The following is a 72,089-nucleotide window of genomic DNA, read 5'->3' on the forward strand; positions in this document are numbered from 1 at the left end:
TCTTAAACCGCTTACATTTTGCCAAAACTTTAACTTGGGTCATGATACTGGTATCCATAGCTTTTGAACGGTATATCGCAAGCCCCATTTAGGCAATGTTGGCGGAAGTTCAACCTAGCACAGGGAGAAGTACAGGTCGAACAACTCAGGCAGTAAAATCCGCCAACGAGCAAGATTCCTATTTAAAACGGGTATTTAGTTGCTAAAAATCATTTTTAGATTACACTTACATAATATAGAACACGACTAATCAGAATAATTCGCGCGTGGAGACACGGTTGCGAACATAGCCCGAAGGTCGAGTTCTTACAGAGGGAAGTTCAGGCGTGTAACTCAGGAAGTTCATGTTGTGATCAGAATAATATTCTAATCCTGTGATCAAAATAGTGTTTGGAACACCTAGGTGCCGAGGCTCCTAACCTCGTAACCGTTGGATGTTCGATTGATGAATGCAAATTACAACAGATATGGATACTAGACACCTTCCATATATGCTTATGGACGTAATTGGTAAGTGCCAATAAATGTATGATTTAGGTGCATTAATATCACGCGCTGGCATAAATGTAATTGATTCTCTTCATTTATTTCCTTGTACAAAGAATGGAACTCGTTTGAAGGTATATACATATAACCGTACTCCTTTTTGTGGATACGATATGTACTAGAAGGTAACGCGCGCCTTGCTGCGCCGTCTTATTTACTTACGGTATTAAGATTAATGTTATCTAAAAGATTAGATTTGTTTTTTCTGAAGTGCTTCTTGGCTTCCAGCAATACAAATCTGAGTGCCACACTAATATTGTAGACACTGGATAGTATACCATCTCTAATTTTCAGATTGCACTCCCATATGTGTGACTGATTTCAACAGTTAAATGCAGACTGGGGCAAACACAAGCATGGCAAAAGGGAAGATCACAGAACCTGTATCATATGTAATGACAAAGATTTAAAATCATGATAACCTGGTGTTATGAAACTATGGCAGTAAATTCACAGGGTAAAAGATAACTTTAGAGCTCAATTATTGGATCTGGATAACCAGTACAACATCATCAGTGTCCTATCTAAGATAGAAGCTCAAAGAAGTAGCCACCCCCTTATCAGAAGGAGTCCCTTCACTTGCTTATCCATTTTTGCATATGTCAGTTCAAGGAAATTTTTGATAAAGCTACGCACTAATAACATTGACAACACAAAATATGTAACAACTGAAAGGGCAAGACAACGTAAGTACCAGCTAAAACTTTCTCCTTATCTTACATCCACTTTTCTAATTATAAACAAGAGTTTCTCATATTTTTTATACAAAGCAACACTGTTCACTTGCTTTATTCCAGGCTTCAGTCTATTTTTTTGGTTTTTCCCGGGCTTCATGTATGTAAGGTAATATTTTGAATTCACAGAGAAGATATTATGTTCTAATGGCAGGGCAAGATATATGGTCGTCAATGCATTAGAAATTAAAGTCCTTATGAAAAACAAACTCATTTTACATAGTTATAAGCTATACCGTGTAAGGTAGCACTCGAATAAAGCGCATTTTGAAATTTCAATGATAGATGAAGAAAAATAAAGGTATCCCAAGATTTACGGTTTGGTTACAAATGTATACGGGGATCTAGATGACCATATATGAACTGATCCAGATGGTCTGCTGATGCAAGAGCAAGATAACGGTTCATTATCTTTGAATATTATCAATCTACTAGTCCATGGCACGTGCTTTGCACGTATAGTTCTGTATGATAGATAGTCGTATACCTTCCTTTTAGAGAGAGAAATGGTACTCGTATCTTGAGTAGATATCACAATGTGTTTGTTTGCAAGATCTAAGGACTATGCTTAAATACGAAGCAAATCACTTGCACAAATCAAACTGAGTTCCAAGTAGGAATTTGATTGCACGATAAAAGTTGTAGTTTTATTATATGTTGTTTCATGAGTTCCATTGATGCATAGTTCCTGAGTTGTTTGACGGTTTACATGCATGCTTATGGGCTATTTTGTGCAACTAAATAATTCATTTAGGTCTGATAGACATTCATGTCTTGTATTAGCTTTAGGTACAGCTTATGTATGACTGAAATAAAAATGTTACACCTTTTTCCGCGAATAATAAAAATAGTACCTTTCTCAATGAAGCAAAATAGAACTTTAGCTAGCATCAGCGATGCAATGTTATCTTATGGAACAGTGTCAAGTTTGCAGTATAGTGGCATCTAAAAAAATTCTTTTTTTACAGCAATCTAAAGAAATAAGTTTAGTAGTAGAGTGTTTATTTTCCAAGTGACAAGGGCGAAGCAAAATGTGCTAGCTATTTGCCAAGTTGTTGTACTTGCATGTAATGAGATGGCAGCAGTTTCTAGACATTTCTCAACTTCAGTAGGTGCAATCCAGATTTAATTGGGACTTCTTTATTTGTTTATTTGGAGAGCAGAGTCGACCATGTGCACAAGGAGCGGGAGCGAATCCTGCAGCTTTTAGCCGTCAGATCATGTCAGTCTTTGTTTGATGGATGTCAATGATATGCATGTGAGGGGAAATGAACGGTGGATTTTGAGCCAATGGCTGTTTGGGTGGGAGAACCGAAGATGGAGTGGTAAATCCAATTTCAAAACTGCCGCACTATAGTAGTAGAGATAAATTTTAATTTCCAAGGATTAGTTCAGTAAACAAATTTGCATGGTATAGAAGCATTGCGGAGTAGATCAAAATTTGTCACGGAGAAAATGCTGCTACAATAATGTGATGTAATTTCCACTAAAAGGAACACTGCAGTGTAATCCAACGGCAATTGACAGTTGAGAATATGCATTGAAGTATACAACACAAACCATCTAATGATGGTCTGATATCAAGACAAAAGCAGTTAGGCATCCAGCGGACAAAACCAAACTCCACCGCAGGATTGATCTAAAATCAACAGCCTCATATAAAATTCAGATATAAATGTGTGCGCTGATTCAGCAGCACGCTGAAAACCTTGAATACAGACATGAGCATTCTCCAGGTAATTGATTTATGGTGAAAGAGAGTACCTTGAGACTGTGGAAACCTTCTCTGGACCGAATGGAGATCTTGCTCCTTGTGTAGCTCTCGTCCAGCTTGAGATTCACGTAGAGCACAATAAGTGTGATATGTGATAGTAACACAATGAGCATTTTGTATGTGTACTGTGATAGAAATTGCTGATTAAAAACTTTACGTCACTCCCTCTTCGTTGCCAAAGTCTAAACACTCATCCCTAATTCTTTCGGTCGATTGCCGAAGTCCAAACACTCATCCCCAGTTCTTCAGGTCACCCCATGCCGTTGGCATCCAACGTCGAGGAGGACGCAGCCGTGACGCCAACACAGGAGACAACCATAGCAGCTGAAGGGCCCTGGTGGAATACAAACTCAATTTATACAATTATGACAACTGTTGCATGCATGATGTACCTGAATATCTGCAATGACATTGTCTGGGACGACTAAGATAAGGTTAAAACATTTTATTGTGCAATCAATCCATGCATTTCTGTTAAAAGCCTGAATTTCAAGACTCGAAATGAAAGCCATGAACATTAAGATGTCTTGAATATAGAAGGCATGGTACTCGCAAACTTACAACACAACCTGGTGAGCTAAAAGGCTAACAGAATCATACATAGAGAAATTGCAGGGAGAAAAAAAAGTGAAAGAACGTTGCCCTCTGCCTCGCCTAGCGTTCCATCGATGCAGATCTAAAAAACAACAGCGACAGATGCTGATTCCTGATTTCGAAGAAAAAAATTGTCTAATGGGCCAAATCAGCAACGACCGAAGGTAAGGCAAATAAACCTGCAATCCACCCAGATTAACCATGCCCAAAGTGTTGATTGCCCCAAATCGACTCCCTCCCACAATCGCCGGTAGCCCCAATCTGCGATGGAAATACAGGGGGTGTGGAAAATTAGTGGCTGGACAGATTAGCTAGGGTTGCGTGGTGACGTTTGGAGGAGAAAGCGAACACGACACGCCGCGATTGAAGCCGCAGCGAACCTACGCCAGGGGCAAGGAGTTTGACCTACATGGGAATGACGCTTGCGTTCGCTGACCAACGGGCCTCATGTTACGATCTGTGCCTGACAGACGGGCAAACTTTGGAAGAAAAACTCCCGAGCTCTCCCAGTGCTCTATTTCTTGGAAGCATAGTAACTGTAGGGATGCACGTACTAATTTCATGGGTATGTGACTTTTTTGCGGGTACTTGAGAATTTTGGAACGATGTTCTATACTCAAAAAATTCCGGATGTTCCACAGTCGAGTATATTTATTTTGGGTATATAAATTCCGTGTACTTTAATTATCATCCTGGGGTATATCATATTTATTTTGGTTATATTATATTTATATGGGTATACCATATTGGGGTATATCATATTCGTGGTGTATTATATTTATTTTGGGTATATCATATAATTTGGGTATATAAATTTCGAAAATGATACCTATACAAAATTTGGAGTATATGTATTCCAGATATGATATTGCGGGTATATCATTTCTTTGGTACATCATATTTATTATCATCTTGGGGATGTCATATTTAATTTGAGTATATAAATTACGAGTATGATAACTAGGACAAATTCTTACGACGTACATGTCAAATTTATTTTGAGGTATCCGCATACTCATAATATTTCTGGGTATATACATTTTGTCTCGTTAGTAGGTATTTGATTCCTCGGGCATGTGTCAATGATTTGGAGTACGTACACCATTTAGGTATATACATAGCAGATCTACATACATTCTCATGATATCTCGAGGTATCTACATACTCATGATATTTCAATGTATATTCATTACGTCATGTTAATGGGTATTTGAATATGCCCAGGTATATCCATATGTTTTTGTATATTACCTCCGTTATGTGTATATTCTTATTACATATAATACCATGGATATATGTATTATTTTCATTAAGTATAATACTTCTTGTATGTTCATATTTTCATTAGATATAATAGCCTGCTATGTGTATAATAGCCTGCATATGTTCATATTTTCATTAGACATAATATTTGGAAACGAATTATTGTTAGGAAATCAACCTAATTATTTTTGGGGAAGCAATCATTGACCGTGAAGGGTAGTACTGCATGCAAATGAAAATGGAAAGCTATTATTTCATAAATTGCATGCCATACACTAATAAAAATCACCTGCCATAATGGCCCTAGGTGCCCAGGCACCTATTGCGGGTATATATGACTCATTAAGAGTGTAGATTCACTCATCTTGCTCTGTATGTAGTCACTTGTTGAAATATCTAGAAAAAACAAATATTTAGAAACTGATGGAGTATAAATGAGTGCTTATCTATATTCAGATGTGGCTCATTAAAATCATATATATATATATATATATATATATATATATATATATATATATATATATATATATATATATATATATTCGGAGGTGGCTCATTAAGATGCATTTAAGAGGGCACATTTAGGCAGATATAAAAGATATCTATATTTAGCATCCATGAGCATCCCCGGTCCTCCATCATTCACTAATCACTACACAGGCAACACAACAACAACGACGACCATGGCATCTTCACTCAGCTTCATCCTTGCTCTTCTCCTCGCAATCGCTGCCACCGACGCTTTCACTGTCCACCTACTCAACAAGTGCCCCTACACGGTGTGGCCAGGCACCTACCCGGTCCGCAGCGGGAGCAGGCTCGACCCGGGTCAACTGGCCGCCATTGAAGTCTCCCCGGGCATGGTGTCTGGATGGATTTGGGGGCGCACCGGCTGCAACTTCGATGCCAGCGGTCGCGGGTCGTGCACCACGGGCGACTGCGGTGGCATGCTGTCCTGTGCCGCCGGTTTTAAGCCACCCGCGACACTCGCCGAGTACACGCTGGGTAAGGGCGGCAGCCCTGACTTCTATGACATCTCAATCGCCGACGGATTCAACGTCCCCATGAGCTTTGGGCCTGTCGGCAGCAGCTGTCATGTGGTAAGCTGTGCCGCGGACATCAACGCAAAGTGCCCGTCGGAGCTGAAGGTGGACGGAGGCTGTGTGAGTGCGTGCATCAAGTTCGGCACCCCCCAGTACTGCTGCACGCCGCCGCTTATGCCGTCGACCTGTGGGCCGACGGACTACTCGCGCTTCTTCAAGGGGCACTGTCCAGACGCCTACAGCTACGCCTACGAGAAGAACAGCACCTTCACCTGCACCGTCCGATCAGACTACCAAGTCACCTTCTGCCCATAGAGGCGATTGGGATTCAATTTACTCCGATGGTTAAGTCTATAATGTAATAGCGTTTCCCAATGTAATAATGGAAATAATGATGACTGATGATTCCATAAAAAAATTCTATTGAAAAACTTTATTGAGAAAATATGTTTGACAATATTTTTTTTTTCTTTTGTGAGGATAGAATAGTCAACTTCTTTGTTTCGAGGACGAACATACTTCTCTCTTTGTTCCATGTTAAATCAGCAACAATTAATATAAATCAGAGGGAGTATATGAAACAAGGCATTGGCTATAGGCCTAGGGCCTGCCCAAGTTTTGTTGCCTTTTCCGAAGATAGTAGCTAACCGTGAATCTCGTATTTCCTATATGACGCTCGTTGCCTCGATTTGTCTACGAGACATCTTATGTGACGCTCGCCGTGTCTAACAGGTGTCTAACAGGTGCGAGCCGAATAGGAGCAGCCGCCGGGCCACTGGCCCATAAACAAAGTACTGCTGCAGTGCCTAAACACTGGTTAATAATCTGAATGCAGGACCAAGTTCAATGACCATAAATAAAGGATATTAAAGCAAATATGTCGTCCTTTGAAGATGTTAGGGGTAAAGCATGAGATGAGAGAATCACATGAAGAAGCTCACTGCCTAGCAAAAGCTGCTTTATCGCTAGATTTGGGTGCCACCTGTGGGTTACATACCCACCTGAAACCGCTTGTATCCCAAACGTTGTTTTGAGTTAATAAAACCCTGGTGATACCCAACGCAATGTAGCAACTACTCCCGCTATAACCTTCTCCAATACGTTTATAGAGTCCATGACAACGTTAAAAAATGACATATGTTAAATTTGAGAAGAAGTAGTATTCTAGCATGATACTGTAGTGGTCATTTTTGGGGAAAAAATAGAGCAATTTTTTAAAAGACATAATCATTGTTTAAATTTCTTACCTATTTCTTAAACTCAAACATTTTTTCAGAGACACGAATAAATTTTGGAATTTTTTTTAGAATTTCCCAAAAAAATTTAAAACGTGAATGTTCATTGTATTTTCCAAATAGTTTAGAAATATATGAACAAAATTTGAATGGTAAACATTTTTAAAATTTATATTTAATCATTCTATAATATTGTGAACACTTCTTAAAATACATTAACATTTTTTAAAATTTTCTACCTAAGAGAAGAAAAGGAAAACACAAAAGAAAAAGGAAAGGAAGAACAAGCAAAGAAAAAAATAAAAGGAAAAATCAGAGAAAACCGTAACAAAAACAAAATAGAAAAAACGGATCTTAACTACTTGGGCCGGACCATCAGCGGTTCGCTCGCTGGCTCGTTTGTGTTGTGCGAAGCAACGGCATTGGGACGCAGCGAGCGGCAAATAGGGATTTTGTTGTCGATCAAATGCACAAGGAAGCGAGCGAGCGAACAAAGATGGGCGGGCCTAATTAGATTCAGGCTACAAGTTTCCTGTTTATTTTTTCGGATGTTTTGTCTACTGGCTTTTTCTTGTTCGGTTGTTCTTTTACCTTTCGTTTTTTAAGATCAAATTTCTGATGCAATTATGTTGTTTTCATTGGAGTGCCGCGCTTCCCTCCCGCCCTTTCTGATGCCCTCTCCAGTCAATCCAAATCCACTGTCGAACGCACGAGCTCCTGATATGAAGCTGCCCCCCCCCCCCCCCCCCCCCCCCTCCTCACTGAGAATCCATCAGTTGATCATGGGAGCATCGCGGATTTCGCCACCAAATTACCATATCTCGTGGGTGATCATGTCCCTAGTGCCAGTCCGGCTCCCGATTGTGGGTAGCGAACCTGGAGAGACAGGGGTCGATCTCTATGAGAGGGCAAATAGCCGAGTGCCTCGCCGGAGTGGACGTGGCTGTTGGTGTCTATGTGGTGGAGTGGCGGCGTATCGGTCCTTTACGTACATCGAGGACCGATGTGGGTGAAGCCTTCTCCATCTTAGATATGCATTTTTCACTTGTATATCTTGGAACAACAAGCATTGTTTGACCATATATTATAATAGTTTGATTAACCCTACTCTGACGGGAGACCGCCCTTCACTGGTGATGTACTAGCTAAGAGCACCTACAGCCGAACTCCTTAAATCGACCGGGCAGTTTCAGAAACACTGACAGGATAGGAGAGGGAAGAAAAGGTTGACCTAACCGGACCCCATAAAGCCTACTTAAATGACCGGGTTGTCTGACACTTGGGCGCTCTAATCCGTCAGGGAGACTGAAGACCCGGTCACTGATATGTCATGAAACAAGAAACTAGGAGAGAGTTAATGTACCGTGCCCAAATGTTTTAGGTTTATTTAATTTTCATAAGGTGACATCTAGACGGAGGGAATACTAGTGATTCAGTGATTCTGGCCTTCTAGCACCTTACATTGTAATCATATTAATTGCGTCATGATGCAGACGCCGCCGTGGAAAATGTCTAGGCAGGCTAGCTGGCATGGATTTGGACACGCCACCAAACCAGCATATAGCAGCCTGTGGACGCGCGGCAATAAATACCTCCATTGCCACACCACCAAACCAACCATTCAGAATCGCCGCATCACGTAAACAACAACGGCAGCAGCCATGACGTCCTCTCGCATCCTCCACCTCATCGCCCTCGTCCTTGCCGTCGTCGCCGCGGCCGAGGCGACCACCATAACCGTGGTGAACCGGTGCTCCTACACGATATGGCCGGGCGCGCTCCCAGGCGGCGGCGCGCGTCTCGACCCGGGCCAGTCGTGGCAGCTCAACATGCCCGCCGGCACCGCGGGCGCCAGGGTGTGGCCGCGCACGGGTTGCACCTTCGACGGCAGCGGCCGCGGGCGGTGCATCACCGGCGACTGCGCGGGCGCGCTGTCCTGCCGCGTGTCGGGCGAGCAGCCCGCCACGCTGGCCGAGTACACGCTGGGGCGGGGCGGGAGCCAGGACTTCTTCGACTTGTCCGTCATCGACGGCTTCAATACGCCCATGAGCTTCCAGCCCGTCGGCGGCGCGCCCTGCCGTGCGGCGACCTGCGCCGTGGACATCACCAGGGAGTGCCTGCCGGAGCTGCAGGTGCCCGGAGGGTGCGCGAGCGCGTGCGGCAAGTTCGGCGGCGACACCTACTGCTGCCGGGGACAGTTCGAGCACAACTGCCCGCCGACGAACTACTCCAAGTTCTTCAAGGGCAAGTGCCCCGACGCCTACAGCTACGCCAAGGACGACCAGACCAGCACCTTCACCTGCCCCGCCGGAACCAACTACCAGATCGTTCTCTGCCCCGCACGAAATGATTTACACATGGATCAGTAATTAGAGGACGTTTCCTTGTAGTCTTCCTGACTTATTATGATCATCGATCATTTCTGTATGTGCGTGCGTGCGTGGCTGGTGCGTGCCATTCAGCGAATAAATGTATAAATGAAATGGAAGTGTAATTTCTTTGCGGTATGGCAATAAATGAAATGGAAGCGAAAAAAATAAAGAAATTAGCATTGATGAGATCAAACCACAAGGCCATTTATATGTTTCAAAATAAATTAGTGAACGTTAATGACTTACTTTGCAGTATGGCACTAGAAAGGTGTCCGCATGTGGATGATTGACAATAAAGAACGGGGATATGTGAACGAGAACATGTAGTCTGAGATGACCTCCTGGACTTCTGTGGTTTCCAGGTTGTGGCAGTACATGTAAAAAGGATCACGTAAGGACATTTTACCATGCGGGAGTAGGGGATCTGTAGCTCGATGAAGTACCCAGAGCCTCATTAACTCTAGGGAGACTGCACTGATGGAGAACATATTTGTATAGATTACCTCATCAAAGGCCAAATCAATTCTATCGGCCGGAGACTCTGGGACAAAACTATAACCTTCTATCACCTTGGCCGTGTATCCATGTTGACAGTTTTTGATTTATCTACCACATGGGCGTGTAGAATTTGAAGATCAATCGAGAGGGTCTCCAACATAGAATCTGATAGAAACAGTTCCCCAGGCTTATACATGTTCATTTTCCGCCTTCGGGGATGACAACATGCATAGGTGGTTTGTCCGCAGATTGTATGCAACTGTCACGTGCATTCTTCTCCCCTGAATGTGGATTATCTGGCACTACGTCTCCGGTGCCGGCATATCCTGTTGGGCAACGTTGCAGAAAATAATAAAAAAAATGTACGGTTTCACCAAGATCCATCTATGAGTTCATCTAAGCAACGAGTGATAGGAGAGAGATGCATCTACATACCACTTTGTAGATCGTGTGTGGAAGCGTTCAAGAGAACGGGGTTGAGGTAGTCGTTCTCATCGTGATCCTATCACCGGAGATCCTAGCGCTGAACGGACGGCACCTCCGCGTTCAACACACGTACGGTCAGCGTGACGTCTCCTCCGTCTTGATCCAGCAAGGGGGAAGGAGAGGTTGATGAAGATCCAGCAGCACGACGGCGTGGTGGTGGATGCAGCAGAACTCCGGCAGGGCTTCGCCAAGCTATTGCGGGAGGAGGAAGAGGTGTAGCAGGGGGGCGGGAGGCGCCAAGACAAGGGTGCGGCTGCCCTCCCTTCCCCCTCCTTTATATAGGCCCCCAGGGGGGGCACCGGCCCTGGAAGATCCATTCTCCCAAGGGGGGCGGCGGCCAGGGGGGTTGGAGTGCCCCCTAAGGCATGTGGGGCGCGCCCCCCACCTAGGGTTTCCAACCCTAGGCGCATGAGGGGCAAGGGGGGCGCACCAGCCCACTAGGGGCTGGTTCCCCTTCCACTTCAGCCCACGGGGCCCTTCGGGATAGGTGGCCCCACCCGGTGGACCCCCGGGACCCTTCCGGTGGTCCCGGTACAATACCGGGTGACCCCGAAACTTTCTCGATGGCCGAAACAGCACTTCCTATATATAATTCTTTACCTCCGGACCATTCCGGTACTCCTCGTGACGTCCGGGATCTCATCCGGGACTCCGAACAACATTCGGTTTGCTGCATACTAATATTCATACAACCCTAGCGTCACTGAACCTTAAGTGTGTAGACCCTACGGGTTCGGGAGACATGCAGACATGACCGAGACGGCTCTCCGGTCAAGAACCAACAGCGGGATCTAGATACCCATGTTGGATCCCACATCCTCGATGATCTCATCGGATGAACCACGATGTCGAGGATTCAAGCAACCCCGTATACTATTCCCTTTGTCGGACGGTATGTTACTTGCCCGAGATTCGATCGTCAGTATCCCAATACCTCATTCAATCTCGCTGCCGGCAAGTCACTTTACTCGTACCGTAACGCATGATCCGGTGACCAGACACTTGGTCACTATGAGCTCATTATGATGATGCACTACTGAGTGGGCCTAGTGATACCTCTCTGTTATACGGAGTGACAAATCCGAGTCTCGATCCGTGTCAACCCAACAGACACTTTCAGAGATACCTGTAGTGCACCTTTATAGTCACCCAGTTACGTTGTGACGTTTGGTACACCCAAAGCACTCCTACGGTATCCGGGAGTTACACGATCTCATGGTCTAAGGAAGAGATACTTGACATTGGAAAATCTTTAGCAAAACGAACTACACGATCTTGTGCTATGCTTAGGATTGGGTCTTGTCCATCACATCATTCTCCCAATGATGTGATCCCGTTATCAACGACATCCAATGTCCATAGTCAGGAAACCATGACTATCTGTTGATCAACGAGCTAGTCAACTAGAGGCTCACTAGGGACATGTTGTGGTCTAAGTATTCACACGTGTATTACGATTTCCGGATAATACAATTATAGCATGAATAAAAGACAACTATCATGAACAAAGAAATAAAATAATAATCCTTTTATTATTGCCTCTAGGGCATATTTCCAACAGTCTCCCACTTGCACTAGAGTCAATAATCTAGTTACATTGTGATGAATCGAACACCCATAGACTTCTGGTGTTGATCATGTTTTGCTCGCGGAAGAGGTTTAGTCAACGGATCTGTGACATTCAGATCCGTATGTACTTTGCAAATATCTATGTCTCCATCTTGAACATTTTCACGGATGGAGTTGAAACGACGCTTGATGTGCCTGGTCTTCTTGTGAAACCTGGGCTCCTTGGCAAGGGCAATAGCTTCAGTGTTGTCACAGAAGAGAGTGATCGGCCCCGACGCATTGGGTATGACTCATAGGTCGATGATGAACTATTTCATCCATATTGCTTCATGCGCTGCCTCCGAGGCTGCCATGTACTCTGCTTCACATGTAGATCCCGCCACGACGCTCTGCTTGCAACTGCACCAGCTTACTGCTCCACGATTCAACATATACACGTATCCGGTTTGTGACTTAGAGTCATCCAGATCTGTGTCGAAGCTAGCGTCGATGTAACCCTTTACGACGAGCTCTTCGTCACCTCTATAAACGAGAAACATGTCCTTTGTCCTTTTCAGGTACTTCAGGATATTCTTGACCACTGTCCAGTGTTCCTTGCCGGGATTACTTTGGTACCTTCCTACCAAACTTACGGCAAGGTTTACATCTGGTCTGGTACACAGCATGGCATACATAATAGATCCTATGGCTGAGGCATAGGGAATGACACTCATCTCTTCTTTATCTTTTGCCATGGTCGGGCATTGAGCCGAGCTCAATCTCACACCTTGCAATGCAGGCAAGAACCCTTTCTTGGACTGATCCATTTTGAACTTCTTCAAAATCTTATCAAGGTATGTGCTTTATGAAAGACCTATGAGGCATCTCTATCTATCCCTATAGATCTTGATGCCTAATATGTAAGAAGCTTCTCCAAGGTCCTTCATTGAAAAACACTTATTCAAGTAGGCCTTAATGCTGTCCAAGAATTATATATCATTTCCCATAAAAAGTATGTCATCTACATATAATATGAGAAATGCTACAGAGCTCCCACTCACTTTCTTGTAAACGCAGGCTTCTCCATAAGTCTGCATAAACCCAAACGCTTTGACCATCTCATCAAAGCGAATGTTCCAACTCCGAGATGCTTGCACCAGCCCATAAATGGATCGCTGGATCTTGCATACTTTGTTAGCGTTCTTAGGATCGACAAAACCTTCTGGCTGCATCATATACATCTCTTCCTTAAGATAACAGTTAAGGAATGCCGTTTTGACGTCCATCTACCATATCTCATAATCATAGTATGCAGCAATTGCTAACACGATTCAGATGGACTTAAGCTTCGCTACGGGAGAGAAAGTCTCGTCATAGTCAACCCCTTGAACTTGCCGATAACCCTTGGCGACAAGTCAAGCTTTATAGATGGTGACATTACCATCCGCGTCCGTCTTCTTCTTAAAGATCCATTTGTTTTCTATCGCTCGCCGATCATCGGGCAAGTCAGTCAAAGTCCATACTTTGTTTTCATACATGGATTCTATCTCGGATTGCATGGCTTCTAGCCATTTGTTGGAATTTGGGCCCGCCATCGCTTCTTCATAGTTCGAAGGTTCACCGTTGTCTAACAACATGATTTCCAGGACAGGGTTGCCATACCACTCTGGTGTGGAACGTGTCCTCGTGGACCTACGAAGTTCAGTAGCAACTTGATCCGAAGTACCTTGATCATCATCATTAATTTCCTCTCCAGTCAGTGTAGGCACCACAGGAACATTTTCCTGAGCTGCACTACTTTCCGGTTCAAGAGGTAGTACTTCACCAAGTTCTACTTTCCTCCCACTTACTCCTTTCGAGAGAAACTCTTTTTCCAGAAAGGATCAGTTCTTGGCAACAAAGATCTTACCTTCGGATCTAAGGTAGAAGGTATACCCAATGGTTTCCTTGTGGTATCCTATGAAGACGCATTTTTCCGACTTGGGTTCGAGCTTTTCAGGTTGAAGTTTCTTGACATAAGCATCGCATCCCCAAACTTTTAGAAACGACAGCTTAGGTTTCTTCCCAAACCATAATTCATATGGTGTCGTCTCAACGGATTTAGACGGTGCCCTATTTAAAGTGAATGTAGCTGTCTCCAGAGCGTATCCCCAAAATGGTAGCGGTAAATCGGTAAAAGACATCATAGATCGCACCATATCCAATAGAGTGCAATTACGACTTCGGACACACCGTTACGCTGAGGTGTTCCAGGCGGCGTGAGTTGTGAAACGATTCCACATTTCCTTAAGTGCGTACCAAATTCATGACTTAAATATTCTCCTCCACGATCTGATCGTAAGAATTTTATCTTTCGGTCACGTTGATTCTCCACTTCATTCTGAAATTCCTTGAACTTTTCATAGGTCTCAGACTTGTGTTTCATCAAGTAGACATACCCATATCTACTTAAGTCATCAGTGAGAGTGAGAACATAACGATATCCTCCACGAGCCTCAACGCTCATTGGACCACACACATCAGTATGTATGATTTCCAATAAGTTGGTTGCTCGCTCCATTGTTCCGGAGAACGGAGTCTTGGTCATTTTGCCTATGAGGCATGGTTCGCATGTGTGAAATGATTCATAATTGAGAGACTCTAAAAGTCCATCAGCATGGAGCTTCTTCATGCGCTTGACACCAATGTAACCAAGGCGGCAGTGCCACAAGTATGTGGGACTATCGTTATCAACTTTACATCTTTTGGTATTCATGCTATGAATATGTGTAATATTACGTTCAAGATTCATTAAGAATAAACCATTGACCATCGGGGCATGACCATAAAACATATCTCTCATATAAATAGAACAACCATTATTCTCGGGTTTAAATGAGTAGCCTTCTCGTATTAAACGAGATCCAGATACAATGTTCATGCTCAAACTTGACACTAAATAACAATTATTGAGGTTCATAACTAATCCCGTGGGTAAATGTAGAGGTAGCGTGCCGACGGCGATCACATCGACCTTGGAACCATTCCCGACGTGCATCGTCACCTCGTCCTTCGCCAGTCTCCGCTTATTCCGTAGCTCCTGCTGTGAGTTACAAATATGAGCAACGGCACCGGTATCAAATACCAGGAGTTACTATGAGTACTGGTAAGGTACACATCAATTACATGTATATCACATATACCTTTAGTGTTGCTGGCCTTCTTGTCCGCTAAGTATTTGGGGCAGTTTCGCTTCGAGTGACCCTTCCGTTTGCAATAAAAGCACCCAGTCTTAGGCTTGGGTCCATTCTTTGACTTCTTCCCGGTAACTGGCTTATCGGGCGCGGCAACATCTTTGCCGTCGTTCTTGAAGTTCTTCTTACCCTTGCCCTTCTCGAACTTAGTGGTCTTATTGACTATCAACACTTGATGTTCTTTCTTGATTTCAACCTCTGCTGACTTCAGCATTGAAAATACTTCAGGAATGGTCTTTACCATCCCCTGCATATTGTAGTTCATCACAAAGCTCTTGTAGCTTGGTGGGAGCGACTGAAGGATTCTGTCAATGACCGCCTCGTCCGGGAGGTTGATCTCCAGCTGGGACAGGCGATTGTGCAACCCAGACATTTTGAGTATGTGCTCACTGACAGAACTATTTTCCTCCATCTTACAACTATAGAACTTGTCGGAGACTTCATATCTCTCGACCCGGGCATGAGCTTGAAAAACCATTTTCAGCTCCTCGAACATCTCATATGCTCCGTGTTGCTCAAAACTCTTTTGGAGCCCTGGTTCTAAGCTGTAAAGCATGCCGCACTAAACGAGGGAGTAATCATCAGCACGTGACTGCCAAGCGTTCATAATGTCTTGGTTCTCTGGGATGGGTGCTTCACCTAGCGGTCCTTCTAGGACATATGCTTTCTTGGCTGCTATGAGGATAATCCTCAGGTTCCGGACCCAGTCCGAATAGTTGCTGCCATCATCTTTCAGCTTGGTTTTCTCTAGGAACGCGTTGAAGTTCATGTTGACATGAGCGTTGGCCATTTGATCTACAAGACATATTTTGCAAAGATTTTAGACTAAGTTCATGATAATTAAGTTCATCTAATCAAATTATTTAATGAACTCCCACTCAGATTTGACATCCCTCTAGTCATCTAAGTGTTACATGATCCGAGTCGACTAGGCCGTGTACGATCATCACGTGAGACGGACTAGTCATCATGGGTGAACATCTCCATGTTGATCGTATCTTCCATACGACTCATGTTCGACCTTTCGGTCTCTTGTGTTCCGAGGCCATGTCTGTACATGCTAGGCTCGTCAAGTTAACCCTAAGTGTTTATGCATGTGTAAAACTGTCTTACACCCGTTGTATGTGAACGTAAGGATCTATCACACTTGATCATCACGTGGTGCTTCAAAACGACAAACTTTAGCAACGATGCACAGTTAGGGGGAACACTTTCTTGAAATTATTATAAGGGATCATCTTATTTACTACCGCCGTTCTAAGTAAACAAGATGCATAAAACATAATAAACATCACGTGCAATTATATAAAGTAGTGACATGATATGGCCAATATCATATAGCTCCTTCGATCTCCATCTTCGGGGCTCCATGATCATCTTCGTCACCGGCATGACACCATGATCTCCATCATCGTGCCTCCATGAAGTTGCTCGCCAACTATTACTTCTACTACTATAGCTAACGGTTTAGAAATAAAGTAAAGTAATTACATGGCGTTAAATCATTGACACGCAGGTCATACAATAATTAAGACAACTCCTATGGCTCCTGCCGGTTGTCATACTCATCGACATGCAAGTCGTGATTCCTATTACAAGAACATGATCTCATACATCACAATATATCATTCATCATTCATCACAACTTCTGGCCATATCACATCATATGACAATTGCTGCAAAAACAAGTTAGACGTCCTCTAATTGTTGTTGCATCTTTTACATGGCTGCAATTGGGTTCTAGCAGTAACGCTTTCTTACATACAAATAACCACAACGTGATTTTGTCAACTTCTATTTACCCTTCATAAGGACCCTTTTCATCGAATCCGCTCCAACTGAAGTAGGAAAGACAGAAACCCGCTAGCCACCTTATGCAACTAGTGCATGTCAGTCGGTGGAACCTGTCTCATGTAAGCTTACGTGTAAGGTCGGTCCGGGCCGCTTCATCCCACAATACCGCTGAAGCAAGAAAAGACTAGTAGTGGCAAGCAAGTTGACAAGATCTACGCCCACAACAGATTTGTGTTCTACTCGTGCAATAGAGAATTACGCATAGACCTAGCTCAAGATGCCACTGTTGGGGAACGTTGCAGAAAATAATTTTTTTTCTACGGTTTCACCAAGATCCATCTATGAGTTCATCTAAGCAACGAGTGATAGGAGAGAGATGCATCTACATACCACTTTGTAGATCGCGTGCGGAAGCGTTCAAGAGAACGGGGTTGAGGTAGTCGTTCTCGTCGTGATCCTATCACCGGAGATCCTAGCGCCGAACGGACGACACTTCCGCGTTAAACATGTTGGAAATATGCCCTAGAGGCAATAATAAAAGTATTATTATATTTCATTGTTCATGATAATTGTCTTTTATTCATGCTATAACTGTATTATCCGGAAATCGTAATACACGTGTGAATACTTAGACCACACAATGTCCCTGGTAAGCCTCTAGTTGACCAGCTCGTTGTGATCAATAGATAGTCATGGTTTCCTGACTATGGACATTGGATGTCATTGATAACGGGATCACATCATTAGGAGAATGATGTGATGGAGAAGACCCAATCCTAAGCATAGCATAAAAGATCGTGTAGTTCGTTTTGCTAGAGCTTTGCAAGTGTCAAGTATCTCTTCCTTCGACCATGAGATCGTGTAACTCCCGGATACCGTAAGAGTGCCTTGGGTGTACCAAACGTCACAACGTAACTGGGTGACTATAAAGGTGCATTGCAGGTATCTCCGAAAGTAGCTGTTGGGTTGACACGGATCGAGACTGGGATTTGTCACTCCGTATGACGGAGAGGTATCTCTGGGCCCACTCGGTAATGCATCATCATATTGAGCTCAATGTGACCAAGGTGTTGGACACGGGATCATGCATTACGGTACGAGTAAAGTGACTTGCCGGTAACGAGACTGAACAAGGTATTGGGATACCGACGATCGAGTCTCGGGCAAGTAACGTACCGATTGACAAAGGGAATTGCATACAGGGTTTGATCGAATCCTCGACATAGTGGTTCATCCGATGACAACATCGAGGAGCATGTGGGAGCCATCATGGGTATCCAGATCCCGCTGATGGTTATTGACTGAGAGAGTCTCGGTCATGTCTGCATGTCTCCCGAACCCGTAGGGTCTACACACTTAAGGTTCAGTTACGCTAGGGTTATAGGGATATGTATATGCAGTAACCCGAATGTTGTTCGGAGTCCCGGATGAGATCCCGGACGTCACGAGGAGTTCCGGAATGGTCCGGAGGTAAAGATTTATATATGGGAAGTCCTGTTTCGGGCATCGGGACAAGTTTCGGGGTTATCGGTATTGTACCGGGACCACCGGAAGGGTCCCGGGGGTCCACCGGGTGGGTCCACCTGTCCCGGGGGGCCACATGGGCTGTAAGGGGGTGCGCCTTGGCCTAATGGGCCAAGGGCACCAGCCCCACATAGGCCCATGCGCCTAGGGTTTAAGGGGGCAAGAGTCCTAGGAGGGTAAGGCACCTCCTAGGTGCCTTGGGGGGAGGGAAAACCCCGCTTGGCCGCCGCACCCCCTAGGAGATTGGATCTCCTAGGGCCGGCCACCCCCCTTGGCACCCCTATATATAGTGGGGGAGAGGAGGGACTTCATACCTGAACGCCCTGGCCTTTGGTTGCCTCCTTCTCCCTCCCCAACACCTCCTCCACCTCCATAGTGCTTAGCGAAGCTCTGCCGGAGTACTGCAGCTCCACCAACACCACGCCGTCGTGCTGCTGCTGGTGCCATCTCCCTCAACCTCTCCTCCCTTCCTTGCTGGATCAAGAAGGAGGAGACGTGGCTGTTCCGTACTGTGTTGAACGCGGAGGTGCCGTCCGTTTGGCACTGGTCATCGGTGATTTGGATCACGTCGAGTACGACTAGATCATCACCTTGCAAGCTTCCGCACGCGATCTACAAGTGGTATGTAGATGCAAACTCTCTCCCTAGACTCGTTGCTTAGATGAACTCATAGATGGATCTTGGTGAAACCGTAAGAAAAATTTTAATTTTCTGCAACGTTCCCCAACAGTGGCATCATGAGCTAGGTCTATGCGTAGTTCTCTTTGCACGAGTAGAACACAACTTTGTTGTGGGCGTGGATTTTGTCATCTTACTTGCCTCTACTAGTCTTTTCTTGCTCAACGGTATTGTGGGATGAAGCGGCCCGGACCAACCTTACACGTACACTTACGTGAGACCGGTTCCACCGACTGACATGCACAAGTTGCATAAGGTGGCTGGCGGGTGTCTGTCTCTCCCACCTTAGTTGGAGCGGAATCGATGAACAGGGCCCTTATGAAGGGTAAATAGAAGTTGACAAAATCACGTTGTGGTGATTCGTAGGTAAGAAAACGTTCTTGCTAGAACCCAATTGCAGCCACGTAAAAGATGCAACAACAATTAGAGGACGTCTAACTTGTTTTTGCAGCGATTGATCATGTGATGTGATATGGCCAGAAGTTGTGATGAATGATGAATTGTGATGTATGAGATCATGTTCTTTGTAATAGGATTCACGACTTGCATGTCGATGAGTATGACAACCGGCAGGAGCCATAGGAGTTGTCATTATTTTTTGTATGACCTGCGTGTCATTGAATAACGCCATGTAAACTACTTTACTTTATTGCTAAACGTTAGTCATAGAAGTAGAAGTAGTCGTTGGCGTGACAACTTCATGAAGACACGATGATGGAGATCATGATGATGGAGATCATGGTGTCAAGCCGGTGACAAGATGATCATGGAGCCCCGAAGATGAAGATCAATGGAGCTATATGATATTGGCCATATCATGTCACAACTATATAATTGCATGTGATGTTTATTATGTATTATGCATCTTGTTTACTTAGGACGACGGTAGTAAATAAGATGATCCCTTATAAAATTTCAAGAAGTGTTCTCCCCTAACTGTGCACCGTTGCTACAGTTCGTCGTTTCTAAGCACCACGTGATGATCGGGTGTGATGGATTCTTACGTTCACATACAACGGGTGTAAGACAGTTTTACACAGCGAAAACACTTAGGGTTAACTTGACGAGCCTAGCATGTGCAGACATGGCCTCGGAACACGGAGACCGAAAGGTCGAACACGAGTCGTATGGAAGATACGATCAACATGAAAATGTTCACCGACGATGACTAGTCCGTCTCACGTGATGATCGGACACGGACTAGTCGACTCGGATCGTGTAACACTTAGATGACTAAAGGGATGTCTAATCTAAGTGGGAGTTCATAATTTGATTAGAACTTTATTATCATGAACTTAGTCTAAAACCTTTGCAAATATGTCTTGTAGATCAATGGCCAACGCTAATGTCAACATGAACTTCAACGCGTTCCTAGAGAAAACCAAGCTGAAAGATGATGGCAGCAACTATACGGACTGGGTCCGGAACCTGAGGATCATCCTCATAGCTGCCAGGAAACAATATGTCCTAGAAGGACCGCTAGGTGACGCTCCCGTCCCAGAGAACCAAGACATTATGAATGCTTGGCAGTCTCGCGCTGATGATTACTCCCTCGTTCAGTGCGGCATGCTTTACAGCTTAGAACCGGGGCTCCAAAAGCGTTTTGAGCATCACGGAGCATATGAGATGTTCGAAGAGCTGAAACTAGTTTTTCAAGCTCATGCCCGGGTCGAGAGATATGATGTCTCCGACAAGTTCTACAGTTGTAAGATGGAGGAGAACAGTTCTGTCAGTGAGCACATCCTGAAGATGTCTGGGTTGCACAACCGTATGACCCAGCTGAACATTAACCTCCCAGATGAGGCGGTCATTGACAGAATCCTCCAGTCGCTCCCACCAAGCTACAAGAGCTTTGTGATGAACTACAACATGCAGGGAATGGAAAAGACCATTCCTGAAGTGTTCTCGATGCTGAAGTCAGCAGAGGCTGAAATCAAGAAAGAACATCAAGTGTTGATGGTCAATAAGACCACTAAGTTCAAGAAGGGCAAGGGTAAGAAGAACTTCAAGAAGGACGGCAAAGATGTTGCCGCGCCTGGTAAGCCAGTTACCGGGAAGAAGTCAAAGAATGGACCCAAGCCTGAGACTGAGTGCTTTTATTGCAAGGGGAAGGGTCACTGGAAGCGGAACTGCCCCAAATACTTAGCGGATAAGAAGGCCGGCAACACCAAAGGTATATTTGATATACATGTGATTGATGTGTACCTTACCAGTACTCGTAGTAACTCCTGGGTATTTGATACCGGTGCCGTTGCTCATATTTGTAACTCACAGCAGGAGCTGCGGAATAAACGGAGACCGGCGAAGGACGAGGTGACGATGCGCGTCGGGAATGGTTCCAGAGTCGATGTGATCGCCGTCGGCACGCTGCCTCTACATTTACCTACGGGATTAGTTTTGAACCTTAATAATTGTTATTTAGTGCCAAGTTTGAGCATGAACATTGTATCTGGATCTCGTTTAATACGAGATGGCTACTCATTTAAGTCTGAGGATAATGGTTGTTCGATTTATATGAGAGATATGTTTTATGGTCATGCTCCGATGGTCAATGGTTTATTCTTAATGAATCTCGAGCGTAATATTACACATGTTCATAGTGTAGATGCCAAAAGATTTAAAGTTGATAACGATAGTCCCACATACTTGTGGCACTGCCGCCTTGGTCACATTGGTGTCAAGCGCATGAAGAAGCTCCATGCCGGTGGACTTTTAGAGTCTCTTGATTATGAATCGTTTGACACGTGCGAACCATGCCTCTTAGGTAAAATGACCAAGACTCCGTTCTCCGGAACAATGGAGCGAGCAACCAACTTGGTGGAAATCATACATACCGATGTGTGCGGTCCAATGAGCGTTGAGGCTCGCGGAGGATATCGCTATGTTCTCACTCTCACAGATGACTTGAGTAGATATGGGTATATCTACTTAATGAAACACAAGTCTGAGACCTTTGAAAAGTTCAAGGAATTTCAGAATGAGGTGGAGAATCAACGTGACCGAAAGATAAAATTCTTACGATCAGATCGTGGAGGAGAATACTTAAGTCACGAATTTGGTACACACTTAAAGAAATGTGGAATCGTTTCACAGCTCACGCCGCCTGGAACACCTCAGCGAAACGGTGTGTCCGAACGTCGTAATCGCACTCTATTGGATATGGTGCGGTCTATGATGTCTCTTACCGATTTACCGCTATCATTTTGGGGATACGCTCTAGAGACAGCTACATTCACTTTAAATAGGGCACCGTCTAAATCCGTTGAGACGACACCGTATGAATTATGGTTTGGAAAGAAACCTAAGCTGTCGTTTCTAAAAGTTTGGGGATGCGAAGCTTATGTCAAGAAACTTCAACCTGAAAAGCTCGAACCCAAGTCGGAAAAATGCGTATTCATAGGATACCCTAAGGAAACTATAGGGTATACCTTCTACTTAAGATCCGAAGGCAAGATCTTTGTTGCCAAGAACGGATGCTTTCTGGAAAAAGAGTTTCTCTCGAAAGAAGTAAGTGGGAGGAAAGTAGAACTCGATGAAGTACTACCTCTTGAGCGGGATAGTGACGCAGCACAGGAAACCGTTCCTGTGATGCCCACACCAACTGAAGAGGAAAACCATGATAATGATCAAAGTACTTCGGATCAAGTAACTGCTGAACTTCGTAGGTCCACAAGGACACGTTCCGCACCAGAGTGGTACGGCAACCCTGTCCTGGAAATCATGTTGTTAGACAACAATGAACCTTCGAACTATGAAGAAGCAATGGCGGGCCCGGATTCCAACAAATGGCTTGAAGCCATGAAATCCGAGATAGAATCCATGTATGAAAACAAAGTATGGACTTTGACAGACTTGCCCGATGATCGGCGAGCGATAGAAAACAAATGGATCTTTAAGAAGAAGACAGACGCGGATGGTAATGTTACCATCTATAAAGCTCGACTTGTCGCTAAGGGTTATCGACAGGTTCAAGGGATTGACTACGACGAGACATTCTCTCCCGTAGCGAAGCTAAAGTCCGTCCGAATCATGTTAGCAATTGCCGCATACTATGATTATGAGATATGGCAGATGGACGTCAAAACAGCATTCCTTAACGGGCATCTTAAGGAAGAACTGTATATGATGCAGCCGGAAGGTTTTGTCGATCCTCGGAACGCTAACAAAGTATGCAAGCTCCAGCGATCCATTTATGGACTGGTGCAAGCATCTCGGAGTTGGAACATTCGCTTTGATGAGATGATCAAAGCGTTTGGGTTTATGCAGACTTATGGAGAAGCCTGCGTTTACAAGAAAGTGAGTGGGAGCTCTATAGCATTTCTCATATTATATGTAGATGACATACTCCTGATGGGAAATAATATAGAATTTCTGGACAGCATTAAGGCCTACTTGAATAAGTGTCTTTCAATGAAGGACCTTGGAGAAGCTGCTTATATATTAGGCATCAAGATCTATAGAGATAGATCGAGACGCCTCATAGGTCTTTCACAAAGCACATACCTTGATAAGATTTTGAAGAGATTCAGAATGGATCAGTCCAAGAAGGGGTTCTTGCCTATGTTACAAGGTATGAGACTGAGCTCAGCTCAGTCACCGACCACGGCAAAAGATAAAGAAGAGATGAGTGTCATCCCCTATGCTTCAGCCATAGGATCTATTATGTATGTCATGCTGTGTACCAGACCCGATGTAAACCTTGCCGTAAGTTTGGTAGCAAGATACCAAAGTAATCCCGGCAAGGAACACTGGACAGCGGTCAAGAATATCCTGAAGTACCTGAAAAGGACAAAGGACATGTTTCTCGTTTATGGAGGAGACGAAGAGCTCGTCGTAAAGGGTTACGTCGACGCTAGCTTCGACTCAGATCTGGATGACTCTAAATCACAAACCGGATACGTGTATATGTTGAATGGTGGAGCAGTAAGCTGGTGCAGCTGCAAGCAGAGCGTCGTGGCGGGATCTACGTGTGAAGCGGAGTACATGGCAGCCTCGGAGGCAGCACATGAAGCGATTTGGGTGAAGGAGTTCATCACCGACCTAGGAGTCATACCCAATGCGTCGGGGCCGATCAAACTCTTCTGTGACAACACTAGAGCTATTGCCCTCGCAAAGGAGCCCAGGTTTCACAAGAAGACCAGGCACATCAAGCGTCGTTTCAACTCCATCCGTGAAAATGTTCAAGATGGAGACATAGAGATTTGCAAAGTGCACACGGATCTGAATGTTGCAGATCCGCTGACTAAACCTCTCTCGCGTGCAAAACATGATCAACACCAGAACTCTATGGGTGTTCGATTCATCACAATGTAACTAGATTAGTGACTCTAGTGCAAGTGGGAGACTGTTGGAAATATGCCCTAGAGGCAATAATAAAAGTATTATTATATTTCATTGTTCATGATAATTGTCTTTTATTCATGCTATAACTGTATTATCCGGAAATCGTAATACACGTGTGAATACTTAGACCACACAATGTCCCTGGTAAGCCTCTAGTTGACCAGCTCGTTGTGATCAATAGATAGTCATGGTTTCCTGACTATGGACATTGGATGTCATTGATAACGGGATCACATCATTAGGAGAATGATGTGATGGAGAAGACCCAATCCTAAGCATAGCATAAAAGATCGTGTAGTTCGTTTTGCTAGAGCTTTGCAAGTGTCAAGTATCTCTTCCTTCGACCATGAGATCGTGTAACTCCCGGATACCGTAAGAGTGCCTTGGGTGTACCAAACGTCACAACGTAACTGGGTGACTATAAAGGTGCATTGCAGGTATCTCCAAAAGTAGCTGTTGGGTTGACACGGATCGAGACTGGGATTTGTCACTCCGTATGACGGAGAGGTATCTCTGGGCCCACTCGGTAATGCATCATCATATTGAGCTCAATGTGACCAAGGTGTTTGACACGGGATCATGCATTACGGTACGAGTAAAGTGACTTGCCGGTAACGAGACTGAACAAGGTATTGGGATACCGACGATCGAGTCTCGGGCAAGTAACGTACCGATTGACAAAGGGAATTGCATACAGGGTTTGATCGAATCCTCGACATAGTGGTTCATCCGATGACAACATCGAGGAGCATGTGGGAGCCATCATGGGTATCCAGATCCCGCTGATGGTTATTGACTGAGAGAGTCTCGGTCATGTCTGCATGTCTCCCGAACCCGTAGGGTCTACACACTTAAGGTTCAGTTACGCTAGGGTTATAGGGATATGTATATGCAGTAACCCGAATGTTGTTCGGAGTCCCGGATGAGATCCAGAACGTCACGAGGAGTTCCGGAATGGTCCGGAGGTAAAGATTTATATATGGGAAGTCCTGTTTCGGGCATCGGGACAAGTTTCGGGGTTATCAGTATTGTACCGGGACCACCGGAAGGGTCCCGGGGGTCCACCGGGTGGGTCCACCTGTCCCGGGGGGCCACATGGGCTGTAAGGGGGTGCGCCTTGGCCTAATGGGCCAAGGGCACCAGCCCCACATAGGCCCATGCGCCTAGGGTTTAAGGGGGCAAGAGTCCTAGGATGGTAAGGCACCTCCTAGGTGCCTTGGGGGGAGGGAAAACCCCCCTTGGCCGCCGCACCCCCTAGGAGATTGGATCTCCTAGGGCCGGCCACCCCCCCTTGGCACCCCTATATATAGTGGGGGAGAGGAGGGACTTCATACCTGAACGCCCTGGCCTTTGGTTGCCTCCTTCTCCCTCCCCAACACCTCCTCCACCTCCATAGTGCTTAGCGAAGCTCTGCCGGAGTACTGCAGCTCCACCAACACCACGCCGTCGTGCTGCTGCTGGTGCCATCTCCCTCAACCTCTCCTCCCTTCCTTGCTGGATCAAGAAGGAGGAGACGTGGCTGTTCCGTACGTGTGTTGAACGCGGAGGTGCCGTCCGTTTGGCGCTGGTCATCGGTGATTTGGATCACGTCGAGTACGACTACATCATCACCTTGCAAGCTTCCGCACGCGATCTACAAGTGGTATGTAGATGCAAACTCTCTCCCTAGACTCGTTGCTTAGATGAACTCATAGATGGATCTTGGTGAAACCGTAAGAAAAATTTTAATTTTCTGCAACGTTCCCCAACAAAACACACGTACGGTCAGCATGACGTCTCCTCCGTCTTGATCCAGCAAGGGGGAAGGAGAGGTTGATGAAGATCCAGAAGCACGACGGCGTGGTGGTGGATGCAGCAGAACTCCGGCAGGGCTTCGCCAAGCTATCGCGGGAGGAGGAAGAGGTGTAGCAGGGGGAGGGAGGCGCCAAGACACAGGGTGCAGCTGCCCTCCCTCCCCCCATCCTTTATATAGGCCCCCAGGGGGGCGCCGGCCCTGGGAGATCCAATCTCCCAAGGGGGGCGGCGGCCAAGGGGGTTGGAGTGCCCCCCAAGGCATGTGGGGCGCGCCTCCCACCTAGGGTTTCCAACCCTAGGCGCAGGGGGGCCCAAGGGGGGCGCACCAGCCCACTAGGGGCTGGTTCGCCTCCCACTTCAGCCCACGGGGCCCTCCGGGATAGGTGGCCCCACCCGGTGGACCCCCGGGACCCTTCCGGTGGTCCCGGTACAATACCGGGTGACCCCGAAACTTTCCCGATGGCCGAAACAGCACTTCCTATATATAATTCTTTACCTCCGGACCATTCCGGAACTCCTTGTGATGTCCGGGATCTCATCCGGGACTACAAACAACATTCGGTTTGCTGCATACTCATATTCATACAACCCTAGCGTCACCGAACCTTAAGTGTGTAGACCCTACGGGTTCGGGAGAAATGCAGACATGACCGAGACGGCTCTCCGGTCAATAACCAACAGCGGGATCTGGATACCCATGTTGGCTCCCACATACTCCTCGATGATCTCATCGGATGAACCACGATGTCGAGGATTCAAGCAACCCCGTATACTATTCCCTTTGTCGGACGGTATGTTACTTGCCCGAGATTCGATCGTCGGTATCCCAATACCTCGTTCAATCTCACTGCCGGCAAGTCACTTTACTCGTACCGTAATGCATGATCCCGTGACCAGACACTTGGTCACTATGAGCTCATTATGATGATGCACTACCGAGTGGGCCCAGTGATACATCTCCGTTATACGGAGTGACAAATCCCAGTCTCAATCCGTGTCAACCCAACAGACACTTTCGGAGATACCTGTAGTGCACATTTATAGTCACCCAGTTACATTGTGACGTTTGGTACACCCAAAGCACTCCTACGGTATCCGGGAGTTACACGATCTCATGGTCTAAGGAAGAGATACTTGACATTGGAAAAGCTCTAGCAAAACGAACTACACGATCTTGTGCTATGCTTAGGATTGGGTCTTGCCCATCACATCATTCTCCCAATGATGTGATCCCGTTATCAACAACATCCAATGTCCATAGTCAGGAAACCATGACTATGTGTTGATCAACGAGCTCGTCAACTAGATGCTCACTAGGGACATGTTGTGGTCTAAGTATTCACACGTGTATTAAGATTTCCGGATAATACAATTATAGCATGAATAAAAGACAACTATCATTAACAAAGAAATATAATAATAATCCTTTTATTATTGCCTCTAGGGCATATTTCCAACATATCCTTGGGGAATCTCCTCTATATCATTCATTGGCCACTTAAGTAGGTGGCTCAGGGTCACTTTCGATAACATATTGACACCGTCGGCAGCAGCGAGTTGTCATGCCTTTCGTGTTACCCTCGAACCTACATGATTTTGAGTGGGTCACCTGACGAAGACGACGAAGGCGAGTGCGTCGCCCCGGCCGCATGCCCTCTTCATCGCCTCGCCTTGCTGGCCGTTGTCCGCGGCTAGATTGCTCGGTTTTTGGTCTTCTGGTCGAGCCTCCAGGATCTACAACTGGTCGCTGACATAGAGATGACAGACTTCGCTTGGACCGCATGGCCCCGGCCTTGTCCAGCCCGTCCCATGAATGATCATGCAGACACCAGAATACGAGGCCATACCATGGTACTACCTCTCTCTCAGCTTACAGGGCGTGCGCGTACCCCTAGGTTGTCAATTTGACCAACCTAATACAAGTCATATATTACAAAAATTATACCGACATAAACTTTGAAGTTTCTACTTTCAAAAGATATAATTTTTGTGTTATATAGTTTATATTAGGATGATATAATTGGCAACCTAGGTATACGCGCAGGACTTGTAACCTGAAACGGAGGTAGTAAGTATTCAACTCCATCGAACTCTCTTATTGACATCACGCCATGTCCATTCTTTTCAAAAAAAAGCTAGCTAATTAAGTAAATTCCTGCCGCCGCCGGCGGCATGCAACCAGCGTAGGCTCTGACTTTTGGCAGCGTTGGGATGACAGTGCGTTGGGAGGAGTTGGGATGGAGGACTTTCAAAGGGTGCCAGGCTGCCAGCCTGCACGCAGCGTCTGGATGGCCAAGAACATGGGGCGGCGACTGGATTATTATTTAAGCGATGGATGGCCGGCATTGGGGACGGAGCCACGGAGGGCTGTAGCGGCGGTCGGCTGCAATCAGTCTAATTACTTAGACGAAACATAATTACCAATATGTCCTTAAGCAAAAATCTGACGGTCTCAAGCTGACCATTAGATTAACTAAATACTACCCCATTACGTTGAGTAGTATGATGTACCGTAAAATTTCCCCCATTCAAATCCCCCCGGCCCTGGGGGTATGGCCGGGGGGCGACGGCCCAGGGCCCAGGCCGGAGGGGGGCCATGATGAAGTAGGTAAGAAAAAATAAGGCCCATCAGATAGAGCTAGTAGCGATTAGTCATTGGGCCAGACGAAGGCACGGCGCCACAGCCGCTCCTTTCGCTTATGTGAAACAAATCAGACAAGATCTCATCGAGTCATAGTTTTGCTAATTAGCTCGTGCATTCGTTGCTCGTCGGTTCGTCTTCCTTGTTCGTCCTCTTCTCGATCGTCGGCCTGTCGCTCGGCGCCTTGGCCAGTTGTCGTGGCTGCGCGCGCCGCGCATCAGTCCGGCCATTTGGCATATCCAGCAAGGAGGTAATACGCACCACGTTCCTGATCCACCCTCCAAACCCCAATTTTTAGTAGTTTTTTGTTTTATTCTTTAGTACATGGAGTAATTTCAGTGCATAATTTTCTAATAAAATCTTTCACAGTACGTAACCGCCCTATTTTTTTATCATTCCGCGTACTTGTCTAGGGTTCCAATCATCCGATATATAAATTTCTGACATTATCATGCCATGTTGCCTAAAAAGCATTTGTCGGTTACTGAAAGTAGGAGAAAAAAGAAAGAAAGTGATCCGAAAATTCGAACCGAAAGGGTTCTTCGAATTTGGTCCTACTTTGAGGTTATCATGTCATGTTAGTTTCATTTTAGTATATTTTTAGTATTTTTATCATAATATGGCTATCTAACAATTATTATAGTCATCGAATCTCAGACTAAAGATGTTTATGTATCACCCACACACATACATATATAAGTATGATCTTAGGACATAGGGGCCATGTCGTCGAGTTCGCCTAGGGCCTCCTGAAACACAGGGCTGGCCCTGGTGCCTGGATGGATTTGGGGGCGCACCGGCTGCAACTTCGATGCCAGCGGCCGCGGGTCGTGCATCACGGCAATTGCGGTGGCGTGCTGCCACCGGTGAGAAGCCACCCGCGATGCTCGCCGAGTACACGCTAGGTAAGGGCGGCAGCCCTGACTTCTATGACATCTCCCTCGTCGACGGATTCAACGTGCCCATGAGCTTTGGGCCGGTCGGCAGCAGCTGTCACGTGATAAGTTGTGCCGCGGACATCAACGCAAAGTGCCCGTCGGAGCTGAAGGTCGACGGAGGCTGTGTGAGTGCGTACATCAAGTTCGGCACCCCCCAGTACTGCTGCACGCCGCCGCTTACGCCGTCGACCTGTGGGTCGACGAACTACTCGCTCTTCTTCAAGGGGCACTGTCCGGACGCCTAAGGCTACGCCTACGAGAAGAGCAGCACCTTCACCTGCCACGTCCGATCAGACTACCAAGTCACCTTCTGCCCATAGAGGCGATTGGGATTCAATTTACTTCGATGGTTAAGTCTGTAATTTAATAGCGTTTCCAATGTAATAATGGAAATAATGATGACCGATGATTCCACAAAAAAAATCTATTGAAAAACTTTATTGAGAAAATTTGTTTGACAACATTCTTTTTCTTTTGTGAGGATAGAATAGTCAACTTCTTTGTTTCGAGGACGAACATACTTCTCTCTTTAATCCATGTTAAATCAGCAACAATTAATATAAATCGAAGGGAGTATATGAAACAAGGCCTGCCCAAGTTTAGTTACCTTTTCTGAAGATAGTAACTAACCGTGAATCTCGTATTTCCTATATAACTCTCGTTGCCTCGGTTTGTCTACGAGACATCTTATGTGACGCTCACCATGTCTAACAGGTGTCTAACAGTAGCGAGCTGGGCCACCGGCCCATAAACAAAGTACTGCTGCAGTACCTAAACACTGATTAAGAATCTGAATGCAGGACCAAGTTCAATGACCATAAATAAAGGATATTAAAGCAAATATGTCGTCCATTGAAGATGTTAGGGGTAAAGCATGAGATGAGAGAATCACATGAAGGAGCTCAAAGCCTAGCAAAAGCTGCTTTATCGCTAGATTTGGGGTGCCCCACCTGTGGGTTACATACCCACCTGAAATCGCTTGTATCCCAAACGTTGTTTTGAGTTAATAAAAACCTGGTGATACCCCTCAAAAAAGCACTGCAGCAATGCAATGTAGCAACTACTCCCGCTATAACCTTCTCCAATACGTTTGTAGAGTCCATGACAACATTAAAAAACGACATATATTATATTTGAGAAGAAGTAATGTTCTAGCATGGTACTGTAGTGGTCATTTTTGGGGAAAAATAGAACAACTTTTGGAAAGCCGTAGACATCACCAGGGAATGCCTGCCAGAGCTGCAGGTGCCCGGAGGGTGCGCGAGCGCGTGCGGCAAGTTCGGCGGCGACACGTACTGCTGCCGGGGCCAGTTCGAGCACAACTGCCCGCCGACGAACTACTCGAGGTTCTTCAAGGGCAAGTGCCCCGACGCCTACAGCTACGCCAAAGACGACCAGACCAGCACATTCACCTGCCCCGCCGGAACCAACTACCAGATCGTCCTCTGCCCCGCCCGAAATGATTTGCACATGGATCAGTAAGTAGAGGACGTACTACTCCTAGTAGTCTTCCTTGCTTATTATGATCGTCGATCATTTCTGTGTGTGCGTGCGTGCGTGCATGGCTGCTGCGTGCCATTCAGAGAAAATGGAAGTGTAATTTCTACGGTTATGTGGAGTGCAACTCTGTTTTATTTTCTTACCTTATTATTGCCATGAGTAATGCATCTATGGAAATTTTAATATGGTCCCTCTTACATCCTCTTTGCTTACTCCTGTAAGTTTAGCATTTTTGCTGTGCCCAAGCCCCAAGAGGACATCCCATTTCCGTACATCAAATCCATATATAATCATGATCGTGCAAGTTTAGCATTTTCGTTGTGCCACCTTCCATCTTCATCTCTGGTATATCATGTCGTTTAGCCGCATATGCACTTACGATTACGCTTAGTCTAGAGAGGTTTTTATTAACATGCTCCTAGTCTAGACGGATCACAATATATCATGTCGTTTAACCGCATATTCATCTCTTTTTATCCGCTTTGATCTACCTTTTGTGTATCTTTTGTAGCTAAGACAAAGAGGTAGCTGCACGTTGCTATCCTAGAGTTAATTCTGCTCGCCGTCGTGCACCACAGACATCCACGATGGAGGTGGTCACCTAATTATCTTACCCACAATCAAGTTAATCAGCAATGTGCTGTTTTTTCTCTTGACACAACTCAAGATAGCGGTAGGACCACTGACCTTGAACACTTGATGATAGAGCTCAAGTGTCATTAGTAGCTAGGACCATGAAACAAGATGAGAATAGTCCACGAGCTCAAGTGTCATTAATAGCTAGGACCATGAAAACAATTTGTGGCCAAGAGTGAGTCACAACATCTTCTCCCCCCCTTCTTGACAACCACATTGCTATGTCAATAGAAAACATTTAAAAAAAATAACACAGCCAGGTGTGGACCAGTGAATGTCTGCCTCCTAGATGTAGGCTCTGTTTGATAGCAAAGTATTTTAGAAAATACTACTGCAGTTTAATTTACTTTGAGGTGTTTGGCTACTATTAAAAACTTTGATATTAATTCCAGAGTACTCCCTCCGTCCGGTGAAAAGTGTACATAGTATAAATTTTTTAGGACCAATTACGGAGTGGAGTAAAAAATGCATTGGAAAAGTGCAAGCCATCATCTCTCTCCTCTTTAATTACCCAACCCATGTACAAATTAAGGAGACCATGCGAGAGAAACAAATTTTCCTATTTTAAAGTGCATTAGAAAGATAGAAGTACACTCTTTTTGGACAAATTTCAAAGCCAAATGTACACTCTTCACCAGACGGAGGGAGTATGTTCAAAACCAGAGTATTTTCTCTGTCTTAAAAAAGAACCTTTGAGCGGACACGAAGTTTCTAAGCCCGAGCTCAAATGAACTTTGATGGACACTAAAACTGAAAACAATTTAAAAACAATCAAAAAATCTGAATATTTTTTATGACAAACATTGACAAATGTTCTATGAGTTTTCAAAATTTCATCATAGAATCACATTCCTAAAAGGCGTGGCAAAGAAAATGGATATGTTACCACAACTTCCGCAAATGTGACTCCACGATGAAATTTTGCAAGCTTTTAGAACATTTGTTAATGTTTATCACAAAAAAGACAGACTTTTTTGATTTTTTTAGATTTGATTTATTGTTCACCCGAGCTCATTTGACACTACTGCAGGAATGCCCAGCAACGGCGGGTGCAAAAAGCCTAGTAGTGGCGGGCCGGGCTCTCAGAACCGCCCGCCACTGACTTCCTGCCATTGCTATTATGACATCAGTGGCAGCCCGCCGCCCGCCACTGATGACAGTGTTGTAGTGGCGGGCAAAATTTATCGCCCGCCACAACTATAATCTCTGCCCGCCACTATGGTGTGTATTAGCAGTGACAGACACCTTTGCCGCCTACCACTGGTAGTGTTGTCGGCATATAGAGAAATTGCTGCCGCGGCATTGTTTTTTTTTTGCTGCGCGCGGCTCTGAAGCAGTATTTTGCACTCAATCATCCCATTTCATTCAAACAATCATACTACAACGGTGTTACAATAATTAAGATTATTAATGAAGCAAACATACAGTATAAGAAGTGTAGGGCAACAAATAAACATGTAAAATTGTCAACTCATAAAATGAACAACGAATCAAGATGTTTTGAAGCATTGTATCGCTCACACTCGATTACCGAATATGTTTTCGACTCAGTGAAGTCGTTCTTCATCTCGCTCTAGCTACAAGTGAAACTTCCCATCTTCATTTACAACCTCTTTGTTGATGATTCTGGCCAACACCTTTTGGAGGCGGCCAAACTCTGTTAATAGTACCCCTATGCCCATGTCCCTCTCCATCTCTTCGGACCACTTGATGACCTGGCTATGATTATGCAAATATTTGCTTTTCTTCAAAAAAGTCATCCATGATAGCCATGGCATGACATCCAGACCTATGAGAGGTTTCCACATTTTGTTCTTAATAACAACAAGCGCTAGTGAAGAACTTGAATTCTGAATGTTCTGCTATAGTCTCTTTGACGTTCTTACACTTGGCGAGAGCATCATTTAGAACCTTCTTCAATCCAGTCCAGTTCTTTTGAGGGTGTCTCTTCGAATTGAAGAAGTAAGCCAAGCCATCCATTGGCAATAGTGCGATTACGATCCAATGTCGGTTGCTGCGCAAAAAAATAAAGAAATTAGCATTGATGAGATCAAACCACAAGGCCATTTATATGTTTCAAAATAAATTAGTGAATGTTAATGACTTACTTCGCAGTATGGCACTAGAAAGGTGTCCGCATGTGGATGATTGACAATAAAGAACGGGGATATGTGAACGGGAACATGTAGTCTGAGATGACCTCCTGGACTTCTGTGGTTTCCAGGTTGTGGCAGTGCATGTAAAAAGGATTAGGTAAGGACACTTTACCATGCGGGAGTAGGGGATCTGTAGCTCGATGAAGTACCCAGAGCCTCATTAACTCTAGGGAAACTGCACTAACGGAGAAAATATTTGCATAGATGACTTCATCAAAGGCCAAATCAATTCTGTCGGGCGGAGACTCTGGGACAAAACTATAACCTTCTATCACCTTGGCCGTGTATCCATGTTGACAGTTTTTAATTTATCTACCACATGAGCGTGTAGAAATTGAAGATCAATCGAGACGGTCTCCAACATAGAATCTGATAGAAGCAGTTCCCCAGGCTTATACATGTTCATTTTCGGCCCTTCGGGGATGACAACATGCATAGGTGGTTTGTCCGCAGATTGTCTGCAACTGTCACGTGCATTCTTCTCCCCTGAATGTGGATTATCTGGCACTACATCTCCGGTGCCGACATATCCTTGGGGAATCTCCTCTATATCATTCGTTGGCCACTTAAGTAGGTGGCTCAGGGTCAGTTTCAATAACATATTGACACCGTCGGCAACAGCGAGTTGTCATGCCTTTTGTGTTACCCTTGAACCTACATGATTTTGAGTGGGTCACCTGCGAAGACGACGAAGGCCAGTGCGTCGCCCCAGCCGCATGCCCTCTTCATCGCCTCGCCTTGCTGGCCGTCGTCCGTGGCTAGATTGCCCGATTTTTGGTCTTCTGGTCGAGCCTCCGGGATCTACACACTAGTAGAAAAGGGGGCATTGGTCCATACCGGGTCAGCCCATTAGTCCCGGTTCAGTCCAGAACCGGGACCAATGGTGGCATTGGACCCGGTTCATGAGCCCCGGGGCCGGCCGGGCCACCTGGGCCATTGGTCCCGGTTCGTCTGGACCTTTTGGTCCCGGTTGGTGGGACAAACCGGGACCAATGGGCCTCGCTCCTGGCCCACCACGATTGGTCCCGGTTAGTGGCATGAACCGGGACCAAAGGCTGCCCTTTAGTCCCGGTTCATGCCACCAACCGGGACCAATGAGGTGCCTATATATACCCCCTCGCGTAAGAGCAGAGCACACTGCTCTGTTTTTTTGGCAGCCGAGGGGGAGAGGGCTTGGTGGTGCTCTAGCTCACCTCCTATGCACACAAGGTGTTCGACGGAATGCCCGAGCCACACTACTTAAGCTTTCTCCTCTCCAAGCTCGACCTCCAAGCTCCATTTTCCTCAATATTTGTCTAGGTTTAGCGGTCCGTCACGCCCCGTACCCGTCTTCACCACCGTCGATCACCCGCGTCGATCTCATCGCCGGCACCACCGTGGTGAGCCTATTGTTCTTATCTTCTTTCTGAAAGGAAAAATATTCTTACTTGTATGTTTAGATAGATACTTGTATTATTTTCTTACTTTTATTATTGCATCTTATATAGTGCGATGGTTTTGGTATCTGCCCCCGTCGGTCCTCGTCCTGTCTATGATTCGGATGTGGTATATATTATCTTTTCATAACTATTGGTGCATTTATTGTTTATGAAAATGATGCCGACCAACATGACATAGATTTTATTTATCTAGGAGGTTGTTGAACCGGAAATTCCAACCGACCCTATTGTCGAGAGGTTAAATTTAGTTGAAGAAGAAAACAATTTCTTGAAGGAAAAAATAAGAAAAATTGAGGAGGAGAAGATGATATTGGAGTTGCATGTTGCGGATGTCGTCGATGATCACAAGATCAAGATGGATGCAATGCACTTGAAGATTAGAAAGATTAGAAAATATGCCATTCATACCGAGGCTTGGTATTATTATGCCATTGGATCAGTTGTTACCTTGGTTGCGATTATGATCGCATTTGTTTTCGCATTGAAATGTTTTACATAGTTTCAATGTATTGTTTAATTAATTTAGATGCTCTGTAGAGCTTTATGTTGTTCTGTAATGATTTTCGCTTGAAGATGAGAACTATGTATGTACTTTGGTTTTAATGTGATGATGAACTTCTATTAATTTGGTCACTTAGTTATCTATTCATGATGTTCTGTAATGATTTTTGACACACTTAATTATATATAATGCACGCAGATGAACCGGCAATGGATGTACGGTAACAGACACACCTCCGAGTACATTAAGGGCGTGCATGATTTTCTCGAAGTGGCTGAGGCAAACAAGCAGAATGGTTTTATGTGTTGTCCATGCCCTATATGTGGGAATACGAAGTCTTACTCTGACGGAAAATCCTTCACACCCACCTGCTTTAAAAGGGTTTCATGCCACACTATAATGTTTGGACGAGGCACGGAGAAATAGGGGTTATGATGGAAGACGGCGAAGAAGAAGAGTACGATGACAACTATGTGCCCCCTGAATACGGTGATGCTACTGAACATCAAGAGGAACCAGACGATGTGCACGATGATGCTGCAACGGGCGAAGCTGCTGAAGATCAAGAGGAACCAGACGATGTGCCCGATGATGATGATCTCCGCCGGGTCATTGTCGATGCAAGGACGCAATGCGAAAGTCAAAAGGAGAAGCTGAAGTTCGATCGCATGTTAGAGGATCACAAAAAAGGGTTGTACCCCAATTGTGAAGATGGCAACACAAAGCTCGGTACCGTACTGGAATTGCTGCAGTGGAAGGCAGAGAATGCTGTGCCAGACAAAGGATTTGAGAAGCTACTGAAAATATTGAAGAAGAAGCTTCCAAAGGATAACTAATTGCCCGACAGTACATACGCAGCAAAGAAGGTCGTATGCCCTCTAGGATTGGAGGTGCATAAGATACATGCATTCCCTAATGACTGCATCCTCTACCGCGGTGCGTACAAGGATCTGAACGCATGCCCGGTATGCGGTGCATTACGGTATAAGATCAGACGAGATGACCCTGGTGATGTTGACGGCGACCCCCCCCCCCCCAGGAAGAGGGTTCCTGCGAAGGTGATGTGGTATGCTCCTATAATACCACCGTTGAAATGTCTATTTAGAAATGAAGAGAATGCCAAGTTGATGCGATGGCACAGTGAGGACCGTAAGAAAGACGGGAAGTTGAGAGCACCCGCTGACGGGTCGCAGTGGAGAAAAATCGAGAGAAAGTACTGGGCTGAGTTTGCACGTGACCCAAGGAACGTATGGTTTGCTTTAAGAGCAGATGGCATTAATCCTTTCGGGGAGCAGAGCAGCAATCACAGCACCTGGCCCGTGACTCTATGTATGTATAAACTTCCTCCTTGGATGTGCATGAAGCGGAAGTTCATTATGATGCCAGTTCTCATCCAAGGCCCTAAGCAACCCAGCAACGACATTGATGTGTACCTAAGGCCATTAGTTGAAGAACTTTTACAGCTGTGGAATGGAAACGGTGTACGTACGTGGGATGAGCACAAACAGGAGGAATTTAACCTAAATACGTTGCTATTCATGAGCATCAATGATTGGCCCGCTCTCAGTAACCTTTCAGGACAGACAAACAAGGGATACCACGCATGCACGCACTGTTTACTTGACACCGAAAGTATATACCTGGGAAGCTGCAGGAAGAATGTGTACCTGGGCCATCGTTGATTTCTTCCGACCAACCATCAACGTCGAAAGAAAGGCAAGCATTTCAAAGGCGAGGCAGATCACCGTAAGAAGCCCGCCATGCGTACCGGTAATCACGTACTTGCTATCGTCAATGATTTACACGTAATCTTTGGAAAGGGTCCCGGCGCACTAGCTGTTCCGAATGACGCCGAGGGACACGCACCCATGTGGAAGAAGAAATCGATATTTTGGGACCTACCCTACTGGAAAGACCTAGAGGTCCGCTCTTCAATTGACGTGATGCACGTAACGAAGAACCTTTGTGTGAACCTGCTAGGCTTCTTGGGCGTGTATGGAAAGACAAAAGATACAGCTGAGGCACGGGAGGACCTGCAACGTTTGCACAAAAAAGACGGCATGCCTCCAAAGCAGTATGAAGGTCCTGCCAGCTATGCTCTTACCAAAGAAGAGAAGGAAATCTTCTTTGAATGCCTGCTTAGTATGAAGGTCCCTAAAGTCTCATGACTGCCACATGATTATGACGCAACTGCTTCCGGTTAAATTGAGGGGGCTTCTACCAGAAAACGTCCGATTAGCCATTGTGAAGCTATGTGAATTCCTCAATGCAATCTCTCAGAAGGTGATCGATCCAGAAATCATACCAAGGCTAAGGAGTGATGTGGTGCAATGTCTTGTCAGTTTCGAGCTGGTGTTCCCACCATCCTTCTTCAATATCATGACGCATGTCTTAGTTCATCTAGTCGACGAGATTGTCATTCTGGACCCCGTATTTCTACACAATATGTACCCCTTTGAGAGGTTCATGGGAGTCCTAAAGAAATATGTCTTTACCGTGCTAGGCCAAAAGGAAGCATCTCCATGGGCCATCAAATAGAGGATATCACCGGGTTTTGTGTTGACTTCATTCCTGGCCTTAAGAAGATAGGTCTCCCTAAATTGCGGTATGAGGGGAGACTGACTGGAAAAGACACGCTTGGAAGGGACTCAATAATATGCAGGGACGGATATTCTTGGTCTCAGGCACACTATACAGTTCTAAAGAACTCTACCTTGGTGACCCCGTATGTCGATGAACACAAGAACAGTCTGTGCTCCAAACACCCAGAGCAGTGCGACAACTGGATTACATGTGAACACATCAGGACTTTCAGCAGTTGGTTGGAAACTCGTCTCAGAGGTGACAACACTGTTTGTGATGAGCTGTACTTGTTGTCCAGGGGACCATCTTCGACTTTACGATTTGGTAAGGATACGAGATAAATGGGAATACATTTACACGATTGACCAAGATCAAAAGAGCACCAACCAAAACAGCGGTGTCTGCTTTGATGCAACAACCGAGAGGGGAAGGGACACGTATTATGGTTACATAGTGGACATATGGGAACTTGACTACGGACATGATTTTAAGGTTCCTTTGTTTAAGTGCAAATGGGTCAATCTGTCAGGAGGCGGGGTACAGGTAGACCCACAGTACGGAATGACAACAGTGGATCTGAAAAATCTTGGGTACACTGATGAACCGTTCGTCCTAGCCAATGATGTGGCACAGGTTATCTATGTGAAGGACATGTCTACCAGACTGAGAAAAAGAAAAGGTAAGGAAGCGAATACATCATATGATGAGCCAAAGCACCACATAGTTCTTTCAGGAAAAAGGGACATCGTGGGAGTGGAGGGCAAGACAGACATGTCTGAAGATTATGAAAAGTTTCATGAAATTCCTCCCTTCAAAGTCAAGGCTGACCCCAGCATCCTGATAAACGATGAAGATTATACATGGTTATGACGCAATAAGCAAATGACACAAGCGAAGAAAAAGTGAAGAATTTCTCCCGCAACTGTTATGATGATACCATGCCAACTTTGTAACAGACGAGTATGATACCATTGTTCGTTTTGTACGTGCACATGCTATGTGGGTGAAATTATGATACCATGCCAACTTTCAACTTTTTCAGAGTTCATTTGAAATGCTTTAATGTCTTATGGTTCGGCCCTCGTAATACCATTAATCCCGGTTCGCTCCTTGTCAACTATGTTCTCACCAAGAACACTCTCAAGAGGGCAGCCACGTGGGCCATTGGTCCCGGTTCGTTTGGACCTTTTGGTCCCGGTTCCACGCACGAACCGGGACCAATGCGCCTCGCCCCTGGCCCATGACCATTAGTCCCGGTTTGTGCCACAAACCAGAACTAAAGGGTTGGTCCTCGTTGCGCTTAGAGTTTAGTCCCACCTCGCCAACCGAATGGCGCTCACACCGGTTTATAAGCCCGTCCCTCTCTGCCTTGTTGAGCTCCACTCAAAGTGAAAATAGATGCCCCTATACAGGAAAATTGACCTAAATTCATAGTGAATTTCTCTGAAATTTATAGGAATTTATTATGAATTTAGGTTGAATTTTCTCTATAGGCGCATGTATGTTCATTTTTTAGTAAAGTTAATCACAAACTTGTGATTCACGCAAATTTCAAAGAATTCAAATTTTGGCTATTCAAATTTGAAAACTAATGGCACTAAAAGAAAGTTTATGATTTTTCTAAAACTAATGGCACTAACAGAAAGTTATAATTTTGCTGACCTAAAAGCAAAAAGAATTAAAAAATAAAGCAAAAAACAAAAACAAAAAATAATACAGAAAACAATACAAAAAACCGGAAACAAAATAAAAATAGCAACAATAAGTATTTTGTTGTAAGTAGAAACAAAATAAAATAAATAAAGCAACAAAGAAAACAAAAAAACGTAAAAAGTCCTTTCAAATTTGAAAACTAATGACACTAACAGAAAGTTTATAATTTTCCTAAAACTAAAAGCAAAAAGGAATTAAAAAAGAATGCAAAAAACAAAAGAAAATAAATAATACAGAAAACAAAACAAAAAAACTAGAAAAAAATAAATAGCAACAATAAGTATTTTGTTGTAAGTAGAAACAAAATAAAACAAATAAAGCAAGAAAGAAAACAAGAAAATAAAAAAAGTGTTTTCACATTTGAAAACTAATGGCACTAACAGAAAGTTTATAATTTTTCTAAAACTAAAAGCAAAAAGAATTAAAAAATAAAGCAAAAAACAAAGGAAAATAAATAATGCTGAAAACAAAACAAAAAAACTGGAAAAAATTAAAAATAGCAACAATAAGTAAAGAAAACAAAAAATAAAAAAATGCCTCCTACTGGGCCCCCACGGCCTGAATACGACTAGAAACCCTACCATGGACCAGGATTCAGACCCGCAGGAGGCCCAGTAGGCCCGCAGGCAGATAAGTGACTTTAGGCCCGTAAGCCTGCATTTGAGAGGAGCTCGAAGTGGTCAGCGCAGCAGCGCTTATAAACCACTGTCGAGCCCTCTGGGCTAGCGAGGTGGGACTAAACATCCCACCGCACCACGCCGCGCCAGTTCCAGCACAAGGCCTTTGGTCCCGGTTGGAGCCACCAACCGGGACTAAACGGGTGCATTGGTACCGGTTCGTGGCACAAACCGGGACCAATGCCCACCTTTAGTCCCGGTTGGTGCCACCAACCGGGACCAAAGGCCGCCGCTTCCCGCCCTTTGGGCTGCCGAAAACTGGCCTTTGGTCCCGATTGGTGGCACCAACCGGGACTAAATGAGGCATTGGTCCCGGTTGGTTCCACGAACCGGGACCAAAGCCTTTGCTACATAAGCAACACTTGGGGAATTTTTAGATTTCCCTCGCCAGTTGCCCCCGATGACGCCGACGACCTCCTCGATGCCGCCAGGCTGCCCGTGCCGCCCGCTCCTCATCGCCATCAACGCCCGCTCCTCGTCGCCGTCGCCCCGTGCCCTGCCTCGTGCTGGCCGTCGCCGCCCGCTCCTCGTTGATGTCGCCCTGCCCTTGCCCCGTCCCGCCCCCGCGCGCCGGCGCCCTTGCCGCTCTTGCCGTTGCCTCGAGCTCCCATGCTCGCGCGCGCCGCCCCGGCGCCCCGAGCCCCTGCCACGTGCTCGCCCTCGCCGTCGCCCTGCCCCTGCCCCCACCCCCGCGCGCCGGCCCCGCTGTGAGCCGCCGCCCCGGCTCTATTTTTTTATTAGTTTAATTTTTTTGTTCATATATATATATAATGTATATGTGTATGTATGTGGCTATATGTTTTTTTATTTTTATTAGTTTAATTTTTTTTGTTCATATGTGATGTATATGTGTATATGGCTATAATATATATGTGTATGTGATGTATATGTGTATGTGTCTATAATGTATATGTGTATGTGATGTATATGTGTATGTGGCTAGAATATGCTAAATATATACGTGAAAAATGTTTGTTTGTTCATAGAAAGTTTTTTGTTCATATATAGAAAGTTTTTATATATGACAATGGATATATATTCGATATATATGAGAAATGATGATCCATGGAAAAGGTTTATATATGCAAAAGTTACAATTTTAGAAAAGTTTTATATATCTAGCTAGGAAGGGAAGAACAAGAAAATGAATAATGAGAGGAAAAAGGAAATAAGAAGAGGAAAGAAAGAAGAAGAGGAGAGGAAGAAGAGGAGAAATAAATAAGAAGAAAAAAAAGAAGAAAAGGAAGAGGAGAAGAAGAAAGGAATAGAGGAGGAGAAGAAAAAATAGAAATAATAAGGAATAGAGGAGGAGAAGAAAAAATAGAAATTATTTTTTCTATTTTTTCTTCTTCTCCTCTATTCCTTTCTTCTTCTCCTCTTTTTTTCTTCTTTTTTTTTCTTCGATCTTCTCCTCTATTCCTTTCTTCTTCTCCTCTATTCCTTTCTTCTTCTCCTCTTTTTTCTTCTTCTTTTTTTTCTTTGATCTTCTACTCTGTCGTCGTCGATATACCCCCCCTCGGCCCTCTCGCTCGACCAAAACTCTCGAGGACACCCAAATCCTAGAGAAAAAACGATGTTGGTCTCATACCCCCTCCCGCTGCGCCCCTACCCGACAAACTCTCTTGAGGCCACCCAAGTTTACCAAGTTAAAAGAGCGTTATCGTCGAGGCCACCCGAAACCCTTGAAGCTTTGTGCCGAGGCCATCCCAAACCCCTTGAAGCGTTGTCTAGGCCACCCCAAACCCTAGAGAAGCAGCGTCGAGGCCACTAACATGATTCCTTATTGTGATTAGCTAGCTAGTTCTACGTTTGCAACTAATATATTTCCATCTGTACCATGTTTGAATAATAATTGACATGTTGTAAATATTTGCAGAAACTATGGAGCACTCCCGAGACGAAGCAACAGAAGCGATGTTGGGGGAGATAATTGCAGAAGGAAGTGATGTCGTTGCATCATTTTTCAACGACACCGTTGGTCAGGAAGGACTGGATGAAGAAGAGGGCTATGTTCATGATGGCTCCGGCCCATTAATGCCGGCACAAGAAGAGGGCTATGTTCATGATGGCTCCGGTGACCTAATGGAGGTACAAGGAGGAGACCGTGCTGACTGCTCCGGTGACCGAACCGAGTCCGGCCAGGTATATATATATTAGTTAAGCCCATGCTGACTAGCTAATTGATGCATTCATTGTTTTGGTATATGTACATATATTAATTAACTCTCGTCTTTCTTCCTTTTTCTAGCCCTCCGGATCGAGCACAACTTCGGTAAGGAGACGAGGCCCAAAGAAAAAGTTGAGCTCGGATGAAAAGTTTGAGATCACGGCAATCGCGTGCGACGGCGAACCAATTGAACGCATTTGTTGCTCAGTGTGGGGTTCTTGTTAGGGACAAGATCCCGATCAGCATCCACCAATGGTATAAGCCTAAGGAGGAAGACCCTTAGGTATCTTATGTCAATGATATGCAGAAAAATGATCTTTGGACTGAGCTGAAGGCAAATTTCACCCTACCGCCAGAGGAGGATCCGGAGAAGCCAGTTAAAGAGAAATTAATCAAGTCTTGTGCTCTTAAGAAGATGGCAGGCCTATTCAGGAGGTGGAGGAAAGAGCTGGAAAAGTTTGTCGCCAAAGAAGAGACACCAGAATTCATCGGAAAATATGAGAAGATCAGAGATCACTGGCCCTCATTTGTGGCCTAGACGACATCGGAAAAGAGTAAGAAGATGTTGGCGACAAACAAGCAAAATGCTTCGAAGAAGAAGTTTCACGATCGCACGGGGTCAGGTGGCTACCTGCAAGCCCGGCCTAAGTGGTCCAAGGCTGAGAATGATCTTCTTGATAAAGGGATCGAACCGGAGACAATGAGATGGCCAGACCATTGCCGGACTTGGTTCTTCGGGACTGGCAAAACCTTGGACCCTGTATCAGGGAAGTGCCATTGGACGGACAAGCAACTGAAAACACCAGTCACAAGGCTTCTGTAGTATATCGATGCAGCGCAGCAAGGGACGTTCGTTCCAGACAGGGAGAAGGACGAACTCACAATTGCCCTCGGGAATCCTGAGCACCCTGGACGGACACGAGGCATGCCAGGCTCCATTCCGTGGAAGGTTGGTTTTCCGAACATGGGGGGTTACAAAACCCACGAGAGGAGGAAGAAATTGGAGCAGAGCCAACTGCAGGTGCTGCACGAAATGGTAATGGGGCTAGAGGAACGAGAAGCAGATCATAACAAACGGCCTGCCGAAGCTTCCCCCGAAGCTACCCCGCCATCTCAGCGGAGAAGCAGCGTGGCTTCCACCGAGCTGCTTCAGCCGGAGCATGTCTTGACGGCTCCTGACATCTATCCCGTGGATGCTATCATGGAGGCTCAAAATTGCCACCTTATGACGCGATGGATGAATTTGAAGGTCAAGGCGGCTGTTGGCTCTGTTTATCCTACTGAACACGACGCAACTTTTCACTGCCGGCCGATTCCAGAAGGATATGCTAGGGTGATGGTGGGTGAAATAACGGAGGGATTTGAGGACCTCCAGCTTGACTACCCAACCGGTGAAGGGGAGACTAGGTTGGGTTCTGCTTTGAACACTCCATGCCTATGGTGGAAGGAGCTCATCAACCTTCCGAACTGGACGCCTCCGCCTCCTCCTCCTCCATCGGCGAGTCAGGGCACTCCGCCTCCTCTACCGCCTCCTCCTCCGGTGAGTGATGATCAGGGCACTGGGCCTCCTTCTCCAGCGCGTGGTGGCACTCCGCCTCCTTCTCCCTCTGTGCCGGCGCGCCCGAGCAGCCAACAGCCTCCTCCTTCTCCGGCGCGTGGTGGCACACCGGCGCAGCCTCCTCCTTCTCCGGCGCGTGGTGGCACTCCGCCTCCTTCTCCGCCTGCGCCGGCGCGCCCGAGCAGCCAGCAGCCTCCTCCTTCTCCGCCTCGCCAGCAAGGGCGGAAGAGACCCGCCGCCGCCCCGGCTGCTCCGGCGCGTCGTAGTCCTTCTCCTCCGCCTCGTAAGCAAGCACGAAAGAAGACAGGCGTCGCAGCCGCTCCGTCTGCTCCAGCGTCTAGTAGTACAGCCAGCAGAGGCGGGAGGCAATATAGATACGGTCCTTCTCTGAAGCCTCTAGAGAAGTTACCGTATGAGAGGACCAAGGTGGAAAACACGAAGATCGTGCAGGCCGAAGTGGACGACTTCTTTGCCGGGTTGAAAGCAAAGAGACATCCACCTCCGGAGGAGAAGGTAGATCTGGTGAAATCAAAGCGCACTATCGATGCCCTGAGGAAACCACCAAAGTCTCCGCCGAGAACCAACTATGAGCACATTACTGAATAGACATATCTCGAAGCGGAGTGGTCGGGAAGTACTGTCAGTGATAAAAAGGTTAAAAGAACGAGCAGCTGGGAAAAAAATTGCCCAGCTCGGCGAACAAGCAAAGCAACCGTGCCCCCTGCTCAATGTGTCTAGCGGCGACATCGTCGCTAATGCTCCGGGGATGGTGGCCGGTTATGGTAATCTTGGAGATTACCTGCCTAAGATCAACTTCCTGATTTCTTGGAGGTGGGCGAACACATATACGAGTACGGGAAGCCTCTCGTCAAAGATGAAAAATCTCTAACAACTATGATGCAAAGATTCCATAATTGGTACATGAAAACCTGCAGAGAGTATGGGGGGACGAATGCTTTGTATCTAAATATTAAAGAGGAGCACGACCTCATTGAAACTGATCTGTTGACTGTTCCATTTGATGAGTTCTTCGCGTTCTTCAATCAAATGGCCCTCGATAAACTAACGGTCTTTTGCTACTGTTTGTAAGTACTATTTCTGTCATTAAGTCTCTATATATAGCTCAGCTCTTTCATTGCATGTATTTATAATTAATTATCCTCACTATATTATGCAGATTGAAGATCATCGAGTGCAAAAAACAAGAAATGTATGATATTGGGTTCATTAACACAAATATCATAGATGAATTTCTGGTTAAAAAGCACGCCGAAGAGGCCGAGGCCAACTTGCTACAATCGTTGATCAAAAATCAAAACAAAGATACCATACTCTTTCCTTACAACGGCCCGTGAGTGTTACTGTCGTGTGCATATTCGGTTTCCCTTATTACTCGAGCGAGGTTATAGTAATGTAATTGATGAGTTATGCATGCATGCGCAGGTACCACTATATTCTTCTGGAGATTAAGCTTGAGCGTGGACTAGTAACCGTCTTAGACTCGAGACGGAAAGATCCCGAAACCTATGCGGACATCACTGAAATGCTCAGCAAGTAAGTTCAATCGATCATTATCGCACCATATCGGCAACTTTTTGTTCATTTCCTGATATCTCAAGTAATAATTATTATTTTCTTTGTCTTGCAGGGTTTGGAATAAGTTCACCGCACAAGCTCCGGGACTGCCGAAGGAGCTGCGATATACAACTTCCAGTGAATGTTACTGTCGTGTACATATTCGGTTTTCCTTATTACTCGAGTAAGGTTATAGTAATGTAATTGATGAGTTATGCATGCATGCGCAGATTCCACTATGTTCTTCTGAAGATTAAGCTTGAGCGGGGAGTAGTAAACGTCTTAGACTCGAGACAAAAAGATACCCAAACCTATGCGGACATGACTAATTTGCTCAACAAGTAAGTTCAATCGATCATTTATCGCACCATATCGGCAACTTTTTGTTCATTTCCTGATATCTCAAGCAATAATAATTATTTTCTTTGTCTTGCAGGGTTTGGAAACAGTTCACCGCAGAAGTTCCGGGACTGCCGAAGGAGCTGCGATATACATACCCGAAAGTAAGTACTACTAGCTAGCTAGTTGCGCGCATCTCCCGTTGATTCTATAGTTGTACTTTTATCAATGCCATTTATAATGCTTCATTATCAGTTTGATTGACCTTTATTTCTCGTAAAGAGCTTGTGGCAGGAACAAGGGAATGATTTCTATGGATACTACGTGTGCGAGTTCATCTACAACGCGACTTTGAAAAATAAGCGGGGCTACTCTAAAAGACAATATGAAGTGCGTAAGCAATAATATTCACAATTTCATTTTATTACACCATCATTTTTGTTGAGTTTCATTCATATATGTATTAACCCCTTCTTCAAATTAGACGTGGCAGATGCGGGATGAACTCCTAGAACAAGATTGCATGAAAATAATTCAAGAGGAATTGGCGGGATTCTTTCTTGACCACATCATCAATAAAGCCGGAGAATACCATGTGGAAGTTGATTTCAATTGCTAGGGGATTGTAAGAGCTCTTACATATTGTATACGTATGTATAGCCAGTAGCGTCGGATAGACAATACGAAAACTTGTTGTTCGACCAATCTCTCGGAGAAGGAGAGGTCGATCGATCACTTCTCTCGGTATGCATGACGAATTTCTGTACTTAATGGTTCCCTTCATTTTCTTACTAGCTAGCGTGTCGAGGGCCTCTCTATGTACAGACGTAGCGTCGACCAAGCACAGACATAAGAGAGGACACTTCTCTCTATTAATTAGCTAGCTAACACAATATATGAAACACCTAAATTAACCCCCCAAACCCCCCCCCCCCCTCCCCAAAAAAAAAACCAAAAACCCCAGCCACTGAATTGCTGACGCGTCGACGCCTTTTGATCCCGGTTGGTGCCACCAACCGGGACCAAAGGCCCTCATGCCTGGGCTCGGCGCACCGGCCATGTGGAGGCACATCTATCCCGGTTCCTGTTAGAATCGGGACTAAAGGGGGAGGCATTAGTAACGATCCTTTAGTCCCGATTAAAGGCCCTTACGAATCGGGACAAATGCCCCTTTTCTACTAGTGACAACTAGTCGCTGACATAGAGATGACAGGCTTCGCTTGGACCGCATGGCCCCGGCCTTGTCCAGCCCATCCTATGAATGACCATGCAGACACTAGAATACGAGGCCATACCACGGTAAGTATTCAACTCCATCGAACTCTCTTATTGACATCACGCCATGCCCATTCTTTAAAAAAAACTAGCTAATTAAGTAAATTCCTGTCGCCGCCGGCGGCATGCAAGCAGTATAGGCTCTGACTTTTGGCAGCAGTGGGATGACAGTGCGCTGGGAGTAGTTAGGATGGAGGACTCTCTAAGGGTGCCAGGCTGCCAGCCTGCACGCAGCATCCTGGATGGCCAAGAACATGGGGCGGCGACTGGATGATTATTTTGCAAGCGATGGATGGCCGGCATTGGGGACCATTAGATTAACCATTAGATTAAGCCAAAATCTGACGGTCTCATGCTGACCATTAAATTAACTAAATACTACCCATTACGTTGAGTAGTATGATGTACCGTAAAATTTCCCCATTCAAATCCCCCGGGCATGGTGTCTGGATGGATTTGGGGGCGCATCGGCTGCAAATTCGATGCCAGCGGCCGCGGGCCGTGCATCACGGGCAATTGTGGTGGCGTGTTGTCCTGTGCCGCCGGTGGGAAGCCACCCGCGACGCTCGCCGAGTACACGCTAGGTAAGGGCGGCAGCCCTGACTTCTATGACATCCCCCTCGTCGATGGATTCAACGTGCCCATGAGCTTTGGGCCTATCGGCAGCAGCTGTCACGCGATAATCTGTACCGCGGACATCAACGCAAAGTGCCCGTCGGAGCTGAAGGTGGACGGAGGCTGTGTGAGTGCGTGCATCAAGTTCGGCACCACCCAATACTGCTGCATGCCGCCGCTTACGCCGTCGACCTGTGGGCCGACGGACTACTCGCGCTTCTTCAAGGGGCACTGTCCGGACGCCTACAGCTACGCCTACGAGAAGAGCAGCACCTTCACATGCCACGTCCGATCAGACTACCAAGTCACCTTCTGCCCATAGAGGCGATTGGGATTCAATTTACTTCGATGGTTAAGTCTGTAATGTAATAGCATTTCCAATGTAATAATGGAAATAATGATGACTAATGATTCCACAAAAAAAATCTATTGAAAAACTTTATTGAGAAAAAAAATTGACAACATTTTTTTTTCTTTTGTGAGGATAGAATAGTCAACTTCTTTGTTTCGAGGACGAACATACTTCTCTCTTTAATCCATGTTAAATCAGCAACAGTTAATATAAATCGGAGGGAGTATATGAAACAAGGCATTGGCTATAGGCCTAGGGCCTACCCAAGTTTAGTTGCCTTTTCTGAAGATAGTAGCTAACCGTGAATCTCATATTTCCTATATGACGCTCGTTGCCTCGGTTTGTCTACGAGACATTTTATGTGACGCTCGCCATGTCTAACAGGTGTCTAACAGTAGCGAGCTGGGCCACCGGCCCATAAACAAAGTACTGCTGCAGTGCCTAAACACTGATTAATAATCTGAACGACAAAGCTAAATACCTGCCGACTGTTCGTTAGCGATAGGCACGTACGATTCGCGCGCCTCTTCTGATTCATCCAAGCGCTCCACTCCGCGAGAAAAGAAAGGGAAGAAAGGGCGGCCAGGACAAGATTCGAACTCCCGACCTCCTGCAAGTGCACCACCACAGTAACCAACTAAACCAATCTTTGTTGTTGTCAAAAGCGCCTAGACTATGAATGTATTGCGTAGTGGCTCTTTGTTCAAAATTTAAAATGTGAACGATTTGCTAACTTCATGACTTAGTGGGAAGAATCCGGAGACTATGGCATTGACTGCCGTGATTTTTTTCTCTGGATTGGATCTGTCATTTTTTTGGGTGCTAGGTCTATTTGGCACGGGCCAATAGCTCCTGTGCGACACATTTGAGGTGAATTGGCTTGTGTGCAACGTTGTTCGAGCGAATGGTTGTGGTGCGACACATTTGAGCAGGTAAATAGCCCAGGGCCACATGGGGTGTTAAATGTGGTTAAATTGGTCGTCAACGAAGCCCGTTTATGTTAGGACATGTGGGTCCAACTTAATTGCTCCTCAAAACAGCTGACCGTGCCGGGCCAGCCACTCTGCCCTCTCCCCCCCTTCTTCTCCGGTGGCGGCGGATCTTGCGTTCTCGGTGGCGGCGGCGGAGCACTCGTTCTCAACGGCGGCGAAGCCTTCGTCCTGAAAAAATGGTGAGTGAGAACCCTAGTCCCCCTCCCATTCCTCTCTTGTCCCCGTAGATCTCAGCTCGTTTCCTCTGTTTTTGCTTGTTGAATCGATAGGTTGTGAGGGGAGCCCGTGGGCATACTGAGATGGAGCCGCCAGATTCAACTTCGAATAGGTAATGCGCCTCTCTCCGATCCAATTTTGCATGCAATTAGGGCCTAGTCTGCTCTTTCTCACGGGCTCACAGTGTCCGCCACTGACAGAGGGGATGCTGCCGCTCGGACCTTCGAATTGACGGTCAATTTCTTTCCATCAAAGGCAAAATTAGTTGATGGTAGCATTCAGAACATTGAGAGAGACACAATTGTTAAATGGGAGGTTGAGTTTACAGAGATTGATCCACAAGTTCTACAGAACATGGGAGAGAAGGCAGTGAAGAAATTGGTGGAAAAAATTGAGGAGAATGTTGTTTGAGGTCCAGAGCAAGAAGTATCACTATTGCGGTTTGATGATTGGAAAGGAGAGTATGTGAGAATGGAAGATGGTGAACAGATTGTTGATGAAATCGATCGGCAAAACAGCTGGACAAGCAAACGAGCTAATTTTTTTGCTGAGCTGGTTGATCTGAATATTTTTTCGAAGGTTGGATATGTGCCATCACAATTGGCTGCGCAGATGGTAGATCATGATTGGGCTACACAAAGGCCATTGATTCCCATGTGTACTGAACTTACAGTAATAGCCGAAGAGGGACAGGTGACTAGAACTGAAACTGAAACTGCAGCAACTGTTAATTGGAATGTAGTTGAATTAGATGAGTCTACTAATTTGGTCATTGCACCAATGCCTGACATTGAGATGGCCAAACTTTTTGGCATTCCAGTCGATGACAGAGATAAGCAGGAGAGGGGCGAATCTAGTTTGCTTGCTAATGCTGATGAAGATGTAGATGGACAATTGATGGAACAAGCTGTAGATGAAGTAGATGATGCACATGATGATGAGCTGGTGCATGTGCATGACAAAGAAAACCCTGTCATTGAAGTAGGCAAGTTGTTCCCAAGCATGAAGGAGTTTAGGATGTGTTTCAAGACTTATGCTGTGAAACATGAGTTTGATGCCAAGACTATTTGGACTGATAGAAAGAAGTTTTATGCGAGGTGCAGAGGATTTGATGGTAGTGTCAAGCCTTGCAAGTGGTACATATCTGCTAGACTGCAACCTGATGGAAGTACTGTCAGGGTTAACCAAATCCCCAATCAACATACTTGTATTACAAGTTCACAGAGAGTATCAACCATGACATCACAACTTTGGGTTGCAGAAAAGATCACCCCAATTTTAGCCAAAACACCAAACACTACTGCCAAGAAACTCAAAGTAGACTTGGAAAAGATGTACCCCATTAAACTGAAATATACCACAGTGTGGAAGGCAAAACAAAGGACAATGAAAAATTTATATGGTGATTGGGCAAATACATTTAGGATGCTTTACAACTTCAAAGCAGAGGTGGAAAAGAGGTCACCTGGTAGTGTTGTGGAGATAGATACAGAGGTATCATCCAAAGGTGAAGTCAAGTTCTCCAAGTTTTTAATGGCTTTGAAGCCTTGCATAGATGGCTTCAAAGCAGGGTGCCGTCCATATTTGAGCATAGACTCATCATTTTTGACAAGCAAGTGGAATGGTCAGTTGGCAGCATGCAATGCTCTAGATGGACACAACTGGATGTTTCCTATTGATGTTGGCTTGTTTCAGTCAGAAAGAGAGGCTTCATGGACATGGTTCATGATCCAGTTGAAAAGATGCCTAGGGCCAGTGCCACCTTTGGCTATACACACATATGCATGTAAGGGGCTTGAAAATTTAGTTAAAAATGTTTCCATGTGTCCTCCCTTGACGAAAAGAAAGGCTGGCATGCCTAAACAGAGTAGATTCAAGGCATGGTTTGAGAAAGGTGGGAATAGTAAGAAGGGAAAGAAAGATGAAAAGCCAAAAAGGGCCCAAAAAGGTAACAAAAACAGATGCAAGTTGTGCCAGGAACTTGGGCACAGAGTGGGATCTGTCAAATGCCGTTACACTCCTGATAAGCCAAAGTATGTTCTTGTTTATTTGTCTGTGTTTTGATTTGGTGCTTTTTTCCAATTACTATATCTATAACATTTTCTGCACAGGAGGAAGCGAGCAAGTCAGCCCCTTGTTGTTGAACAGTGTTGGACAACAAAAAAAGCAAGAGCCAATGGCGGTAGAAAGAAGAGAAGTGTGTCTAAGCCTGAGCAGACTGAAGAAAATCCTACTGCAGTCAATATTCAAACTGAACAAACTGATGTGGAGGTGCACACCGAAGAAACTGAACCTGAGCGTGTCGAGGTTCATACTGAAGAAAATGAACCTGAGCGTGTTGAGGTTCAGACTGAAGAAACCCATGTTGAGGTACACACCAAAGAAACTGAAACTGGTGTCAACATTGAGACTGAAGACACTGATCACGAGGGTATTGGCGAGGTGTTGAAAAGACCAGTGATGAAAACCAAGATGATCAGTGAACTTGTGTGTGTAGTAGAACCAAAACAATAAGGGCTAAGGCGAAGAAGGGCACACGACGTGGTAGGAAGAAGTAGAACAGAGAACGGTTTGAAAATTTGGGACATAATAAGACTATGTGCGCAAGTTTTATATGTTTTTGATTTTTCTGAATTAGTTATGCTCAACCCTAATCAGTCAAAACCCCTCAAAACCCCTCTCAAAACCCCTCAAAACCCCGCACACTACCTGGTCGTCGATCGTTGTGCGTGGACGGTTGAGATCAGGCGCTAGGGTTAGGGCATCTCCAGCCGCGCCCCCAACAGGCCCTCCCGAGGCGATTTTGCCGCGCCGGCGTCAAAAAAAGGCCCTAGTCGCACCCCCAGAAGCCCGTTTTTCGCCGGCTCGGGCCAAAACTGGTGGCGGCGGACCCAGGCCGAACCCAGCGCCCTGGGGGGCGCTTGGGGAGCCGGCACAAGCGAAAAAGGCACGTGGGCCCGCCCTGGAAGCGACCCGAGGGCCTTTTCCCGCCGTTTCTTGACGCTTTTCCCTCGCATCTCTCCCGCTCGCTCGCCTTCCTCCCGCCATTCTCTCCCTTTCTCCCGCCAAACCCCCTCCCGCTCGCCACGAAGAAGCACGCCATGCCGCCGAAGAAGTACGCCATGCCGCGCGCGGCGGCAACCGCGACTGGCGCCGTGGCCCAGCCGAAGCAGAGGAAGCCGAGAGCGCCGCCATCGAAGCCACCGGGCCTGTCGAACGCCGAGTGGAGGGTGGAAGTTCAGCGGCGCGAAGCAGTCACCGCCGACAGGCGGAACAGGGCCATAGCCAAGAAGGCCCGCGAAATGCGGCGCGCGCGGCGGCGTCTTCCTCATCGGTCAACCAGGCGGGGATGAATCCACCCGTCGTCAGCCACGCCCAGTACGCGCCCGGGGGACAGCAAGGCGCCGGATTTCCATGGGGTTCATCGTCGCCCGGCTACGCCGACGGCGACACACGCGGTGGGTTCAACCCAAACGTGACCTTCCCCCATGGTCACCCCGCTACACGCACGCCCTCGCTCGCCTTCGTCGGCGTGCAGTACCCTCCATACAACTACTCGCCGCCCGCCGCCGACGCGTCCACACCGACGCCCCATCTCTACCGCGGACCGCTACCCTTCTCGCACCTCGGCGACGCCGACGACACAGGAGCCGACATGGACGACATCATCGCAAGAGGATCGACCGCGGCCGCCGCGTCTCCCGGGTTCGCCACCCAGGACGAGGTAGTGGACCTCAGCGGCGACATGGAGGCCGAGCTCGGCTACATCTACGGCGACGACGCGTAGGAACCCGACGAGGAGGAGGACGATGAGGAGGAGGAGGAGGAGGAGGAGCCGGCTCCTGTTCCGACGAAGGGGCGCCAGAAGAAGAAGCAGCGGGCGGCTAGGTCAGGCGAACCGCGCATCAAGTGGATGTCCAAGGAGGAGGAATGCCTCGCCGAAGCATGGAAAGTCGTCTGCCTCAACCCGACCACCGGCGCGAACCAGAGCTTGGACATGTACTAGGACCGCATCAAGGCCGAGTTCGACGAGCGGAAGCTCGTCGACCCCTACTTCAAAGGCGTCTACATGCAGCGCGGCTCCAAGGCGATGGCGAACCATTGGGGGCGTATCCAGTTGGCGTGCAACAAATGGCATGGAATCGTCGAGGAGGTCGCGGCTCGCCCGGAGAGCGGCGCTAGCGTTGAGGATCAGGTACGCACGCCGTTCCCCGCATATCTTCGTCCCCTACGCCCGCCGCCCGCCAACTGTTTGTCCCTTCGCGCAGCTGCTGCGTATGTTCGCCATGTATCAGGGCGACAACCAAGACGCCGACTTCAAGCACCTCCACGTCTACAAGCGCATTGACAAGTGCGAGAAGTGGGCGGAAGTCTGATGTGCCCTCGACAAGGCCACGGAAACATACAAGCCAGACGCGACGACTCCGGGCGCGTCAGAGGGACGGCCGGACGGCCACAAATTGGCAAAGAAGGGGAAAAGCGCCGACGCGGCATCCGCGCGAGTGCAGGAGTCCATCGAGCATTGCCTCGCCGACGCCCAGGCCCGGGCCGTCCTACGCGAAGAGAAGACCGAGGCGCGGTGGTCGTCGCTAATGAAGAACAACGCCATCAAGCTCGACCTGCTCCGGATGAACGTCGCCGCGAAGAAGAGGAACACCGACATGGCTTTTCTGATGAGCGGGGCGGACATGCTCCAGAGCAACGACGAGAAGCTCATGGCGTGGTACCTGGTGCAGCGCGTCCTCATCCTGAATGAGCTGCCGACGGCAACGCCGACGACGCCCACGACGCCCACGACCACACGGACGCCAAGCCCGAACGATGCCTCTAGATCTCCGCCCAGCAGTGCCGAAGCCGCGCCGACGCAGCCTAGCACTGAACCAGCTCCGACACCGACGAGCCCGCGCACGCCGACTCCACCAACTCCTGGAGCCGACCCCGCCGAGTGAATCGTTGTGCACGCGAACTTGCGGCGGCGGCTCTCTGTTTTTTGTAACGCCAGACTACGTCCGATCGCCGGATTTGCGGCGTCTTTTGAGAGCGGGAACGACCAAGTTTAAATTTCCCGCATCCTGGGGCCGGCGCGTGGGGGCGTGACTGGGAGCTAGGTCGCCCCCAGGGGCCGAACTAGCGCCGGCACGCCCCCAGGCCGCTCTATTTAGGCTTCCTGGGGGACCGAACGGCTGGAGATGCCATTAGCTACAGTGTGCAACGATCCGCATGAGACACGCTGATTGGTTGACGCGGTGGGGTTTGGATCAGCCTCTCTCGTTGGGGCATCATGACCGTTCATTCGAATCCAACGGCAAGAGTTAACGCGGTGCATGAACCAAGCCTACGCAGTGCCCTTTCCATCGTTGCGTGCGTGCCCGTGCCGGCCACAGCATGCATGCCCACCCGCAAAACTGCGCCCGTGCGTTGCATGCATGCCTCGACGTAGCCCTGCTCCGCCACCCCTACCGACAGAGTAAGCTGTCGCATGCCTACCATGAGAACCAATGCAGCGTCGCATCAAAGCATGCACCCGGCCACAATGCAGCAGCCCGATGAAGACAACCAAAAAGCCAACACTGCATGGCGTGGTGTGCACGTTGTGCATGGCGTGCTCCTCTTTGAGGATGCAGTACTGGCATGGGGTACCGATGTGGGTATCGATGCAGTTCAAATGGCGTGTTGCCCGTTACAAGATGGGCAAAAGAAGGCGTCCATTATTGTCACATCTCCCATCGACCGAACCTTGCCCTCTAGCCAGGCCCTAGCAAGATGAGCAAATTAATGGGCTACGACATGCATGCACGGGCGGCACACGCAGAGAACCCGAGGAAGGCGTGTCCCCTTGACCCACGATACCACAGACGCGTGCGTGAGCCCGTCCCCCTTGACCCGCGACCGGTGGCACAGAAGCGTCGCAGTCTGTTTCCCACGGCCACGCTCGTGTACACACTTTCATGGGGCGCCACCAAACGCCGCCCGCCCATTAATTCTAGGGTTTCGACGGGGCGAAACCATGCCGCACTTGGGCTATTTAAGCCGGGCACTATGGTCCTCTCCCTCCTCATCCATCATACCCCATCCTCTGCCTCCTCTGCCCTTCTTCTTCCTTCTTCTCCATCAAACCCGACCGAGCACTCGAGCCACCCCGCCACCATGCAGTACACTGCCCCCACCTACCGTTCCCCCCAACTGTGCCGGAAAGGCTCTACCCGGCCGGAGTGTATGTAGAGAGAACCCTTAGGGTTTGGGCAATCTCGAGGTGGAGGGGCGCAAGGGAGTTAACAGAGTTCTTCCTTGCGGCCGGCTTCCGCCACCTCCCCCGCGGCTCTCCTTGGATGTACCATGTTGAGGAGGTTAACCACAACGGTGTTGTGGTTGGGCTCCTCGCCACGTTCACTAACCCTTTCAATGCTTTCCATCTTCTCGGGCGAGCGTATTGGGTTGGTTGTGAGTTCATAGCTTTCACCACCTACAATATCTTCACCGACTTCCAGAGCATCTTCCCCAACAACGGCGTTATGCACACGCTTCCGTACCCCACCAACAACAGGGAGGAGTGAACGGCGGCGCTCGGAGGAACGAGGTGGCGTTGTTCCCTCCGAGGAGGGGGCGCCCCAGAGGAGGAGAGGAGAAGAGCCCGAAGAAGAACCCGCGTTTGGTGCCCCCGATCTATCTAGCTTATCGTACTAGTTTTTTTAAGTAGTAATTGTTATGCTACTATTATTAAGTTGTATTAGTATTTTAAGTTGTAAGGCTATCATGGAGTTGTAAGGCTATCGTGGAACTATGGGTTGCAATCATTATGATACTATATATATTGTGTTGGAAATATGCCCTAGAGGCAATAATAAAAGGATTATTATTATTATTTCCTTGTTCATGATAATTGTCTTTTATTCATGCTATAACTGTATTATCCGGAAATTGTAATACACGTGTGAATACATAGACCATAACATGTCCCTAGTGAGCCTCTAGTTGACTAGCTCGTTGGTCGACATATAGTCATGGTTTCCTGACTATGGACATTAGATGTCATTGACAACGGGATCACATCATTAGGAGAATGATGTGATGGACGAGACCCAATCCTAAGCATAGCACAAGATCGTGTAGTTCGTTTTGCTAGAGCTTTTCCAATGTCAAGTATCTCTTCCTTAGAGCATGAGATCGTGTAACTCCCGGATACCGTAAGAGTTCTTTGGATGTACCAAACGTCACAACGTAACTGGGTGACTATAAAGGTGCACTACAGGTATCTCCGAAAGTGTCTGTTGGGTTGACACGGATCGAGACTGGGATTTGTCACTCCATATGACGGAGAGGTATCTCTGGGCCCACTCGGTAATGCATCATCACAATGAGCTCAAAGTGACCAAGTGTTTGGTCTCGGGATCATGCATTATGGTACGAGTAAAGTGACTTGCCGGTAACGAGACTGAACGAGGTATTGGGATACCGATTATCGAGTCTCGGGCATGTAACGTACCGAATGACAAAGGGAATTGTATACGGGGTTGTTTGAATCCTCGACATCGCGGTTCATCCGATGAGATCATCGAGGAGCATGTGGGAGCCAATATGGGTATCCAGATCCCGCTGTTGGTTATTGCCCGAGAGCCGTCACGGTCATGTCTACGTGTCTCCCGAACCCGTAGGGTCTACACACTTAAGGTTCGGTGACGCTAGGGTTGTATGAATATAAGTATGCAGTATACCGAATGTTGTTCGGAGTCCCGGATGAGATCCCGGACGTCACGAGGAGTTTCGGAATGGTCCGGAGGTAAAGAATTATATATAGGAAGTGGTATTTCGGCCATCGGGAAAGTTTCGGGGTCACCCGGTATTGTACCGGGACCACCGGAAGGGTCCCGGGGGTCCACCGGGTGGGGCCACCCATCCCGGAGGGCCCCATGGGCTGAAGTGGGAGGAGAGCCAGCCCATAGTGGGCTGGTGCGCCCCCCTAGGCCCACCCCTGCGCCTAGGGTTGAAACCCTAGGGTGGGGGGGGGCGCACCACATGCCTTGGGGGCACTCCTCCCCCCTTGGCCACCGCCCCCTTGGGAGATTGAATCTCCAAGGGCCGGCGCCCCACCTTGGGGGCCTATATAAAGGGAGGGGGGAGAGGGGCAGCCGCACCCTGAAGTCCTGGCGCCCCCTCCCCCTGCTACACCTCTTCCTCCTCCGTCACGTGCTTGGCGAAGCCCTGCCGGAGTGCTGTTGTTCCACCACCACCACGCCGTTGTGCTGCTGCTGGAGCCATCATCATCAACCTCTCCTCCCCCCTTGCTGGATCAAGAAGGAGGAGACGTCACACGCACCGTACGTGTGTTGAACACGGAGGTGCCGTTCGTTCGGCGCTAGGATCTCCGGTGATCTGAATCATGGCGAGTACGACTCCATCATCACCGCTCCATCTAACGCTTCCGTACGCGATCTACAAGTGGTATGTAGATGCAAACTCACTCCCTTGACTCGTTGCTTAGATGAACTCATAGATGGATCTTGGTGAAACCGTAGGAAAAATTTTAATTTTCTGCTATGTTCCCCAACAGTGGCATCATGAGCTAGGTCTATGCGTAGTTCTCTATTGCACGAGTAGAACACAATTTTGTTGTGGGCGTAGATCTTGTCAACTTGCTTGCCGCTACTAGTCTTATCTTGCTTCAGCGGTATTGTGGGATGAAGTGGCCCGGACCAACCTTACACGTACGCTTATGTGAGACCGGTTCCACCGACTAACATGCACTAGTTGCATAAGGTGGCTGGCGGGTGTCTGTCTCTCCCACTTTAGTTGGAGCAGATTCGATGAAAAGGGTCCTTATGAAGGGTAAATCGAAGTTGACAAAATCACGTTGTGGTTATTCGTAGGTAAGAAAACGTTCTTGCTAGAACCCAATTGCAGCCACGTAAAAGATGCAACAACAATTAGAGGACGTCTAACTTGTTTTTGCAGCAATTATCATGTGATGTGATATGGCCAGAAGTTGTGATGAATGATGAATGATATATTGTGATGTATGAGATCATGTTCTTGTAATATGAATCACGACTTGCATGTCGATGAGTATGACAACCGGCAGGAGCCATAGGAGTTGTCTTTATTTTTGTATGACCTGCGTGTCATTGAAGAACGCCATGTAAACTACTTTACTTTATTACTAAACACGTTAGTAGCAGTAGTCGTTGGCGTGACAACTTCATGAAGACATGATGATGGAGATCATGGTGTCATACCGGTGACAAGATGATCATGGAGCCCCGAAGAGGAAGATCAAAGGAGCTATATGATATTTGCCATATCATGTCACTACTTTATATAATTGCATGTGATGTTTATTATGTTTTATGCATCTTGTTTACTTAGAACGACGGTAGTAAATAAGATGATCCCTTACAACAATTTCAAGAAGTGTTCTTCCCTAACTGTGCACCGTTGCTAAAGTTCGTCGTTTCGAAGCACCACGTGATGATCGGGTGTGATAGATCCTTACGTTCACATACAACGGGTGTAAGACAGTTTTACACGTGCAAAACACTTAGGGTTAACTTGACGAGCCTAGCATGTACAGACATGGCCTCGGAACACGGAGACCGAAAGGTCGAACACGAGTCGTATGGAAGATACGGTCAACATGAGAATGTTCACCGACGATGACTAGTCCGTCTCACGTGATGATCGGACACGGCCTAGTCGACTCAGATCGTGTAACACTTAGATGACCAAGAGGATGGCAAATCTGAGTGGAAGTTCATTAAAATAATTTGATTAGATGAACTTAATTATCATGAACTTAGTCTAAAATCTTTGCAAAATATGTCTTGTAGATCAAATGGCCAACGCTCATGTCAACATGAACTTCAACGCGTTCCTAGAGAAAACCAAGCTGAAAGATGATGGCAGCAACTATACGGACTGGGTCCGGAACCTTAGGATCATCCTCATAGCTGCCAAGAAAGCATATGTCCTTGAAGCACCGTTAGGTGACCCACCTGCTCTCCCAGCACTGCAAGACGATTTGAACGTTTGGCAGACACGTGCTGATGATTACTCCCTCATTCAGTGCGGCATGCTTTACAGCTTAGAACCGGGGCTCCAAAAGCGTTTTGAGCAACACGGAGCATATGAGATGTTCGAGGAGCTGAAACTAGTTTTCCAAGCTCATGCCCGGGTCGAGAGATATGAAGTCTCCGACAAGTTCTATAGTTGTAAGATGGAGGAAAACAGTTCTGTCAGTGAGCATATACTCGAAATGTCTAGGTTGCACAGCCGCCTGTCCCAGCTGGACATTAACCTCCCGGATGAGGCGGTCATTGACAGAATCCTTCAGTCGCTCCCACCAAGCTACAAGAGCTTTGTGATGAACTATAATATGTAGGGGATGGTGAAGACCATTCCTGAAGTATTTTCAATGCTGAAGTCGGCAGAGGTTGAAATCAAGAAAGAACATCAAGTGTTGATGGTCAATAAGACCACTAAGTTCAAGAAGGGCAAGGGTAAGAAGAACTTCAAGAAGGACGGCAAAGATGTTGCCGCGCCCGGTAAGCCAGTTTCCAGGAAGAAGTCAAAGAATGGACCCAAGCCTGAGACTGAGTGCTTTTATTGCAAGGGGAAGGGTCACTGGAAGCGGAACTGCCCCAAATACTGAGCGGATAAGAAGGCCGGCAACACTAAAGGTATATTTGATATACATGTAATTGATGTGTACCTTACTAGTACTCGTAGTAACTCTTGGGTATTTGATACCGGTGTTGTTGCTCATATTTGTAACTCACAGTAGGAGCTGCGGAATAAGCGGAGACTGGCGAAGAACGAGGTGACGATGCGCGTCGGGAATGGTTCCAAGGTCGATGTGATCGCCGTCGGCACGCTACCTCTACATTTACCTACGGGATTAGTTATAAACCTTAATAATTGTTATTTGGTGCCAAGTTTGAGCATGAACATTGTATCTGGATCTCGTTTGATACGAGATGGCTACTCATTTAAATCCGAGAATAATGGTTGTTCTATTTATATGAGAGATATGTTTTATGGTCGTGCCCCTATGGTCAATGGTTTATTCTTAATGAATCTCGAGCGTAATGTTACACATATTCATAGCGTGAATACCAAAAGATGTAAAGTTGATAATGATAGTCCCACATACTTGTGGCACTGCCGCCTTGGTCACATTGGTGTCAAGCGCATGAAGAAGCTCCATGCTGATGGACTTTTGGAGTCTCTCGATTATGAATCATTTGACACATGCGAACCATGCCTCATGGGCAAGATGACAAAGACTCCGTTCTCCAGAACAATGGAGCGAGCAACCAACTTGTTGGAAATCATACATACCGATGTGTGCGGTCCAATGAGCGTTGAGGCTCATGGAGGATATCGTTATGTTCTCACTCTCACTGATGACTTGAGTAGATATGGGTATGTCTACTTGATGAAACACAAGTCTAAGACCTTTGAAAAGTTCAAGGAATTTCAGAATGAGGTAGAGAATCAACGTGACCAAAAGATAAAATTCTTACGATCGGATCGTGGAGGAGAATATTTAAGTCACGAATTTGGTACACACTTAAGAAAATGTGGAATCGTTTCACAACTCACGCCACCTAGAACACCTCAGCGTAACGGTGTGTCCGAACGTCGTAATCGCACTCTATTGGATATGGTGCGGTCTATGATGTCTCTTACCGATTTACCGCTATCATTTTGGGGATACGCTCTAGAGACAGCTACATTCACTTTAAATAGGGCACCGTCTAAATCCGTTGAGACGACATTGTATGAATTATGGTTTGGGAAGAAACCTAAGCTGACGTTTCTAAAAGTTTGGGGATGCGATGCTTATGTCAAGAAACTTCAACCTGAAAAGCTCGAACCCAAGTCGGAAAAATGTGTCTTCATAGGATACCCTAAAGAAACCATTGGGTATACCTTCTACTTAAGATCCGAGGGCAAGATCTTTGTTGCCAAGAACGGATCCTTTCTGGAAAAATAGTTTCTCTCGAAAGAACTAAGTGGGAGGAAAGTAGAACTCGATGAAGTACTACCTCTTGAACAAGATAGCAGTACAGCTCAGGAAAATGTTCCTGTGATGCCTACACCAACTGAAGAGGAAATTAATGATGATGATCAAGGTACTTCGGGTCAAGTTGCTATTGAACTTCGTAGGTCCACAAGGACACGTTCCGCACCAGATTGGTACGGCAACCCTGTCCTAGAAATCATGTTGTTAGACAATGGTGAACCTTCGAACTATGAAGAAGCAATGGCGGGCCCAGATTCCAACAAATGGCTAGAAGCCATGAAATCCGAGATAGAATCCATGTATGAAAACAAAGTATGGACTTTGACTGACTTGCCCGATGATCGGCGAGCGGTAGAAAACAAATGGATCTTTAAGAAAAAGACGGACGCAGATGGTAATGTCACCATCTATAAAGCTCGACTTGTCACTAAGGGTTATCGGCAAGTTCAAGGGATTGACTACGATGAGACTTTCTCTCCCGTAGCGAAGCTTAAGTCCGTCCGAGTCATGTTAGCAATTGCCGCATACTATGATTATGAGATATGGCAGATGGACGTCAAAACGGCATTCCTCAACGGTTATCTTAAGGAAGAGCTGTATATGATGCAGCCGGAAGGTTTTGTTGATCCTAAGAATGCTAACAAAGTATGCAAGCTCCAGCGATCCATTTATGGGCTGGTGCAAGCATCTCGGAGTTGGAACATTCGCTTTGATGAGATGATCAAAGCGTTTGGGTTTATGCAGACTTATGGAGACGCCTGCGTTTACAAGAAAGTGAGTGGGAGCTCTATAGCATTTCTCATATTATATGTAGATGACATACTTTTGATGGGAAATGATATAGAATTCTTGGACAGCATTAAGGCCTACTTGAATAAGTGTTTTTCAATGAAGGACCTTGGAGAAGCTGCTTACATATTAGGCATCAAGATCTATAGGGATAGATCGAGATGCCTCATAGGTCTTTCACAGAGCACATACCTTGATAAGATTTTGAAGAAGTTCAAAATGGATCCAAGAAAGGGTTCTTGCCTGTATTGCAAGGTGTGAGATTGAGCTCGGCTCAATGCCCGACCACGGCAAAAGATAAAGAAGAGATGAGCGTCATCCCCTATGCCTCAGCCATAGGATCTATTATGTATGCCATGCTTGTATCAGAACTGATGTAAACCTTGCCGTAAGTTTGGTAGGGAGGTACCAAAGTAATCCCGGCAAGGAACACTGGACAGCGGTCAAGAATATCCTGAAGTACCTGAAAAGGACAAAGGACATGTTTCTCATTTATGGAGGTGACGAAGAGCTCGTCGTAAAGGGTTACATCGACGCTAGCTTCGACACAGATCTGGATGACTCTAAGTCACAAACCGGATATGTGTATATGGTGAATGGTGGAGCAGTAAGCTGGTGCAGCTGCAAGCAGAGCGTCGTGGCGGGATCTACATGTGAAGCGGAGTACATGGCAGCCTCGGAGGCAGCGCATGAAGCTATTTGGGTGAAGGAGTTCATCACCGACCTAGGAGTCATACCCAATGCGTCGGGGCCGATCAACCTCTTCTGTGACAACACTGGAGCTATTGCCCTTGCCATGGAGCCCAGGTTTCACAAGAAGACCAGGCACATCAAGCGTCGTTTCAACTCCATCCGTGAAAATGTTCAAGATGGAGACATAGATATTTGCGAAGTACATACGGATCTGAATGTCGCAGATCCGTTGACTAAACCTCTCTCGCGAGCAAAACATGATCAACACCAGTACTCTATGGGTGTTCAATTCATCACAATGTAACTAGATTATTGACTCTAGTGCAAGTGGGAGACTGTTGGAAATATGCCCTAGAGGCAATAATAAAAGGATTATTATTATTATTTCCTTGTTCATGATAATTGTCTTTTATTCATGCTATAACTGTATTATCCGGAAATCGTAATACACGTGTGAATACATAGACCATAACATGTCCCTAGTGAGCCTCTAGTTGACTAGCTCGTTGGTCGACAGATAGTCATGGTTTCCTGACTATGGACATTAGATGTCATTGACAACGGGATCACATCATTAGGAGAATGATGTGATGGACGAGACCCAATCCTAAGCATAGCACAAGATCGTGTAGTTCGTTTTGCTAGAGCTTTTCCAATGTCAAGTATCTCTTCCTTAGACCATGAGATCTTGTAACTCCCGGATACCGTAAGAGTGCTTTGGGTGTACCAAACGTCACAACGTAACTGGGTGACTATAAAGGTGCACTACAGGTATCTCCGAAAGTGTCTGTTGGGTTGACACGGATCGAGACTGGGATTTGTCACTCCGTATGACGGAGAGGTATCTCTGGGCCCACTCGGTAATGCATCATCACAATGAGCTCAAAGTGACCAAGTGTTTGGTCACGGGATCATGCATTACGGTACGAGTAAAGTGACTTGCCGGTAACGAGACTGAACGAGGTATTGGGATACCGATGATTGAGTCTCGGGCATGTAACGTACTGAATGACAAAGGGAATTGTATACGGGGTTGTTCGAATCCTCGACATCGCGGTTCATCCGATGAGATCATCGAGGAGCATGTGGGAGCCAACATGGGTATCCAGATCCCGCTGTTGGTTATTCCCCAAGAGCCATCTCGGTCATGTCTACGTGTCTCCCGAACCCGTAGGGTCTACACACTTAAGGTTCAGTGACGCTAGGGTTGTATGAATATAAGTATGTAGTATACCGAATGTTGCTCGGAGTCCCGGATGAGATCCTGGACGTCACGAGGAGTTTCGGAATGGTCTGGAGGTAAAGAATTATATATAGGAAGTGGTATTTCGGCCATCGGAAAAGTTTCGGGGTCACCCGGTATTGTACCGGGACCACCGAAAGGGTCCCGGGGGTCCACCGGGTGGGGCCACCCATCCCGGAGGGCCCCATGGGCTGAAGTGGGAGGGGAGCCAGCCCATAGTGGGCTGGTGCGCCCCCCTAGGCCCACCCCTGCTCCTAGGGTTGAAACCCTAGGGTGGGGGGGGGCGCACCACATGCCTTGGGGGGCACTCCTCCCCCCTTGGCCGCCGCCCCCTTGCGAGATTGAATCTCCCAGGGCTGGCGCCCCCCCTTGGGGGCCTATATAAAGGGAGGGGGGAGAGGGGCAGCCACACCCTGAAGTCCTGGCGCCCCCTCCCCCTGCTACACCTCTTCCTCCTCCGTCACGTGCTTGGCGAAGCCCTGCCGGAGTGCTGCTGTTCCACCACCACCACGCCGTTGTGCTGCTGCTGGAGCCATCATCATCAACCTCTCCTCCCCCCTTGCTGGATCAAGAAGGAGGAGACGTCACACGCACCGTACGTGTGTTGAACGCGGAGGTGCCGTCCGTTCGGCGCTAGGATCTCCGGTGATCTGAATCACAGCGAGTACGACTCCATCATCACCGCTCCATCTAACGCTTCCGTACGCGATCTACAAGTGGTATGTAGATGCAAACTCACTCCCTTGACTCGTTGCTTAGATGAACTCATAGATGGATCTTGGTGAAACCGTAGGAAATTTTTTAATTTTCTGCAACGTTCCCCAACATATTGTGTGTTTCGTGCTATTATTTGAAGATTGCTATGTGTTGTTCTTGCTTATTATTTGTGTATTGCTATGGGTTGCTATGAGCCCGGGTTGCTACACCTCAATCTCACCACACACACCATCTTCAAAATATTGGCCAAACCATGGACATGCAACTAGGAGCCCCATGCAAACCCACGGGCCCGCAAACCCACTATGGACATGCAACTACGAAATGCAAACTAATTTACTTCATGCAACTCATTTAGTTCATGGAACCGTAGACATGCATAAAAACAATTAACATTTGGTTTTATTGCATCAAAAAATGACCCATCACAAAATTTAGTGCAAGAAAAAGGCCAAAGTAAAAACATGTAACATTTTATTTGCAGAAGTTAGAGGTGGGCTAGTGTCGCTGCGCGGGTGGGCTGGTCTCCTTGAGCCCGGTCTCCTTACGGCCCAACATCTATTGGGCAGCCCAGTTTTGTTTTTTACTAGAAACTGAATTTGGGTGTGTACTCTGTTAACTGAAGAACAAAAACAGGGGAAACAGAGCATGAACACTGAATAATTTGTGTTCCAAATTGCTGCTTCAATTCAGACACATTACTTGCACACAGATCACCTCCTCTACCCTGACAGGCCTAAATGCCCATTCTAATGACGGATGAACAACAAATAAAACAAAAACAGAGCAATGATACGACAATAGAACCCCCCTGCCATGATATTTGTTTGCTTCTGCAAATCGATCATCTGCATTAGATGTTTCTTGATCTTCTTGAGTTCCTCGGTCAGTTCGGACTCCGCATGCAGTTCAGCATTGCGCGCATACATCGCCATCGGCACGACTCTGCCTGCCCCTCCGCCCGAGCTCGCCGCATTCTCCACAGCAATCGGCGGCACCCCGCCCAAATTGAGCTCCCAGGTTGCGGCCACGCTCGAATCAACGTAGCCCTCAAACTGAATCCTATCAACATATTCATCAATCCACTCGAAATGGTAACATTTCTTCAAGATCCGAAAAGAACAACATGAACCCTAAATCACAAATTCGAGGAGAAAAAACAAAATATGGAAAAATCAGAGCAAAAGATAGCGAAAGAACGGGCTAAGAACTAAGATCTAACCTTGCCATCCCTTCCTACCATTGGTTTGCTCAAGCATTTCACAAATTCCCACCCAAGATTGCCATTGTCATCCCTTTTAGTGACCAACCGTTTAAGAGGGTCTGGGCGTGGGCATTCAGGGCACCTTGTTAGCAGCACTGGTCCATACTGTCGCCATTTTGATTGCGTGGCGGAGGAGGTAGACATTTGCGCTAGGTCGCCGGAGAAGAGAAAGATTGGGGAAAGGGGATGAATGGGTAGCGGCGGGCGGACGGGCACGGGCGCTCGTCTCTTCTAGCTGCGAAGAGGTGGGTCCCGCGAGTAGACAAGTGGTGGGTCCCGCGCTTAGGTGGATAAGTGGTGGGTCTAGCGCTTACATGGATAAGTGGTGGGTCCAGCCCCCAACAGCTTACGAGGGCATCAGTTCAGTTTAACAACCATGTCGTGCGTGGGCTATTTACCTGCTCAAATGTGTCGCACCACAGCCATACGCTGGAACAACGTCGCACACAAGCCAATTCACCTCAAATGTGTCGCACAGGAGCTATTGGCCCATTTGGCACACCCTGGTTACATTTTTAGTCCAAAATAAAAATGATGCTGAATATGGGACTTGAACCCATGTCAAGCAGGTAATGGGAAACACACACCAACCAGCTCAGCTGGACTATTTGTTGTGCAAAAGAATGCACATCATATTATTTGACCATATTCCCTCTTGCTTTCTTTTTCTTTTTTCTTTGAGGAGTTGATTAAATATCTCCCCGTAACTTTTTTGTGAATAGTATGATAACTCACACATTGCAGGCCCAATAACTTATGTATCCCTGTCCTGATAAGTTTGGCGACCAAAAGGAAGGGGGAGAGTTGACGAACTTTTGTGTGAATAGCATGATAACTCACACATCACATACCTGATAACTTATGCACCATATCTTGGTAACTTTGCCAAGGAGGGGTGGGGGGAGTTGATGAAATATCCCCTCGATAGCTTTTGTGTCAATAACATGGTAACTCACACATCGTAGACCTGGTAGCTTATGTACAAATATCGTGGTAGCTTTTTTGACCAAAAAAACTAGTGTAAACATACCTTCGATAACTTTTTGAATGAATAGCATGGTAACTCACACATCGCAAACCTAATAACTTATGCACCCCATACTGGTAACTTTGGCAACGAGGGGGGGGGGGGGGGGAGTTGATGATATATCCCCTCGGTACCTTTTGTGTCAATAGAATGGTAACTCACACATCGCAGACCTGATAACTTATGTATCCCGGTCCTGATAATTTTGGCGATGGTGTGGGGGGGGGGGGGGGAGAGGGTTGGTAACTCACACATCTCACGAAACCATTTGCTCCAAGTTTTTAAAAGAGAAGGTCAGCGCAAGGGAGGAAATAACTTTGGCACGGGGGATAACTTTTTTTCCCACAAAAAAAAACATTTTTCTCTGGGCCCAAAGTTACCGCAGTGTCTGTGAGCGAGTTATCAGGTTCGTGGTGTATATATTACCATGCTCTTTATAGACAGTTATTGGCGTGTGTTATAGCATGGTTTTTTAATGCATTACAGACCTGATAACTTATGCGCAAGCCCCCTGATAATTCTGACTCAAGGATTTTTTTTTATTAAAAATATACCCCAATAACATGATAATTTAGACGCCACACACTTGATAACTTACGTATGAACACCCCGGTAACTTTCGTTTCAGTTAAAATAAGTGTAGAAATATCCCCCGATAAATTCTAGATAACTAGTATAACATGAGGGGCATGGAGACATCATATATCCATCCGTGAAAATTGTGTGGTACATAAATCGAAGGAAAAAAACTGAAAAAGCATGTTTCATGTACTATAGGTAGGAAACAAATGTTTAAATCTAATCACTGGCTCAATCTAGACCGAGTGGTTGCAAGCTACCGTGGGCTACCAAGATGTAGCGGGTTCGAATCCCACTTTCACCAATTGTTTTTATTGCGCTAGAAAAAGAATACACGGTGGATCGATGTAGCGCCAGGAAAATCGGAGCGATCGTACATGGGTGGAATCGTGCGGATCTGTTGCTAACGACCAGACTGGTCGTTAGCACAGTCCTAATCTGAATGCAGGACCAAGTTCAATGACCATAAATAAAGGATATTAAAGCAAATATGTCCTCCTTTGAAGATACTAGGGGTAAAGCATGAGATGAGAGAATCACATGAAGAAGCTCACTGCCTAGCAAAAGCTGCTTTATCGCTAGATTTGGGGTGCCACCTGTGGGTTACATACCCACCTGAAACCGCTTGTATCCCAAACGTTGTTTTGAGTTAATTTAAACCTAGTGATACCCCTCAAAAAAGCACTGCAGCAACGCAATGTAGCAACTACTCCTGCTATAACCTTCTCCAATACGTTTGTAGAGTCCATGACAACGTTAAAAAAGGACATATGTTAAGTTTGAGAAGTAGTGTTCTAGCATGGTACTGTAGTGGTAATTTTTGGAGGGAAAATAGAACAATTTTTGGAAAGCCATAAACATTTTTTAATTTTTTTACCTATTTCTTAAACTCAAATATTTTTTCAGAGACACGACTAAATTTTGGAAAAAAAAAATTAGAATTTCCCAAACATTTTTAAAACATGAATGTTCATTGTATTTTCCAAATAGTTTAGAAATATATGAACAAAATTTGAATGGTAAACATTTTTAAGATTTATATGTAAAAAATTTATAATATTGTGAACACTTCTTAAAATACATTAACATTTTTCAAAATTTTCTACCTAAGAGAAGAAAAGGAAAACACAAAAGAAAAGGGAAAGGAAGAACAAGCGAAGAATAAAATAAAAGGAAAAACCAGAGAAAACCATAACCAAAACAAAATAGATAAAACGGATCTTAACTGCTTGGGCCGGACAATCAGCGGTTCGCTCGCTGGATCGTTTGTGCTGTGCGAAGCAACGGCATTGGGCTGCAGCGAGCGGCAAATAGGGATTTCGTTGTCGACCAAATGCACAAGGAAGCGAGCGAGCGAACAAAGATGGGCGGGACTAATTAGATGCAGTCTACAAGTTTCCTGTTTATTTTTTTGGATGTTTTGTCTACTGGCTTTTTCTTGTTTGGTTGTTCTTTTACCTTTTGTTTTTTTAAGATCAAGTTTCTGATGCAATTATGTTGTTTTCTTTGGTGTGCCGCGCTTCCCTCGCGCCCTTTCTGATGCCCTCTCCAGTCAATTCAAATCCACTGTCGAACGCACGAGCTCCTGATATGAAGCTGCCCCCCCCCCCCTCCTCACTGAGAATCCATCAGTTGATCCAGGAGCATCGCGGATTTCGCCACCAAATTACCATATCTCATGGGTGATCATGTTCCTAGTGCCAGTCCCGCTCCCGATTGTGGGTAGCGAACCTGGAGAGACAGGGGTCGGTCTCTATGAGAGGACAAATAGCCGAGTGCCTCGCTGGAGTGGACGTGGTTGTTGGTGTCTAAGTGGTGGAGTGGTGGCGTATCGGTTCTTTACGTACATCGAGGACCCAGGTGGGTGAAGCCTTCTCCATCTTAGATATGCATTTTTCACTTGTATATCTTGGAACAACAAGCATAGTTTGACCATATAACATATACTGTGCAATATATTATAATAATTTGATTAACCCTACTCTGATGGGTGACCGCCCATCACTGGTGATGGGCTAGCTAAGAGCATCTTCATCCGGACTCCTTAAATCGACCGGACAGTTTCAGAAACACTGACAGGATAGGAGAGGGAAGAAAAGGTTGACCTAACCGGACCCCACAAAGCCTGCTTAAATGGCCGGGTTGTCCGACACTTAGACGCTCTAACCCGTCAGGGAGACTGAAGACCCGATCACTGATTTGTCATGAAACAAGAAACTAGGAGGGAGTTAATGTACCGTGCCTAAGTGTTTGAGTTTATTTGGTTTTCGTAAGGTGACATACACACCTAGACGGAGGGAGTACCAGTGATTCACTGATTCTAGCCTTCTAGCACCCTACATTGTAATCATATTAATTGCGTCATGATGCAGACGCCGCCGTGGAAAATGTCTAGGCAGGCTAGCTGGCCTGGATTTAGACACACCACCAAACCAGCCTATAGCAGCCTATGCATGGACGCCTCGGTTTAAGTGTAGTTGTTAACTCCTAATCGCCAGACTGTATGCAACCAAACATCAGGTGAAACTTGGTTTCACAATGCAGAGACCATATATACAGGCAATCAAATAACATGCAAATATCATATTTTTCTATATTTTTCCTCAACCTGCCTCCAGGGACGGAGCCAGATAAATGAGATAGGGGGGGGGGGGGGGGGGGGGCGAGAACTGGAAGGATGAAAATCATAGAATACATAAGCACATACTGTAGTAAATATCATGAGATCTAAATAGTAAATATATGTATCAGGGGCCATAGCACGCTAAATGGCGCTAAATTGCACACTATATGTTTAGCGGGGTGCCCCTGCTGCTGTAACATCGAGATATTGCGCCACTTAATTTTGATAAAAATACACATATCTACTAATTTGAAGTCAGCTTTGTGAGCACGAAATCAACAATTTCTTCAGAGCTAAACCTGGCCGTTAATTCCTTCTCAATGATTGTAGTTTTTACAATTATATATTGCAGTTCGATATGGTTCTGAAATCACATGCTAACCTAATTAGGGCTTGAATGTATTGCTCAAAATACCTTGTATACTCGTTCTGTTGCCGCTCGTCCGTGCGGTCGGCCTACCGGCTACCGGCAAAGTGCCCATGGATCGACGCTCGCCCACGGCCGTCCCTTCACCGCTTTTCTTGATGGCGATGTGACGGAGTCGCGCAAAGATCTGATAGCAGGCAGCGGCGCTACGGCAGGCGGCAGATGTGAATTTCGATCGGAGCATGCGGTTGGGAAATGAAGGGATAGCGACCCGTTTGTGCGTGGACGCGTAGGTGGGCTGCTAGCCTGCTAATTAACCTGTTTGTCCTCCTCTACTTGGGGATGGGCTGCGTGCTGGTAGCCTCCTAATTGTATACGACCTGTGGCTGCTTGTTTTGGGCCTCTATATAGGCTGCTAAACTGCGTCGTGTACAT

The 72,089-nt window shown here is 46.4% G+C and overlaps 3 protein-coding genes and 1 pseudogene across 3 annotated transcripts; all 4 read left to right on the top strand.

The window, feature by feature from the left end:
• Positions 1 to 5,535: 5,535 nt before the first annotated feature.
• On the top strand, positions 5,536 to 6,390 carry LOC123115456 (protein P21-like). The gene has a single exon (XM_044536611.1). The coding sequence runs from the start codon at positions 5,595 to 5,597 to the stop codon at positions 6,267 to 6,269; it is 675 nt and encodes a 224-aa protein (XP_044392546.1). The 5' UTR covers positions 5,536 to 5,594; the 3' UTR covers positions 6,270 to 6,390.
• A 2,396-nt stretch (positions 6,391 to 8,786) lies between these two features.
• LOC123110141 (alpha-amylase/trypsin inhibitor) lies at positions 8,787 to 9,744 on the top strand. Its single transcript, XM_044530596.1, has one exon. The coding sequence runs from the start codon at positions 8,851 to 8,853 to the stop codon at positions 9,556 to 9,558; it is 708 nt and encodes a 235-aa protein (XP_044386531.1). The 5' UTR covers positions 8,787 to 8,850; the 3' UTR covers positions 9,559 to 9,744.
• Positions 9,745 to 28,794: 19,050 nt separating this feature from the next.
• LOC123114551 (pathogenesis-related thaumatin-like protein 3.2) lies at positions 28,795 to 31,597 on the top strand (annotated as a pseudogene).
• A 17,000-nt stretch (positions 31,598 to 48,597) lies between these two features.
• Positions 48,598 to 49,095, top strand: LOC123114552 (protein P21-like). Its single transcript, XM_044536063.1, has one exon. The coding sequence runs from the start codon at positions 48,598 to 48,600 to the stop codon at positions 49,093 to 49,095; it is 498 nt and encodes a 165-aa protein (XP_044391998.1).
• The last annotated feature ends 22,994 nt before the right edge of the window (positions 49,096 to 72,089 follow it).

The sequence above is a fragment of the Triticum aestivum genome, chromosome 5B, assembly GCF_018294505.1.
Source record: "Triticum aestivum cultivar Chinese Spring chromosome 5B, IWGSC CS RefSeq v2.1, whole genome shotgun sequence".
Classification (NCBI taxonomy): Eukaryota; Viridiplantae; Streptophyta; class Magnoliopsida; order Poales; family Poaceae; genus Triticum; species Triticum aestivum.

Coding starts and splice junctions, on each gene's coding strand:
- LOC123115456 (XM_044536611.1), top strand. CDS start 5,595: ATGGCATCTTCACTCAGCTTCATCCTTGCTCTTCTCCTCGCAATCGCT.
- LOC123110141 (XM_044530596.1), top strand. CDS start 8,851: ATGACGTCCTCTCGCATCCTCCACCTCATCGCCCTCGTCCTTGCCGTC.
- LOC123114552 (XM_044536063.1), top strand. CDS start 48,598: ATGGTGTCTGGATGGATTTGGGGGCGCATCGGCTGCAAATTCGATGCC.